The 72089-nt window shown below is 42.8% G+C and overlaps 2 protein-coding genes and 1 pseudogene across 2 annotated transcripts; all 3 read right to left on the bottom strand.

Annotated features, from left to right (window-relative positions):
• Positions 1-22635: 22635 nt before the first annotated feature.
• Positions 22636-28051, bottom strand: SCGB2A1 (secretoglobin family 2A member 1). Its single transcript, XM_508486.6, has 3 exons — positions 27938-28051; positions 26140-26327; positions 22636-22853 (listed from the first exon to the last, which is right to left on the bottom strand). The coding sequence occupies exons 1-3, from the start codon at positions 27990-27992 to the stop codon at positions 22809-22811; spliced, it is 288 nt and encodes a 95-aa protein (XP_508486.2). The 5' UTR covers positions 27993-28051; the 3' UTR covers positions 22636-22808.
• A 15157-nt stretch (positions 28052-43208) lies between these two features.
• Positions 43209-46660, bottom strand: SCGB1D1 (secretoglobin family 1D member 1). The gene is made up of 3 exons (XM_001151964.4): positions 46410-46660; positions 44506-44693; positions 43209-43349 (listed from the first exon to the last, which is right to left on the bottom strand). Exons 1-3 carry the CDS (start codon positions 46462-46464, stop codon positions 43320-43322), a joined length of 273 nt encoding a protein of 90 aa, XP_001151964.1. The 5' UTR covers positions 46465-46660; the 3' UTR covers positions 43209-43319.
• A 19947-nt stretch (positions 46661-66607) lies between these two features.
• LOC100609114 (elongation factor 1-delta-like) lies at positions 66608-67921 on the bottom strand (annotated as a pseudogene).
• Positions 67922-72089: the final 4168 nt, after the last annotated feature.

Raw genomic sequence — 72089 nt, 5'->3', positions numbered from 1 at the left:
AAATCACCTAAGCTTGAAATCAAAATTACACTTTCCAAGCACCTCAATTCTGAGCTACCTGCTTCTGTAAAGCCAAAGATTTACAGAAGGCCAAAAGAGCCTTGAGCACATTTTTCCTAAGCCCTTTCTTTTTCTTGGCTCATTCATTCAGCAAACAAACCACTTTTTATTATTGATCACACAAACATTCACTTAACTTCATAGAATAGAATGTTCCATGAAAATCCAGCCACCAAACCAACAGTGAGTTCACTCTATTTAGAAACAGGGAGGTCCTGCAAGTTGCAAAATCTTCTGTAGCTAATGAGAATAGTGGTAACAAAAAACGGTAGCAATAGTTTTCGGTTTGTATGTCCAAACCTGCAAAACACAATTTATCATAATCACGTCCTTGTCACAAAATTATAAGATATAAGCTATTACATTTCCAAAATTATAGTTGAGGCAACTTACTTGCAGAAAAAAGAAACCTGTCCACAGTTGCACAGTTTGAAAGCCTGAAGGTCTGGCTCTGGCATTGATGGTGTGTGAGTTGTCAAGTAACCAAGTGCTTCTCTCAGTCGTACATCTGGCAATGGTGACATGTGAGGTGGGATGAAGTTGGATACAGATTAATTTCAATCTCAGCTCCTCCTTGCATTTCACTTTTGGACTCAAATGAATTCTTCTAATGATGACTCATCCTAGCTCCTTCATTTAGTTGATTTCTTTTTTTATTCTTTATTTTTTTTCCTTTTAAGCAAACATCCTATACTGACAACACCAAATGCTGGCGAGATGATGAGCAACAGGAACTCTCATTCATTGACTGGTGGGAATGCAAAATGGTACAACCATTTGGAAGACAACGTGGCAGTTTCTTACTAAAGTGAGCATATTCTCACCATAAATTCCAGTGAGTTTGCTCCTTGATATTGACCTAAATTAATTGCAATGTTATTTCTACACAAAAATGTGGACACAGATACTCATAGCAGCCTGATTGAAAATTGTCAAAACTGGGAAGCAACTGAGAAGTCCTTTAAGAGGTGCAGGGATTATTAACCTTTGGTACACACAGACAGTGGAAGATGATTCGCCACCAAGAAGAAATGAGCTATTATGCCATGAAAAAACAAAGAGGACTCTCAAATGCATATGACTAAGTGAAAGAAGCCAATCTGAAAGGGTTACCTACTGTAGGATTCCAACAGTATGACATTCTGAAAAGCACATATGGAGACAAAGATCAGTGATTGGCAGAGGTTAGTGAGGAGGGGGCACAAAAAGGGAATGCACAGAGGATTTTTTAGGGCAAGGAAATGATTCTGAATTTTTTAAAAAATTTTTATTTCCACAGGTTTTTGGGGAACAGGTGGTATTTGGATACATGAGTAAGTTCTTTAGTGGTGATCTATGAGATAATGGTGCACCCATCATCCAAATAGTATACACTGAACCGAATTTGTAGTCTTTTATCCCTCACCCCCTTCCACTCTTTCTGCCAAGTCCCCAATGTCCATTGTATCTTTCTTATGCCTTTGCATCCCCATGGCTTAGCTCCCAATCATGAGTGAGAGCATACGATGTTTGGTCTTCCATTCCTGAGTGACTTCGCTTGGAATAATAGTCTCCGGTTCCATCCAGGTTGCTGCAAATGCCATTAATTCATTCCTTTTTATGGCTATTGTGTATATATATATATATATATATATATATATATATACCATAATTTCTTTGTCCACTCATTGACTTATGGGCATTTGGGCTGGTTCCACATTTTTGCAATAACAAATTGTGCTGCTATAAACATGTGTGTGCAAGTATCTTTTGCATATAATGTCTTCTTTTCCCCTGGGCAGATAACAAGTAGTGGGATTGCTGGAAGTTTTACTCTTAGTTATTTAAGGAACCTCCACACTGTTTTCCATAGTGGTTGTCCTAGCTTACATTCCCACCAACAGCGTAGATGTGTTTTCGTTTCACCACATCCATGCCAATATCTATTATTTTTTATTTTTTGATAATGGCCATTTTTGTGGGAGTAAGGAAGTATTTTATTGTGGTTTTGATTTGTGTTTCCCTGATTATTAGTGATGTTGAGCATTTTTTCATGTTTGTTGTCCATTTGTATATCTTCTTTTGAGAATTGTCTATTCATGTCCTTAGCCCACTTTTTGATGGGATTGTTTGTATTTTTCTTGTTAATTTGCTTGAGTTCCTGGTAGATTCTGCATAATAGTCCTTTGTTGGATGTATAGATTGTGAAGATTTTCTCCTACTCTGTGGGCTATTTACTCTGCTGTTTCTTTTGCTGTGCAGAAGCTTATTAGTTTAATTAAGTCCTGTCTATTTATGTTTGTTTTTGTTGCATTTGCTTTTGGGTTCTTGGTCATGAAGTCTTCGCCTAAGCTAATGTCTAGAAGGGGTTTTCCAATGTTATCTTTTAGAATTTTTATAGTTTCAGGTCTTAGATTTAAGTCCTTGATCCATCTTGAGTTGGTTTTTGTGAGAGATGAGGATACAGTTTAATTCTCCTAAAGGTGGCTTGCCAATCATACCAGCACCATTTATTGAATAGGGTGTCCATCCTATCATTTCATTTTAGTCACTTTGAGATTTGCATCTGGTTATGAAAGTTAAGGCCTCCCCCTAGTGACTGGTGGCATATTGCAAATGTTCAAGGAGACTCCAGATTTTACACAAATGTCACCACACTGAGGTTAACAGTTTACACTCACGGTCAATTTAAGGAAAGCTCATTATTCCAGTTCTGGTGCTAGACTTGGTGATTTAAAGATTAAAAAGACACTTTTTTGTAACCAAAGATTTCAAGCTCCTGGGATAGGCAGACCCACAAAGATATCCCTTGGTCACTATTGTACTGAATGCAACTGAACATCTGCAAAGGTCTTCTACGTAGGTGAGCTCAGTGCTTGGATGAAGCTGTGATCCAAGAATTACAAGAACATGGAAAATGGTTACCTAAACCAGGGGGGCACTCAGAGGAGGTCTTTGGAGGGTGTGAATGAAAAGAAATGAAGAAAGGATGTAGGCTGGAATAACAGTCAGCCTTCAGCAACTTCACACACAATGAAAACAGGAAGACCTGATCTCAGTGCATTCTCAGTACTGAGCAACATGGACTTCTGGGGTAGGAGAGAAACTATAGATTGGCACAAAAGTAATTGCAGTTTTTGCCACTAAAGGTAATTGCAAAACTGCAATTACTTTTGCACCAATCTAATACAAGTGGTTGAAACTAAGGTTGGTGAAACTGCCATTCCTTTAGTCTATGGAGCAGGATGCAGCCTGTGTGTGTGTGTGTAGGTAGGTGTGGTGAGGGGATTGACAATAACCAGGCATGAGGGAAATACTCCATGGATCCTAAGTTCCAGGGAGGAGTGAAGTTCTTGTGAAATCTCTGGATCTATTTGGAGAGGCAGACAGGACCTATCTTGTGAGTTAGGACAACATAGCAGTGATTTGAGGAGAAGTTTTTGGGGTGTGCTACAAGCTCATTGTGGACTAGAAATCTTGAGTGGTTTGGCATCTGGTTAATAAGAAGTCATCAGAAATTCCTGGAAGTCTGGCATCTGTGGTTTGCTCACCAGTGATAAAGGAGGGTGTTGTGAATCAGGAATCAATCACTGATTTTTCAGCTGACAGTGATTCACCAAGGAAGGGCATAGAATCTACTTTCCCCATCTCCACTGAGGAACAAAACAACCACTTGTCCTGTGTTTGTCAAAGTCCTGATGTCTCCTTCTGGCCATCATCAGCATATTCACCTTCTACCCACATGCAAACATAGCATTAGTGCCTGTCCTAGATTGCGGTAAAAGCAGGCCAAGGCCAGTTTTCGTGTCCTCAACTCCTGAGCACCTCCCACGCTAGGGACTGTGGATGGTGCCAGGGACTCCAGTGGATTGGGGAACAAAAACACCTCGCCCAAGACAGAGATAGACTTTCCTCTAAAGATTGAGGGCAAAGGAAAAAGGGTGAAAAAAATATACAGGAAATAGGGGAAAAAAAGAAAATGATAATTCTTCTCCACAATTTGGAGCAACTTTACACTTGTGAAAACAAAGGACAACAAACAATTTTTAAAAACCTCAAAACACCCACAGAAAAGACTTTTTAAATTTCTATGGGAAATGGCAACTCTCACCCAATTTCAGGGATAACAGTGACAATGGTGAGGATATTCAATACCCAAAGAATAATGGATTCTGAGACAGGGACTGGCAGCATCGTATCTGCTGGTCCATAATCCCTATGAACCAAATCCTCATTCAGAGAGGTGGACTTCATCAGTGACTCAACTCTGCAGCCAACAAAGGACCCAATGTTATGCTTGCACACAGCAGGTGCGCACTAAATGCGAGATAAACATATTAATATGATTGGAGTTCATTTCAGTCTGTTTTGCTGGAGTCTAGATTCTAGTATCTGAACTTAATTTGGGCTTCTAAGTTAGTTTCCCTACAAAGCTGCCCCAGTTTAATGAAGATCCATTTGTGAATTTTAATTTTTGTTGCAACTCCCTTTGAGGACTTATTCATAAATTATTTCCCAAGGCTGATGTCCAGAATGGTGTGTCTTAGGTTTTCTTCTAGGATTATCATAGTTGGAGGTATTACATTTAAATCTTTAATCCATCTTGATTTAACTTTTGTATATGGTGAAATGTAGGGGTCCAGTTTTAATCTGCATATAGCTAGACAGCTATCCCAGCACTATTTATTGACTATGGAGTCCTTTCCCCATTGCTTATTTTTTTGTTGACTTTGTCAAAGATCAGATGGCTGAAGGTGGATGGCTTTATTCCTGGGATGCATTGGTCTATGTGTCTATTTCAGTACATAACTCACAGACCCTATAAAACAACAACACAGTAGAAAATACAAAGTAACCAGCTAACAACTTCATGATAGGATCAAAACTACACATATCAATATCAACCTTGAATGTAAATGGTCTAAACATCCCACTTAAAATGCACAGAGTTGCAAGTTGGATTTAAAAAAAAGACCCATTCATCTGCTCTCTTCAAGAGCCCCATTTCACACATAAAGACACCCATAGCTTAAAGGGTTGTACAGAGATCTAGCATGGAAATGAACTCTTAACTTTGGATGCAAAGAAACCTAGGAATAAAAATGAAGTAGAAGACAGGCCCTTCTGGCAGGGTGTGGTGATTCATGCCTCTAATCCTAGCACTTTGGGAGGCTGAGGCAGGTGGATCACCTGAGATCAGGAGTTCGAGACCAGCCTGGCCAACATGGTGAAACCCCGTGTCTACTAAAAACACAAAATTAGCCAGGCATGGTGATGCATGCCTGTAATCCCAGCTACTTGGGAGGCTGAGGCAGGAGAATCACTTGAACTCGGGAGGCGGAGGTTGCAGTGAGCCAAGATCGTGCCATTGCACTCCATCCTGGGCAACTGAGCAAGACTATGTCACAAAAAAAAAAAAAAAAAAAAAAAAAAAAAAAGAAAAGAAAAGAAAAGAAAAGAAAAAGAAGACAGGCCCTTGTAAGAGAGTATAGCTCAATGCAAATGGGATGAGGAGATCACAGAGTGTAATGATTCCAGGCATCACAATGCAGCCACAGTTGCTTGTAAGAAGAAAATGTAAATAGAGGATGATGACGCTCTCTCAGGCCTCATAGTATGAGATTAATGCTGTGCTTCACAGTTTCTGGTCCTCTCAAAAAACCAGAGGCCCTCTAGGAAATGAAAGAGCATTGTCCCCAACCATCCCAGCAGGAGGCCAGAGTAGAGAAGGGCTTATCCACTGTTCTTGCCCGCCTATACCTGTCATCTCAGTGTTAGACAAAGATACTTAATACAAATTTCAGAAAGTATTTAATGACTCATTGATTGTTTAGTAGTCGGATGTTTAATTTCCAAGTTATTGGAGGATTTCTTGTTATCCTGTTCTTGATTTTAATTTGACTCAATTATGGTCACAGAACATGGTTTATATGATCACAATTATTTTATTTGCTTTTATTTGTTTGTTTCTTTTGAGACAGGGTCTCACTCCATTGTCCATTCTGGAGCACAATGGCATGATTTCAGCTTACTGCAGCCTCAACCTCCCTGGCTCAGGTGATCCTCTTGCTTCAGCCTTCTGAGTAGCTGAGACTACAAACATGCACCACCATGCCCAGCTAATTTTTGTACTTTTTGTAGAGATGGGGTTTGCCATGTTGTCCAGGCTGGTCTGGAACTCCTGGGCTCACACGATCCACTCACCTCAGCCTCCCAAAGTGCTGGTATTACAGGCATTGTTAATGGTGGAGGGTGTCCAGGTTCTTGGCATCTTGAATGAAGAATTGGACAAAACGCACAAATAAAGGAAGCAAGGAATGAAGGGATTTATTGAAAATGAAAGTACGTTCCACAGCGTGGGAGTGGGCCCGAGCATAGGGGCTCAAAGGCCCCACTACAGAATTTTTGGGAGTTTAAATACCTGCTAGAGGATTCCATTGGTTACTTGGGGTAAGCCCTATGTAAATGGAGAGGATGAAGTAAAATGACAAAGTCATTGAGTTGGCCTACGCCCTATGGAGAGGATATTTTCTCTCATAGCTGAAGTGTGAATTGGCCTTATGTTCTCTGCCTCCAGAACTTATTTTTCTGCATCATCTCCCCTGTGAGGGATGTGATCTCCATAAGTCTTTATGGGAGGCAGAGGGATTGATGGTCTTTTTTCTGTAACTGCTTCATGTTGACTTGGGTGGGGCGTAGTATCTATATATTGGGGATCATGGAACTCTCACCCTGTTCTGTCTAGTGGAGGTGGAGTAGCTTCTTGATGGCATTGGGGTGGTGTCTTCACCTGGAATTGGCTGGAACCTTTGTTGCATGATCATCTGAAGCTTGAAGGTCTCTAGGCAAGAGGAAATGAATTTGGTTAAAAGATTTAATGGGAACTTCAGGGGGCAGATACCTCAGCTCTTAGAAATTTTCATTATAGAGATTTGCAAGAGAAAAAACAAAACCTGGTCTGTTCTAGAATCTATGTGTTTCCTTAAAGTCTTAGCACAAGCAACTCCATTTTGGTTTGGTTTGGTTTGTTGGGGCCTAGTGCATGACCTTAGTCCAAAACAATGACTGCCCCAGAATTTTGTTTTTAAAATTCCCCCTTTATGGACAAATTCTCACTTAGGTGAGAGTGTGACACAAACTTAGGGGCTTAACACCACTCTCAGTTACCATTATTTTGGGTTTCTGGTCTCAGCACATCATTTATAGGTTACAGGGTCCTCATGGTTGCACATTTCTTTTAGCCCCTGTTATTCCAGTTGAAGGGAGACCATATGACATTCTAGAGATGGCTGAGTAAAAGTATTTAAAACCTTTGAGAGAATACAGTGCACCAGAGAGACTACTGGGAGGATAATACCAAGAGTTTGCACTATGCTCCTCACCCAAGTTCTCCATAAACCAAACCACCTCAAATTAAATAGATCAAAGAATGAGCTAGATAAAGTTTACTCTCTTGACTAAGCAATTTCTTCATCAATCCCCTACCACTGAATTTCTCTAATCTTCATTTGACGTAATTCCCCATAGGCCACAAGTGCCAGCAGCTGCACAGGTACTTTTCTGGTTAGCTAATTCTATTATTTAGCATAGCTTTCAGAAGAGAATTTACAGTCTGTTGTGTAAGTGTGGACTATACAGTAAAGTTTGCTATGGAACCTATCATGAGGGATACATTTCTAATCATTGTCTCTTTTACTTTAAACCACATAAAAAGGACCAAACAAATGATACCCTTCTGGAAATGTGAAGGCCTCCTGGCAATGTTCTCTTTAACCCATGATATGGGTTAAGAGGAGTGAACCAAGGTTTTGTTTTTGATGATTGTGAGGCAACGTGTGTACCATTAAAGTTTCTTACCTACCTTGGCCATTCACCTTTTATCTATCAAAGTATAAGGTTACCCAGGTATAAGGCTGGCTGCAAACTCCTTCACAAATAAGAGTATACCTCATAAGGGTGCATAACAGACCCCTTTTCCATTTCTATTGTTCATAGAGGCATAAGCAAGAAAAAAAATTCAAAGATAAGAGTTTCATGATAGTAGAAGTCTCGATCTGTTTACTTGGGAAAAGCTGTTCACATCAAGGATGTCATCTTCTTCTTGGGAGAAGTTTCCGTGGTTAGTTTTTCCTCAAGGGTTCCAATGAATGCACAGTTCCAAAAGCGGGGAGGGACCCCTTCTCAGCTGTGAGACCATGAACCCAAATCCCAAGGCCCCAAAATTTTGTTGTAGTGTGGATGGCAAGGACAGTCTTTCTCTGACGTTTCCAGGAGATTCAAACCATAAAAAACTTTCTTTACCTGGTGAAAATACACTGTAGCATAATAATCTACTGTTAAAACATCATCCCTCTTGCATGGGAAAGCTTTTATACAACCAGAAAACATGCATTGAAAATTAAAATGGGATGAAATCCCTTTATAAAGTGTTTAAGTTGCCCACCAGGCGACCAAATGTACCTGAAGCTTTAATTGTTTTCCCAGGAATATGGGATCAAGCATCGGTTATAAATTATTTTAGTAATTTGTAAGCCACTTCACCAATGTATTCAATTGGGATCATTATATCTTTTCCACGATGAGTCATGGAATGCAGAAGTTTTAATAATAAAAGCTTTAAGGACTCAGGAAGGACAAGATGGCCATCCTGTTTCTCCATGAGTCCATGTTTAGTTAACATTAGACTTATATCCTCTTGGATACCAGTTGTTTATCCAAATTAGGCACATAACACTGGCAAGAAAATTTCATTATTTTTGTGGTTTACAATAACTTAACATAATAACCGTAATTATAATTGATAGCATATACTTAGACATTAGAATTTTAGAAATCCCATACAATTTCGGAATATATATTAGTATTATTCACAAAAATATAACCTAAAGAAGATTGAACATCATTTTGGCCCATGTACCTAAACATATCAAATAATCCTGTTTACCTCTTTTCTAGATGTTTTCAGGGGCCCTCTGATTCATCTAGAAAGCCAGGAATTAGGAAAGACAATTTTGAAACTGAAGTTTGATTTTGGAATTCCAGATTACCATAAATTATTTATTTTGCCAAAATGATGACTCAGAAATCTTTAAGATGTAAAAACCTTTTATAGCCTTTTACAAGGAAAAAAACCACATTCTACTTACATATCTTGCATGTAAAACTGTTTCTAGTGGTCTTAATTTCATGTTATAATGAAGAATTTTAAGGTAAAACCTGGTCAATTACATTCTGATAAATTTTGACTATTTGCGGCATAGCTAGGCTGTGGCCAACTCCACATGTTCCCAAACCTTACCTAGCTGGAAAGCAGGTAAGTTAAACAATTTTCAAAAGCCAAAGAAACAGTTTATGACCTTACAGCATTTAGCAAACCTAATATTTGAACATAATTTAGACTACATGTTTACATTTTGAAGACATTTGTATTTTACCCATAATCTTTTTCTTTCTTTCTTTGTTTCTTTTTTTTTTTGAGATGGAGTCTTGCTCTGTTGCCAGGCTGGAGCGCAGTAGTGCAATCTTGGCTCACTGCAACCTCCACCTCCCAGGTTCAAGTGATTCTCCTGCCTCAGCCTCCCGAGTAGCTGGGACTACAGGCATGCGCCACCATGCCTAGCTAATTTTTGTATTTTTAGTAGAGATGGGGTTTCAGCATGTTGGCAAGGATGGTCTCAATTTCTTGACCTCGTGATCTGCCCACCTCGGCCTCCCAAAATGCTGGCATTACAGGCGTGACCCACCACTCCCAGCCACCCATAATCTTGAAAAACATCTTTATTTCTCAAAGATTGCTAAAGTCGCGTGAACTAAAAGGCATTACACCTTCTACTTTTCTGACAAAATATTTAATTTAAGGTTTTATTATTATTAAACCAACTAATTTAAAACTTCACAGAGGAGATTAACCAGTTTGCACAGAGAGAAAGAGGCCAGAGACTGCCTGGTAAGAAATTCTTACCCTTTGGCTGGCATGCCAGGTTTCTGGGTTCTCTCTCCCTGAGCGGCCCTGGCAGCCCTGCTTGACTGTATGCAAACAAACACATTGCCATGAATTAAAAATATTCATAGACAGTTTACAAATTTTGGAGAAACTAGGCAGAGAGGGAAATATGACTTAAATTCTATTTGTAAGTGTATACTCAACACACTTAAAGTATCAGGAAGCCTAAAATCCAAAAAGTTAGTTTAAGGATGAAAAGCTGGTGTGCTCCAGTAATTCCTGCACCCCAAAAAAGGTTGCTTAGGAATTTCAGATAAATGGAATGAATGATGCCTTGCTAGAAATGCATAGGAAACAAAACAACTATTGACAGAACCAAATAAAAGCCTTCCACTGGAAACTAAAAAGCATCATGGTTTTATATACATGCATACACAAGCAAAACCAGAGAAGAATAAAAAGCAAATGAATGAAAATAGAAGCCAAAACAAGTAAACAGGACACCAACCCTAAATTTTCCTACTTAATTTACTCTAGAGGCTACAGTGTAACCTAGGGCCCCCAAAAAACCAACATAATGAATACTTTCTTTCTTTCCTCTTCTTCTTTTTTTTTTTTTTTTTTTGAGACAGGGTCTCACACCGTCACGCAGGCTGGAGTGCAATGGCACAATCTCGGCTCACTGCAACCTCCACCTCCACCTCCCAGGTTCAAGTGATTCTCCTGCCTCAGCCTCCCCCGTAGCTGGGATTACAGGTGCCCACCACCACACCTGGCTAATTTTTTGTATTGTTAGTAGAGACAGGGTTTCACTATGTTGACCAGCCTGATCCTTGAACTCCTGACCTCGTGATCCACCCATCTCGGCCTCCCAAAGTGCTGGGATTACAGGTGTGAGCCACCATGCCCAGCCTTGAATATTTTATTTCTGATATACAATTCAATATCTTAAGTTCACCAATATTATCATACATTCTGAGCAATCAAGAAATCCACTTTTAGCACATGGCCAATAAGTACTCCAACACTATCCATGCAAAACAGTAGACATAGTGTGAAGCAATGCAAGCATGTATGTGAAATTTGGCTCCACACTAAGTCCAGCTTCATGTTTAACTATATCAAAAAGAGAATTGCCAAACTGCTGATGCATTTTTGCAATACTTTTTATTTAACTTTAATTAAGACTAAGAGCTTTACTTATGAAAATGTTAATTAGCAAAATGTCTCCAATTCCCTATCAGGATTTGAAGAATGTTTTATTATTTAAACTTTTTTCACATCTTTCTCCTCTACTTAATGATTTCTCACTACATTGTTTCATAAATAACCTTTTCAGTCTGTAATTTGAACTAACTTTTAGATAATTTCTGAATTGCACAAAATTACTCTTTTTTCCACTAATAACATAACCCTTTCTGGGCACATTTTGTATACACAATTACATGTTAACTAAAATGTTTATCCTTAGTAACCTAAAACTTTAGTGAAACCCTAAAAAGCAAGAAATCCTGAACTATCAGATATGGGCATTTATAGATAAGAATAATTCCACAACTTTAGAAACATATTTTCCCTATCACAACCCTTTCCTAATTGGAAAGACCCAGATATTAAATGAGCATCAAAAATAACTTTAAGATTTTAATTTACACAAAAAGTTTACCTAAAAAATTTATCCCAATAATTGTACTTAAATTTTACTTTTAACAAGAGAGACAGGAGAAATTAATCAACATAGGTAAAATACGTTGGTTTGGTCCAGAAAGGCAGGACAACTTGAGGCAGAGAAGGGGATTGGGGCCTTTCAGATCACAGGTGTGAGACAAATGGTCGCATTCTTTTGAGTTTCTGATTAGACTTTCCAAAGGAAGCAATTAGATATGCATTTATCTCAGTGAGACTTTGAATAGAATAGGAGGCAGGCTCTCCCCAAGCAGCTCCTAGCTTGAATTAACATTGCCATTTTAAAATATCTAGCCAAGACAAACATAAAATTTAGACAGAATGTATGCTGACAACCCTGAAGGCATTTCTATTTTTATTCCACCAATAATTTTAAAGCTAGCTTGTTTAGTAAAGTCATACTTAGGTCATGTGAGCTTGAAAATTACTTAGACTTATTTACTCAATTTATGATGCCCTTATAAGCCAATTGGTAGACACAACATGTAACAATAAGTGTACATACAAATAAACACATCTGGACATGTATACACACACATAAATGAAGATTCAGTAGCTTGGAACCTTAGCCATGAGATAGCAATACAAGCTTGCCTGTTTTACTTTGCCCCAATAGATAATCCAAGGAAGGCTGTGAACCAAAATTTCAGGTAATGCAGTCTCCATGGCAGCTTGATTTTTAAATGCTAAATGTCCCAAGACTCCAAGAAGCACTGGGGCCAGACAGTACTGCTGGAAGTAAATGTTCAGTGTCACAAAGTGAAACTAGTACTCAGGAAAAAGTTTTTTCAGCAAGTCAATTTACTTCTGTAGAAGGGTGCTGTCTGTGTCAATTACAATCCCAAGAGCCCACTGAACAAAGGAGGGAAGAGGTTTTTATTTTTAACATGTGGTCCCTACCTCTGTGTCACTCACCCATGGGCTAGGGTCCAACCGTACAATTTGAGCTGACCTGATTGGCTACGTGTGAATATTTTTCTCAAGGAAGAGGGAAGGGGAAGGTGAGTTAAAGTGGTGGGATGTGTGGTTTTGGCAGGAGGAATGGGTGTAGAGTGAGTAACCAAGGAAACAGATGTGATGTATTGGTTAGCACTGATGGGAAGGTTGTTTACAGTAACTAGGGGCAAGGAGGCATGGAGAACGAGAAAGTTAGGTTCGAGAATAAAGAACAAGGAAGTTAACAGGCTGAAACTTTGAGGAGGAATTTTATTGTATCTTACAATTCCCCCCTTTTAATTTTTTACAGTCCTTCCTCTTTAAACCTTTTTAGCACATCTTGGCTTTGTTGTTTAACTTGATGTTTTAAAAGGAAAAGCTTATCTGAATAAGGTGGAGGAGCACTAAGGGAGGTTTTAGTAAGTGTTGTTTTTATAAGTCTTTGTACTAGTTCACAGATGTATGGTATGACACAACACCCAACGAGAACGAGTACACTTATTACGACTGTAAGAGAAGTGAGAATTGAGGCCATGATTCCTTTTTATTTACCAAACCATCTTTCTAGTCATTCTTGTTAGAAATCAGTTTTCAGTGTCACAAAGGAAATAGCACTTGAATATGAATTTTCCCAGTAAGGCAATTTTAATTTCTGCAGAAAGGGTGCTTCTTGGAAGCCTGATTGTCATGAGAGCACCCTGAACAAAGAAAAGCAGAGGTTTTTATCCCTGACACATTGGTTCCTTACTGCTGTGTCCTATCTCCATTGGCTGGAGCTGGACTGCACAATGTAGACTGATTCTGATTGGCTAAAAACTTACAACTTTCCTAAATAGGTAAATGTGAGATGGAGAACAAAGAAAGGAAGGAGGTTGCTTATGGGAAACTAGGAGAATAATAACATTTCCAAATAAGGAAGGGATGTAGGCTGTAAGCCAGGAAATGCCTGAGCATGTTGGGACATGTCTAAGCAGGATACATGCCAGAAAAAATAACTTAGTTAAAGTACAAGGACATAAAGTGTACTTATTCCCTCACTATATTTAACAGCTACATAGGGCTTAACAAAGAGTTATTAGCAAAAAGCAAGGAAGCTTGAAGAAAGTTAGCTTTTAAAAGAAACTGTTATTTCTAACACTTATTATTTACTCTTAACAAAAAGGGAAACTTTGAAGAGGAACTTTTTACTTTTCACATTCTGAGAAAGGGTTACTGACTCTAGAATTTTTAGCTAGTTTATTGGATAAAGCGGTAAGTCCTTGTAAGGCCTTTGTTATGTTTTCACCAGGGCCACTATTGTTTGGGATGAAGATATAACATTGAGTTTTAATCATAACACAAACTCCACCTTTTTCAGCTAACATCATGTCTAGGGCCATTTTGTTTTCTCAAGTCATTTTGCTAGTAGGCCCTAATCGTTTGGCTATTTTTTTGACAGTATCTCTAATGTAATTAATAAATTGCTGTTGGTTATAATAGATGTAACTTATCTAATCTGCATTTTTATTAATAGTTACCTGTGGAAATAATGATTTAAATCCTGTAGTTATTTGGTCTCGGGATTTGAATTTATCAGGTACTCCCTGTGGGACTCCAGTTGCATCTAAATAAACTTCAGAGTCAAAAGATCCATAAGATGCTTCTCTTATTTTATGGCGCTGTGATTTTTCTTTCTCTGGCTGATGAAATGTTAGGGTGAAAAAGGGATAGCCAATTGGACAAGAGCGCAAGAGTCGCTCTAGTTACCTGGCAGCGTGTCTAGTAAGGGTCCGTCAGAATACCACCATACATCCACTCGAGGATGGCTGAGGGCAGACTCATGGGGAAGCTCCTGGAAGGGCTTAAGCTCACTGTATCCCATTAAGCTTTTAAGGAACGCCAAGTTTTCCCTTTGTCATGAGAGACATGAGGTGAAATTGACATTGGGAGATGGAAGTTGGATGGCCCTTGAGGGCTGACCCACAGGGTGTTGGACTTTGGGCTATCGCAGAGAGCTTGGCATGATTTATTGTCTCAAGTCATAGAATTCTAGAAGAGACCTACCATGTAACCCATGTCTGGTTGACTGGGAGACCATCCGAGTGGAAAGGGGACAATCTGGGCCTCTGGCCGGCCGTGTGCACAAGCATAACAATTGTTTTTGTTTAATGTGTGGACAGAATATTTGATCCATTTCAACCAGGCATTTATAGCTTGATATTCTATTTTAATTGTTAAAGTTCATCTTAGATCATTTACTTTTACAATATTTTATATTGTAATATAATATAATATATAATACTTTAGTATTATCATTGTTTATTATTATATATTATTTATAATTGTTTATTATTATATATTACATATATAGTAATATAATGTATAATACTTTAGTATTATTGGGTATAGAAGAGATGGCAGTCTGATTAGAAGAAGCCTTAGAAGGAGAAGAGAGGCAATGGGGTGAAGAGGATGAGGGATTAATGAAATGCATTTTCAAAGACCCTATGAAGTCTGTGCCAGCTAAGTTGGCTTTTATGTCATAGAAGTGACTCAAAGTAGATCTAGGGTTGGTAGAGGTGGTGTCAATGAGACCTATTCTTGATATTTGGTTGTCCACAGGACATCATTTCAGCTATGGCAGATCTGTTTTTCTATATTTGTTAAGGGGCAAGAGTCTTGGTAGGGGGATCCTCTTATTTTAAAGGGGCAGAGATACTTTTCTGAGGCTGAGAGTTGTCTTTGACTTTGGAGATCTCTACAGGGTATGACTAAACAAGTATCAAAAGTAATAACTTGGGGTGAGTTTGATTTAGTTACATTGGTAACAAGGTGGTCAGTAACAGAATGGGAAAAGAAGAAGGATTAATAGAATAAATGGAAGAGAGTTAAACTTAACTTTGCTTTAGTTTGAGGGAGTTTTCTCCTGGGATAATGGCCCATGACTCTGGAGGTGGTGGTGTTTTCTTGACTTGGGTGAGATGGGTCTTTTTTCTATTGTCAGGACTGTGGTTTCAGTGATTAGAAGCACCAGGTAAGTTCCTTCCCAGGCCAGCTGAAGTTTTTCTTTTTTTAAGTTTCTGATGAGGACATGATCTCCAACCTGATGTTGATGTACTGGGAACTCCAGGGGTGGCGTCTGTGTTAGGAGACTTTTGGTTTTAAGAAAAGAGAAAGTTGAGAAGAGACCAAGTATATAATTTTTGAAGAATTGGTCTTTTGTTTTAAATGTAGGAATGTCAGTAGTGCAGTTTAAATAAGGCAATCTGTAAAGCATTTCATAAGGATGAAGGCCTATATCCTTTAGAGGAGCAGTTCAGATTTTTTAACAAGGCAATAGGAAGATATTTTGTCCATGGCCACCGAGTCTCTAGAACCAATTTGGTTAAGTGGTTTTTTAAGATCTGATTTATCCTTTTTACTCTCTCTGATGAAGGTGGGTGTCAAGGAGTATGATATTTTCATTTAATGTCTAGGGCTTGGGATAGCTTTTTAATGATATGTGCTGTGAAATCGGTTTTATTGTCTGTCAATGTTTTTTATTAGTCTGAACCTGGGCACAATATTTTTAAATAATGTCTTAACTACATTATTGGCCATTGCATTTGAAAAGGAAATAGCTTTGACCCAGTGAATGAGATGATCTACTATTACTAATAAGTACTTTAGGCGACCAACTGGGGGCATTCCAGTGTAGTCAATTTCAACACCTTGGAATGGTCTTAGTCCTGGATCTCTCCCCACCAGGGGTGATTTTTTTTTTTATAACTTGTTTGTTGAGGTTTTTTTTACATGTTGAGCAACTGTCCACAACCTGTTTGGCTAGGGTATAAATTCTTATACACTTACAAAACCTGAGAACTATATTACACATGGCTTGGGGTCTCCAACGAGTCTCTTGTTGTAGATGAGACAAGATATTTTTCATGAGGGGTTTGGATAGTATTTCTCTTTGATGTGGTAACACCCATTTTCTTTTTGAATTTTCTTTGGCTCCTATTTTTATTAATTTTTTCTCTCCTGCAGCAGAGAAGATAGGGGTTGTAACAGGTGGAGAAAGACAAGGAGTTAAGTGAAAGATAGGTGTTTTAGGTGAAACAGCAGTCTGTTTGGCTACTTTATCTGTAAGGTTATTTTCCTGACTTGTAAAGGAAAAGTCTTTCTGGTGTCCAGGGACATGTACAATGACTATTTCTTTTGGCAACTGGAGATTGTTTAAAACATGGACGATTAGCACTTTGTGGGCAAGATTTTGGCCTTTACTATTAATAGGAACTCGCTCAGCTCAAATTTTTGTAAATGTATGTGCTACTCCAGGTGTACTTAGAATCAGTATAAATAGTCCCTTCCTTGTTTCATAAGCATTTTAAAGTCTGGCTGAGTGTAAATAATTCACAAGCTTGAGTAGACCAGCTGCTGGGCAACTTCTCTGACTCTAGTTCTTCAAGAGATTTTCCATCAATTACTGAATATCTATTATGTCTTTCTCCTTTAATTACTTGGGAGGAACCATTTATAAATAAGTGTTGTCCTGTTGTGAAAGGAGTTTTTTCTAGATCTGGCCTGACCTTTCTTTGGTAGTCAATTAAATCTAGACGTAAGTGATCTCTTTTTAGATTTGGGTATTTTGTCAAGAAACCTGCCGGATTGAGTGACTTATCAGTAGTCAAGGTTAAATCATCTTTTTTTAGTAAAATGGCCTCATATTTTAAGATTCTGGAGTCAGCGAGTCACCTTCCTGCTTTTTGATTTAAAATTGTTTTAACTTGGTGGGGTGTGTTTACAGTCAATTTTTTTCTAAAAGTTAATTTTCTACTTTCTTTAACTAATATTGTTGTAGTTGTAACAGATTGAATGTATTGAGGCCATCTACAGGTAACTGGGTCTAAAACTTTTGATAGGAAGGCTACAGGCTGCTGGCAGCCACCGTGTTTTTAGGTAAGCACCCCCAAAGTTACTTCATTATTTACATTAACAAAAAGGTGGAATGGTTTTTCTAGGGAAGGTAAGGCTAGAGCAGGGGCGGTTATGAGCCTTTCTTTTAGCTCTTTAACCTGATCGACTTTCTCAGACGTCCACAGGAGATGATCATGTTTTTTTCTGGACAATTTTTTGTTATAGAAGTTTACTGTTTAGTGAGTCAATCCATAGGCCGCAATATCCAACTAACCCTAAAAAATTGCTGAGTTCCTGTTTAGTTTGAGGTGAGGATAAGGACATGATGCCTTTAACTCGTTCAGGCCCTATCCATTGTTTACCTGTACTTATTAAGTGGCCTAAATATTTAACTTTGGGCTCTACATACTGAAGCTTTCCCTTTGAAACCCATAACCCCTTGAACTCCAGATGGTCAAGAATATGTGTGGAGAAGCCAGCTGTTTTCTCTATATTCTCACCAGATATGAAGAATATTATCCATGTACTGGAGTAGGCATATTTGCTTTGGGACAACCACTTTTTTCAACACTTGTTCTAAAATTTGACCAAAAATGTTTGGGGAATCTGTAAACCCTTGAGACAAAACTGCCCACTGATGCTGTTGTTTTTGTTCTGAATGGGGATCCTCTCACTCGAAAGTAAATATGTCTCAACTGTCTTCAGCCAAGGGGCATGTCCAGAAGTCATCTTTAAAATCTATTATTGTAAACCACTGATGATTATATGGAATTTTGTTGAGAATGGTGTATGGGTTGGGGACAACAGGATGGGTAGTCTGGAATATTTGATTGATGGCCCTAAGATCTTGTACCAGTCGGTATGACCCATCTGATTTCTTGGCAATATTGGAGTGTTATAAGGGGACATACAGGGTTCAAGAAGCCCAACCTTGATAAGACTTTCAATTATGGGCTTTAACCCTATTCTATCCTCTAGGGTAATGGGGTATTTTTTTTACTACTTTCCTGGGGGTCTTTAGTTTGATGTGGATTGGAGGGATTTTGAGTTTCTCTCAGTTTTCTTTCCTTGACCAGACATAGGGGTTAATATATTTTTTATCTGCAGTGGTGAGTAGGTTTAATGAAGTAAGGACTCTTTTAAGGCTAACTTGTAGACCTATACCTAATTTTAGCATTAAGTCTCTTTTTAGTAGATTAGTTTCTGTTTCAGGGATTAAAAAATATTGGATGTTAGTCAATGAATCTTGGTATTTAACTTTTGTACTTTCTAAGATTTTTGTTTTAAATCCTTTTCTTTTTACCCCAGAGACTAAAAGTTCTTCCGAAGAGCAGGCAATGTTGGACGGAGGGAAACAAACAGAGGAGCGAGTCGTCCCTGAATTGACTGAAAATGTGATAAGCTCATGTTTGGGTCTCACCTCCAAATTTATCAAGGGCTCTTGGTGGGACTTGAGGTAAAAGAAACAGAGTCCCTGACCCCCCTTATTCTTCCTCAAAAGTCATGAGTGGAAGGGTTTTTTCCTCTTTTTTTAGTTTGGGACATTCTCTGTTGAAGTGGCCTGTCCTTTCACGTTTGTAGCACCTATCCTGTCTTTTTTTTCTCTCAGTTTTGGGATTTTGTCACTTTGTCCCCCCATATTTTTTGAGGTTCTGGTAGAAGAGGGCCTGAGTCCTCTAGGTGGAAGCTTGGGTCCTTTAATTGGGGATCTGAACCTTTTCTAGTTTTTGGCCCCGTGGAAGCTTTCTTTAGAAGCATGTGGGTTTGGAGCCACCTGTTGGAAAGTGGATGCCATACGTTTTGTCTTTTGTTTTTGTTTTTCTTTGTCTCTTGTCACATACACTTTTTGAGCTTTTCTGAGAAGTTCATTTAGAGGTCGGTTCTCCCAATTTTCTAATTTTTGTAACTTTCTGAAATATCTGGCCAACTTTTAGTGACAAAGTGGAGTTTTAACATTCCCTGTCCGAGGGGATCTTTTAAATTTAGGCCTGTATATTGTCTCATTTGATCCTTTAGTCTGTCTAGAAATTTCATAGGCCCTTCATCTTTTTCTTGTTGTATATCAAGTGTTTTAGAGAGGTTTTGGGTTTGGGGTACTGATTCTCTAATTTTATTTACTTTCATTTTTCTTAGGTCTTGTATATTTTCCCTGTGAGCTGTGCTATTATTGTCTTACCGGGCTGAAGGGGGCCAAACCCTCCACACCTGTGGGTATTTCTCATAGGTGGGATGAGAGACTGAGAAAAGAAATAAGACACGGAGACAAAGTATAGAGAAAGAACAGTGGGCCCAGGGGACTGGCACTCAGCATACGGAGGACCTGCACCAGCACCGTTCTCTGAGTTCCCTCATTATTTATTGATTACCATTTTCACTATCTCAGCAAGAGGAATGTGGTAGGAGAGCAGGGTGATAGTGGGGAGAAGGTCAGCAAGAAAACATATGAGCAAAGGAATCTGTGTTACAAATAAGTTCAAGGGAAGGTACTATGCCTGGATGTGCACGTAGGCCAGATTTATGTTTCTCTCCACCCAAACATCTCAGTGGAGTAAAGAATAATAAAGCAGCATTGCTGCCAACATGTCTCACCTCCCGCCACAGGGCAGTTTTTCCCTTTTTCTCCTATCTCAGAATTGAACAAATGTACAATCGGGTTTTATACTGAGACATTCAGTTCCGGGGCAGGCAGGAGACAGTGGCCTTTCTCTATCTCAACTGCAAAGGCTTTCCTCTTTTACTAATCCTCCTCAGAACAGACCCTTCCCGGGTGTCGGGCTGGGGGACAGTCAGGTCTTTGCCATCCCACGAGGCCATATTTCAGACTATCACGTGGGGAGAAACCTTGGATATACCCGGCTTTCCAGGACAGAGGTCCCTGTGGCTTTCCACAGTGCATTGTGCCCCTGGTTTATCAAGACTGGAGAATGGTGATGACTTCTACCAAGCATACTGCCTGCAAACATTTTGTTAACAAGGCACATCTTGCACAGCCCTAGATCCCTTAAACCTTGATTCCATACAACACATGTTTTTGTGAGCTCAAGGTTGGGGAAAATTACAGATTAACAGCATCTCAGGGCAAAGCAATTGTTCTGGGTACAGGTCAAAATGGAGTTTCTTATGTCTTCCCTTTCTACATAGACACAGTAACAGTCTGATCTCTTTCTTTTCCCTACCCCGGGGGTCTTGGGTGGAAAACTTTCGATCTGCATTAGGAATGTTTGACCGGGAGGATATTTACATTTTTAAATTGCCATAGCAGCCCTAGGGATCATGTTTTTTTCCTTCCCTGAAAAGAGGATGTCTAGGATGGACATTAACTCGACCCAAGTGTGTAACTGAGGTCTCAAAAACTGATCAACCTGATCTGTCACTCCGTAAGTGTCATATAACAATGGCTTAAGTTTCTTCTTCAAACTTTAGACCTCCGAACTGGTTAAGGGAGTATTTACAAAGTCAGTAGTTCCATCTCCTTGTGGCACCTCTTTTAAGGGGAAGAGAGTTGGGGCTGACTCCTTAGGTGTGGAGGGAAATGGGAAATTTTGAATATCCTTTTTATATTGTTTTATCTAATGCTGGAGTCTTTTTAGGGAAGGATACATGGGCTGAGAAGAAATAGGCTACATGGGATGATGATTCCCAGGAATCTGGATTGTAAGGAGGAGGAATAATGTGAGCAAGGGAGGGATCGGGGGCAGGATCTGGGACAGAAGGGCTGTCTGAGGGGAAGGGTTAAGAGCATTCAGCAGGGGAAGATGGTCTAGGGGATCCCATGTGCTGGAGTCTTTAGGCATGAGAACTGGCTTTTCTGACTCTTTATTTTGGGGTTTTTGATTGAGTTTTTTCCTAATTGTCTTTCAGGGAAAAAGGAGAATAGGTCTCTGTCTCTAAAAAAGAATCTAGTCCAGCTCTTCTTGAGAAACTAGATTTTTGTCATTTACATATTGAATTACAAGTTGACACATCACATCCTTATTTGACCTAAACTTTGGCCAGAAGATTGAGGGTTTGAGGATAGGTCTCTGAGTCCAAATAAAACAGCAATATTTTATCTGTTGCATGGCTTTTGTAGGTCACAGGTATTACATTGCCTTCATAGGCCACTTCTTCATAAGAACATTTTAAACATACTTTACAACTGTATTGGTAAGATGAAGTATAGAATTCAGGCTAGATTCATTGGTATATGTTCATTAATATTACAATCACTTCAGGAAATTATTCTTTAAATTATAACATTTCCATACATCCCTATGTATATTGTGGGCCTGGATCCCTGCCCCTGCCTTGCCTGATGGAAGAGTCGGCCCTGGTGAAGTTGAGTTGTCCAGACACATAGACAGGGTCTTCCTGGGTGAGGGGATAGCCCCAGAAGGAAAAGGGACAGGCAATAACCTAACCCTGGTGACAGGAGTGCTGGGGACAGGACACGATGGAGACCCCGGTTCCATTTAAACATCCCCTTCTGTTGCTGGGTCCCTGCATAGCGCACTCACTCCCCTCAACCCTCATTGCCTTTGCAGCTCACTGTGGGGCAGGGGAGGATGAACCCACTGGCAGAGACCGGACTGAGAAAAGTTGCACAATTTAAGGTGTCGCTATGCTAGCAAACTCAGTCATCAGGGTAAGTAATATTTTCATGCAATATTTTAAAAGTTCAAAATTAATGCCAACATCCATGAACGACAAATAAAACTCAAAATTTAAAATCCAGACAGGATCCACCTTGCTTTGCAGGCCTCCCCTCCCTGGCTGGCTCTGGTCTGGGCCCTGCACACGTGGGGGAGGCCCAAAGACAACCCAGAGGAGCCTGGCATAACCAGCAGGGCTCAGCATGGATGGGACTGGGGTAAAATCAGGGCTTCTGAGCATGACTCCAAGAGTGTGAGGTCCCCAGAGAAAGTGGCTTAGGGAGGTAGTGGGATGTGGAGAGTGAAACACTCTTCAGAGAAAAATTAGCTAAGCAACAAGAGCTAATACTTTGTTCTGCAGAGAGAGAGAAGTCCAACTCTTGGGCTCGAGATGATGAGAAATAAAGTATTTCCCAGAAACCTCGGACCCTCACTTAACTCCTTCGAGGCTTGTCTCTGTCTGCAACCTACAGCCTGACTGTGCAGCCTGGAAAGCTTCTTTTTTTATAGAAGAACAAGAAAGAATTTTAGTGATTTGCAGTTAGTTTATTGAAATGGAAATGAATTTGAGGTTTCAACAGGTGTCTAGCAGTTTCCACATAAAAAGACAACACAAGAAAGAAAAGTGGTTTCTAGCAATCAACAGATGAGTTCTGGCCATAGTCTGTAATCCTCTGAGCCAAACGCCTTGGGTAAAGTTAATTATTCTTCATATTACACCAAATGCTGTCGTACACTGTATGCTGGAAAACAAAAGCAGGTCACTTAGGTTTGCAAATTTCACTTACTAAATCAAATATTAAAACTTGTCTTCTTGTTTTCTTGCATTTGTCCACAAACAGCTAACTCTCAGGAGGATTTGCAGTGGAAGCAAAGCCAGCATCCCCTCTCCATTTATTCTGTTATCTAGGAGACACTTCATAATGCCAAACAGGGGCCAGGGTTGTAGGATCTCTTCCCTACCAATGATCCATGTAATACTTTTTTTCTCCAAAAATTCTATCCTTTGAAATAACTTATCCAATAAATATGCTGCATATACTATTTGTTGAAGACCTGATCATTTGGACTGTTTCTGATACCGCTTTTACAACACAGAATTATTAAAAAATCTCAGCTCAGATAGAAGAATGTGATGGTTTTGAGTTGCTGCACAGGCATAAAAGGTAGAAATGTTGTAACAGTCTGAGACTCTTCACCATTACCTTTGAGGCCTATGAAATATTGGAGCTTGGCTGGGTGGGATGGCTCATGCCCGTAATCCCAGCACTTTGGGAAGCCAAGGAGGGCAGATTGCTTGACCCCAGGAGTTTAAACCAGCCTGGACAATATGACAAAATGCCATCTCTACCAAAAAAAAAAAAAAATATATATATGTATATATATGTGTGCATATATGTATATATGTGTGCATATATGTATATATGTGTCTGCATATATGTATATATGTATATATGTGCATATATGTATATATGTATATATGTGTATATATGTGTACATATATGTGTATATATGTATATGTATATATGTGTACATATATGTATGTATATGTGTACATATATGTATATATGTGTACGTATATGTGTACATATATGTGTGTATATGTACATATATGTATGCATACATGTGTATATATGTGTGCATATATGTGTATATATGTGTACATATGTGTATATATGTGTGTATATATGTGTGTATATATGTATGTATATATGTATGTATATATATATGCCAGGTGTGTTAGTGTGCACCTGTAGTCGCAGCTACTCAGGAGGCTGAAGCGGGAGGATCACTTGAGCCCAGGAGATGGAGGCTGCAGTGAGCTGTGATTGTACCACTGCACTCCAGCCTGGGCAAAAGAGCAAGACTCTGTCTCAAAAACAAAAACAAAAACAAAAAAACGGAAACAAGAAACATTGGAATTTTACAATATGAATGATTAATCTGAGGGGTTTTTTTGGTTTGTTTAGGATTTTTGTTTGTTTGTTTGTTTTTGAGATGGAGTCTTACTCTGTTGCCCAGGCTGGAGTGCGGTGGCACTATCTTGGCTCACTGCAATCTCTGCCTCCTGGTTTCAAGTAATTCTTCTACCTCAGCCACCCAAGCAGCTGGAATTACAGGTGTGCGCCACCACGCCTAGCTAATTTTTGTATTTTTAGTAGAGACAGGGTTTCAGCATGTTGGCCAGGCTGGTCTTGAACTCTTGACCTCAAGTGATCTGCCCGCCTTGGCCTCCTAAAGTGCTGGGATTACAGGTATGAGGGATGCACCTGGCTAATCTGAGTTTTTAAAGAAAAAAATGATTCAACCATCCCAAATTGCAGTTAATATTTATTTTTATCCTTGAGCATTTGATATATCTTTACATTTTTTATTATGGAATGTTTTAAATAAAATTTTGGGGTATTAAATAAATTCTTAAAAAAAAAAACGTAATCCCAGCACTTTGGGAGGCTGAAGCGGGCAGATCACCTGAGGTCAGGAGTTTGAGACCAGCCTGGCCAACATGGTGAAACCCCATCTCTACTTAAAATACAAAAATTAGCAGGCTGTGGTGTTGTGTGCCAGTAATTCCAGCTACTCCGAAGACTGAGGCAGGAGAATCACTTGAACTCAGGAGCCGGAGATTGTAGTGAGCCGAGATCGTGCCATTGCACTCCAGCCTGAGCAACAAGAGCTAAACTCCATCTCAAAAAAAACGAAAAACAAAAAACAAAACTCGTAACCAACACATCTTTATAAACAGACAGAAATACTCATTGTTATAACCATTGACTTTTGTTTTAAACAATTCTAGCACTCGTGCTGTTTCACACCCATAATCTGCACTTACCACTTCATGAGGCACTTAATTAAGTGGTGCATGATTTCCAGTCATGTATGCTAACAAATCTTGGTTGCTTGGACTTGCATTTTAAATTCTTTATTTTAGGCCGGGAGCAGTGGCTCACACCTGTAATCCCAGCACTTTGGGAGGCCGAGGCGGGCAGATCACCTGAGGTCAGGAGTTCAAGACCAGCCTGGCCAACATGGTAAAATCTCATCTCTACTAAAAATACAAAAATTAGCTGGGCATGGTGGTACATGCCTGTAGTCCCAGCTACCTGAGAGTCTGAGGCACAAGAATTGCTTGATCCCAGGAGGCAGAGGTTGCAGTGAACGAAGATCATGCCACTGCACTCCAGCCTGGGCAACAGAGTGAAACTCCATCTCAAAAAAATTTTTTTCTTTATTTTAGAAAATGCAGAATTTGCACAAATTGTATTTTCTGAGCTAGATAAAAAAAATAAGAATGTTTTGAATATTTGTTTTTGTGAAAGTAGGAAATTTCTTAGTAGATTGCTCCTACAAGTGTGTGATCTCTTGAGAACCAGATATTTTCTCTTGATAAAAATGTGCATGTTCTGGCTGGGTGCAGGGGCTCAGACCTGTAATCCCAGAACCTTAAGAGGCCAAGGGAGGCAGATCACTTGAGGTTAGGAGTTTGAGACCAGCCTGGCCAACATGGTGAAACTCCTTCTCTAGTTAAAATACAAAAATTAGCCCGGCATGGTGGCGCACACCTGTAATCCCAACTACTCGGGAGGTGGAGGCAGGCAAATCTCTTGAACCCGGGAGGTGGAGGTTGCAGTGAGCCGAGATTCACGCCACTACACTCCAGCCTGAGTGACAGAGCGAAACTCCGTCTCAAAAAAAAAAAAAAAAAAGCCGATGCCTGTCCCCGTGTGTCTGTGTGTGTCTATACTTGTGTGCTTATGTGTGTCTGTGTCTGTGTGAGAAGGGACTGGTGAGGTCAGAGGTAGACGGGTGATCTCTAAGGCTTTCTTTTCTCCTTTTTGCCTTTTCCATTTATCACTCCCTAAAGATTCTCAGTGTGAAGTGGCAAAGCAGCCTGGAGACAAAGTTTAATGAATTGATATATAAAGAAAGTTTGTTCACCAGTTGCTTGGCATTCTTGGTGCCAAATTTAGAGCCCGCTGGTTCTGATCAGTGATTTTCAAAGGGTACATAAGAAGAAACCCAAATTACCATCATCAGTCCAAAGTTTTTCAGAGTTCTATGTGACTGGTTGAGGAAACACTGCTTGAATTTCCCCATAGCCTCTGCAGCGGCATCACTGTCTATGAACTCTTGAAGAAGCTCTTTGTATTCAGGTATAGATACGTCGGAATTGATGGTCTTTTCAACCATGTCCTCCAGGAGTTTGCAGCCAGAATCTGGAAAAAAAAAAAAAAAAAAAAAAGACACAAGAACATGGGCCATTACTAGAGGTGTGATTCATTCTACAGATGAATTGGGAAGCTGGCTATCTTCGTACCTCCAGGGACAGACCGAGGTTCAGAAAGATTTTGGTGCAGTATGCAGAGTTCTCAATTCTGGGAGTGTAAACTCAGGCTCTGCAAATTCTCTCTGACCTTCCAAACCCAGAGAAGCCCAACCCTGTGTATTCTTGGTGAAGAGGACCCTCGAGAAATGAGGTGCTCTGACTGGGGGGACATAGCAAACACTGCTTGGACTTTCTTGGTTCAAAGTCATGCAATGCTTCCCTGTTATCATGCCCAGCATCAGGTAGGGTTTCCAAGGATTTCAGATGAATGGGTCTAGGACATTGTCCATTAGTTCTGTTGACTCTACTGCAATAAAAGGGAATGTGTGGCCAGGTACGGTGGCTCACGCCTGCAATCCCAGCACTTAGGGAGGCCAAGGCAGGCGAATTGCTTGAGCTCAGGAGTTCAAGACCAGCCTGGACAACACAGGGAGACCTCATCTCTACAAAAAATTTAAAAATTAGCCAGGCATAGTGGTGTCCACCTGTAGTCCCAGCTACTCGGGAGGCTGAGGCAGGAGCATCACTTGAGCCTTCGAGGAAGAGGTTGCAGTGAGCTGAGACTGTGCCATTGCACACCAGTCCCAGTCCCAGCCTGGGTGACAGAGCAAGACCTTGTCTCAAACACACACACACACACACACACACACACGAATGTGAAATAGAGCTTGTTCATGAGGGGATCTGAGGTCACCCCCAACTGTAAGGGAGAGGAACGAGCTCAGGACGTGGCTTCATGTGAGCTGGTTGTGCTCTGGACTTTGTGATTTTCCAGTTAGTTGACTGTGAGCTTGTCACCCTTCTACACATCTGCACCTACCTTGGATGCCAATACGGTAGGGTTTGGAATCCACCTTTGTGAACTGCACAAGGCAGGCTACCTATGGAAATATTAGCGCTCATTCCAGCAGCCGGGGCTTTTTCCTCCCACTGAATCTTTAGTGCTGGAAGGAGACTCCAGGGGTTGTGAGTTCTCACCTGTCTGCCTTGAGCCTGAAGCAACTGGGAGGGTAAGGGCATCCCAGAAGGACCCAGATCAACTCTGAGAACACAGAGTGAGCCACACAGGGTGAGAGACACTGGGTCACACTCTGCAGCCTGGGCCTTCTGTCCTGGGAGGTTTCCTATTTTGTTCCACGTTCAAGGAGACCCATGATTATTTCCTGATTTCTAGGTGTAGATGCCATCTCTCCCTTGCCCCACTGAAATAGTTCATTTCAATATTTAATCCTGAGACTCATCCTGGTTTCTATGGTCACCGTGACCATGGTGAGACGCTGAGTGCCATGATACACTGTGTACACCTCCAATGCAGGGGACCGCCCATGAGGACACTGCATGCTTGATTGTCGGGAACTCATGGGGATCCTAAGGCCTTTCGCACCCAGGCCCTTCACACTGGGGCTCGTCTGTGCTGGGGATTAGAGGTTGGGAGTTCTTCTACAGGGGCCCAGGTGACAATTCCTAGCCCAGAAGCAGCCCTCTCTGCCCAGAACTCACCTGCATAGCAGTGCAGGTGGAGGGCCGCCAGCATGAGGACCATCAGCAGCTTCATGGCGAGGCGGCTGCTGTCTGTGTTCAGTTGTGCGTGGCAGGGATCAAGGAAGCTGCTGTGGAGGTGAGTACCCAGCCCTGCTCTATTTATTCCCCAGGGAGGCACCTTAGTCCCTCCCAGGAATGAGGCAATGTGTCAACCTGGCATGGGACCAGGACACAATAGTGTACACCAAGGGGAACACAGCCAGCCTGTGCTCTGCTTGTAGAAACCAAGAAGGCAGTAATATTTGGATCCCTGACAATCGGGGGACTACAATAATGATACATGGCTTTTAGTAAAATGGATGTGACAGTGTTTTCCAAAATATAAAGCAAAACCCAGTGGCGTGATCTTGTGGTCTCAACAATGTTGTTATTATTGTAGTTTTCTTCTAGTCCTCCTTCCCTTCTTCCTTCTCCTCCTTCTATTCTTTTTCTTCTACTCCTCTTGGTCTCCTCCTCTTCTCCTTATTCTTCAAGGTACAAACAGTTTCATAACTTGTGTATCTGCCGGTCCTGGAATCATCAAATATTTGGGCTACGTGCAATACCTGCATCTTCCTCTGGGAGGCAGACCTTCCTAATCCGTAGACATTTCTTTTTCAGAAAAGCGGGTTTTTTTGTTTTTGTTTTTTGGGGTTTTGTTGCTGTTGTTGCTGTTGTTTTGAGACAGAGTCTCACTCTATTGCCAAGGCTGGAGTGCAGTGGTGCGATCTTGGCTCACTGCAGCCTCCGCCTCCCAGGTTCCAGAAATTCTCCTGCCTCAGCCTCCTGGGTAGCTGGGATTACAGGCATGCGCCAGGACACCTGGCTAATTTTTGTATTTTTAGTAGAGACAGGGTTTCACCATTTTGGCCAGGCTGGTCTCGAACTTCTGACCTCAGGAGATCCACCTCACTCAGCCTCCCAAAGTGCTGGGATTACAGGCGTGAGCCACCATGCCCAGCCCAGAAAAGTGCTTTAAGTTTTGGGGAAAACATTAATATCTAACCTCTACTGAAAGCTTCTTGTTATTCTTGTTAAGAATTACAACACTAAGTTAATTCAACTTTACAAATTTATTTTACAATATACTTATAATTTAATTTGTGCTTAGTTCTTTGTTAGCCTTTTACGGTTTTCTGTCCACTGACTGAGAGGATGCTGTGAGTGAGTGGAGTAACTGACTGCTTGGGCAGGCAGTGCTAGGCAGTGGGTGGCAATGGGGTTGGGTGATGATGAGATTTAGGTGATAAGATTTGGGCAGGTGTGGGTGTGGATCCTGGAGGCCACACGTACTCATGCTGTGTCTTTGGGCAAATTACAATGCTGGTCCCTCTGGGCTTCCTTTCTGTCTTTGTGAAACGGGTATAAGTGATGCTGAATTTTTTTTTTTTTCGAGACAGAGTCTTGCCCTGTGGCCCAGGCTGGAGTTCAGTGGCACGATCTTGGCTCACTGCAACCTCCGCCTCCCGAGTTCAAGCGATTCTCCTGCCTCAACCTTCTGAGTAGCTGGGATTACAGGCATGTGGCACGACGCCCGGCTAATTTTCGTATTTTTAGTAGAGACGGGGTTTCTCCAAGTTGGCCAGGCTGGTCTCGAACTCCTGACCTCAGGTGATCCACCCACCTCGGCCTCCCAAAGTGCTGAGATTACAGGTGTGAGCCACCGTGCCCGCCTGGCCGTGAATTTTTGTAAAGATGAGAGATACTCTGTAAATTTTTTTTTTTTGAGATGGAGTCTCACTCTTATTGCCCAGGCTGGAGTGCAGTGGCGTGATCTCAACTCACTGCAACCTCAGCCTTCCCGGGTTCAAGCGATTATCCTGCCTCAGTCTCCTGAGTAGCTGGGATTACAGGTGTGCACCACCACGCCCAGCTAATTTTTATTTATTTATTTATTTATTTATTTATTTATTTTGTATTTTTAGTAGAGATGGGGGTTTCACCATGTTGGCCAGGCTGGTCTCAAACTCCTGACCTCGTGATCCACCCACCTTGGTCTCCCAAAGTGCTGGGATTATAGGTTTGAGCCACCGCTCCCGGCCGACGCTCTGTAAATTTTTATTCACGCAGCCAAGCATGAGATAATTCTGAATAAATGGCAGTTGCATTCATGCGTGGATCCCTTGTTGTACGCATCACTGTTTTGCTTCTCCTGTGAGCTGGGCCTTGTGCTAGATTCAGTTATAGAAACAGGTTAGACCAGGTGCTTGCTCCTGTGGACCTTATTTTCTAATGAAGGGCACAAAGAACAAGACTAAAGATATATCAGAGGTATGAGAAAGTGGTCATTGCTGCAAAGAACAACAAAATATTCACAACAGCTGAATGCTGTCATAGATGGCCTGCCCAGGGGCAGTGGCCTGTAAGCCCCCCAAGGCAGCCTGTAGGAGCAGGTGCTGTTTCAGCTGAGACTTGGATGGGTGGATGGTGATGTCCAAGGACACATCTGGGGAAGAGAATTCCAGGGAGAGGGAACTGCAAGTACAGAAGCTTGAGGACAGATGGCACTGGCAAGGTAAGGAAGGGAAGGAACGTGGCCACATAGAATCAGGAAAAGGACGGGACAGCCTCACATGATAGAAAACCCATCCCTGTTTAATTAGGGGCACAGTGAAGGTCATAGGAACAAGAAAAACAAAGTTGGCTCAGGTAAAAAAAGAAAAAAGAAAAAAAAAGAAGTCGATGAAACAGCCAGAGGGATGAATCCATTGTTAATTCCCTGTGAATGCATTGTTTGCTCTCTGGATTACTTGTGACATGTTTCTTTCCACCATTCAGGTGGAGCCTCAGTGGCCAAGAACAAACCTAATTTTGGGGAGGACAGAAAGGAGAAATGTTGTTTACTTACCACTGTACACAGCTGACCCTGGCTGGTGGCCTTGTTTCCCAAGGGTAGTGAAGGACCTCGATCATGAAATGTGAGACTGTCTCCTTGGCCAGTACTTATTGGGGCTCTGCCTGGTGTCCCAGTCCTTATGGCCCTGCCCTGTCAGTCACCTGCTTACACAGAACAGAACTTCAGGAAAGGCCTCTGGTCTTGGAGCCATCTTGGTTGGTGGCAATATGCCTGTTGTTCAAGTCACCAAGGCCTCATCTGGACCCGGTGCCTCCCTCGCGCCCAAGCCTCATGCTGGGATTCCAAGTCTGAGTTGCTCAGTGTTCAATCCACCCCAGCACCCCCATATTCCAGCTCAGTGTCCCAAAATGTGTCAGAAGCTTGCAAAGACTGACCTCCCCCTGCGTGGGGGTGAATACATCTGGTGACACGGGGTTGGGATTGAGTGAAGGGAACAGGGTGAATCCTCTAAAGAGACCGCAAGCATCAGAAACGCTTTCTGGCCTCTCCTTTCTGAAATGGGGCTGAGGAAAGGAGAGGCTGTAGCTTCCATGGGGAGTCTACGGCAACCAAGGAAGAACCCCCTTCCCCTTACACACACACCCAAGATGCACGTGACAGTGGTGCGTTTTTCATACTCACTCAATTGTCAGAAGAGACCTGTGACCCTCTGTACCTCTGAGAGGCCTGGGGAGACACACACAGGAGACTATAAGCCCGCACGGGAAAGGAGAGGTGCAGAGAGAGATGGATGAAGGGCTCTGGAAGGCCAAAGGAGGGAGAGGGTGCTTTCCCTTAAGTGGGAGAAACATCCTCTGGCTCAGAGGATGAGGGGAGGCTGTGGGTAGGGAGAAGTAGGTTAAAGATGGATAAATTCAGAAGATGCCGGAGGTGACTTCCAGAGGAGTCAGATGATTGAAAGGTAAGGAAAGGATAAAATCCCTTATTCCATGGGGCAGTCCCATCCCAGCTGGACATTCCCAAGATTCCCAGGAAGGACCTGGGAAGGGAGGGCCTGAGAAGCTGCAGCTCTGCTGAGCGCCGCTGTGTTGCACTGCTGGGTCCCGTCTCTGCAGGTTCTGCAGCCCTTTCTCGTAAGGGTTGGATGGCAGGTGGGTGGTGAGTGAGGACTCGGAGCCTGACCACCACTTGTGTTCACATCACAGCTCCTCCATTTGCTGACTGCCACATTGGTCAGGAGACTTAATGCTGTGTGTTCCCTTTAAAATGGGAACAGTCATAGAATTGCTGTGAGTCACAAGTAAAAAGTGGAAAGTCCTGAGAACAGTGCTTGGCACAAAGCAGGTGCTATCCAGATGTCAGCTGGCAGCCATTATTTTTGAATAATAAAAAAATGTATTTATGGTAAACTCCAAGGACCACTAGGACTGTTCGACACTATTGAAACTCGGCTTCCACATAACATTCTCTAAAATATTTGAGTAACTATTCAGATATAAGCTAAAACTTTTAAGTTTGAAAACAAAGTTCTGTGTTTTGATCCATGTGTATTCGATTTTTTTTCAGCGTTCCCCTTTCCTCAGAGTTTTTTTGGCTTTATGATTTTTTTTTTTTTGGAACAGGGTCTTGCTCTGTCGCCCCAGCTGGAGTGCAGTGGTGCCATCTTGGCTCACTGCACCCTCTGCCTCCTGAGTTCAAGCGATCCTCCTGCCTCAGCCTTTCCAGTAGCCGAGATTACAGGCGCACACCACCATGCCAAGCTATATTTTTGTATTTTTGGTAGAGACAGAGTTTCGCCATGTTGCTCAGGCTGGTCTCAAACTCCTGGGCTCAAGTGATCCGCCCACCTTGGCCTCCCAAAGTGCTGGGATTACAGGCATGAACTACCACAACTGGCCTCAGAGTTTTATTGAAATAATTTACAAATAACTTCTCACCCAAGCATCTTCTACTTAGTATTACCATATTAATCTTCCCAGAAACCAGTTCCAATTTATTGAACATGTTTACATACATTTTTTAATTTTTTACCCAGCTTTACTAAGGCAAATTGACAAATAAAAATTATATTTATTTATGGTTTATATGTTTTGATGTATATATACATTCTGAAATGATTAATTCAAGCTAATTAACACATCATCATCTCACACACTTTTTGTGATAAGAACATTTAAGATCTCATTGTTTAGCAACTTTCAGGAAATGTTCAATAAAATATGAATGAAAAACAATTCTACACCAGTTCCTAAATGACGGGCACTGTTGTAAGCCCCTTTGAATCTCACAGCCATCATCCTATGAGCAGGGTGACCATGCTATTGATTGTAAATGAGGGGCACTTTGGAGAATAAAAGGGAACCCTAAATGGGTGGGATGCCAGGATAACAATGTAAACCAGGCCTGTCCTGAGAAAACTGGATGTGTGATCACCACCCTGTGAAGTGGGCAGATCATTTCACCCCAGCTACCGGAGAAAGGACACAGAGATTCCATAGAACTTTTTGGGACACAGCTGGGAAGTGGCAGAAACAGGAAATGAAGCCAGGTGTTCTGCCTCCACAAGCTGCTGTCAACACTATTTCCCTCCTTGGCCGGACACTGAGAAGCCTGCACACCGTGGTTCAGGTGGATCCTGGTGACTCTGACACCCACTGCTGCCCTGTGGGAACTCCGTGTGGATTTCTGCACAAGACCCGCAGTTTTCTGCTTGAGAAATTATTGAAATAATTTACGTTTACTTTGCAATTTTACCTTACAGTAATTGAACAATTTTACTCTGCTCCCTGTGGTCTCCACTGCCTTGCCTTAGTCACTCTGGGTTGAAACGCTTCATTCATTCTGGAAGCCACATCAAAGCAGCTCACACCTTGTGTTCTATGCTGGCCCCTCCAACTCCCTGGATCTCCCCCTTCCCAGGGACCTGTGGCTCTCCGTGGGCAGCTCCGACCTGACATCCCCTGAAGCTGACCTGTCCTCTCTGTTCATGCTCCTGGAGAACATGGCCTCTCTGCATGTCCTGCTTCTGTATGACAACATCACACAATAAGTGCTTAATCAATAATTTCGTAATTTATTTTCTGGGCCAAAATTTGGTGCTTTACAAGAGTTCACTGATGATATCTCTCATGTTTTAGTACCAGGTCTATCTAAAAAGAGGCACTCATTGACATTTGAATCTTTAGTAAAGGCAGGGATTACACACAACACTAACCACACATCTGGGAGACATCCTGGGCACTAACACTAATGTTGTACTTTCTTGGATGAGGGCTTTGGGGTCAGGGTGGGAGGAGACAGGTAAGGGAAGGAGGTAGTTGGAGGCTGTGCCAGCTTGGGGTGGGGCCACCTCAGTGTTCCTTTTTTTTTGAGACAGAGTCTCACTCTGTCACCCAGGCTGGAGTTCAGTGGCTCAATCTCCATCTCAGCTCACTGCAACCTCCGCCTCCTGGATTCAAGCGATTCTCATGCCTCAGCCAAGTAGCTGGGAATACAGGTGTGCACCACCACGGCCAGCTAATTTTTGTATTCTTAGTAGAGATGGGGTTTTGCCATGTTGGTCAGTCTGGTCTCGAACTCCTAACCTCAAGTGATCCACCCACCTCGGCCTCCCAAACTGCTGGGATTACAGGCATGAGCCACCACGCCAGCCCAGTGATCTGTTTCTCAAAAAATGACGATTACCACGATATGATCTGACCTGGGTTCATCTAATGAGTTGGGAGATGGAGCTGGATTAGGAAGCAGAGCCGAGGTCAGGTGTCAGCCCCTGGCTAATTCTCCTTGGCTCCTTAACCAAAACTATGAACTTTACTTAACTTGACATTTCCCTATAATGTGTGGTGAAAAGCTTAATCCTGTACCCATGTAACAACTGATTTGGTTCATTAGATATTTACACTAACATCTTCTCCATTAAGTTCATGACTTTTTTTCTTTTCAATGCCCCATTCGTTTTTCTGGTAACTGTGGTGATCCCAAAGTTGTGAACCCCTGCCTTAGGGCCATTGCAAGAGTCACATAGGAGAACCGACATAAAGTTTTCCACTGTAGAGCAGCGATTGTCAACTAGGGCACACCTACTCCCATCTCCTCCCTATTCCCAAAGACATCAGTCTGGACAGTTTTGGGTGTCACAGCTGGATGGTGGTAAGGTACTATCAGCACCCAGGGGGCAGAGGCCAGGGGTACTGCTGAACCTCCTACAATGCAAAGGACAGATCCCACAGAAAAAGGATTACTTACCTTTGATGTCAGTACTGCCAAGTGCTAGAGAAATACCTGCACACATTTGCTCTTGTGATGAATGACCAGTAGCATTCGTGAGCCTCATACTCAGCAAACAGGGAGTGTAGCCCCAGCCTGGCAAGGTGCCAGCAGGAATGTGGGCACCTTTGTCCTCCAGGTGGCTGAGTCAGCCTCATGTCCATGCCTTTGCCCAGGCTGCTCCATGCACCTGGAGGCCCTGCTTCCCCTGCCTGTCATCCTTGTCTTCTAGGTGCTTCATGGTCCAACTCAGCCATCGCCTCTTCCACAAGCTTTCCTTTCTATATCCTTGGATTTCTATAGGTTTTTAATTTGCATAATAAGATCTCATCTCAGTGATATACATTGTAACTTTCTTCAGTTCTATATCGTGTCTTCCCATTCAACTTGCTGATTAATTCCTTAAGGAAATTTATGAATCCTTTCAACAAAATGTATCACCCTCCCCCATTTGGTGTGGTGTCGATTCTGCATTGACCTGAGACCTTCTTTCTCTACAGAAGGATTTCCATGTTCCAAATAATCTTTTATTACTGTTCTCTTGATTTATCCACTAACTCCTATTTTAATCGCTGTTTACCGAGTCCCATGTCTTTCTCTTTCTTGTTATACTTCTTTTTGCTGGGGTCTGTCCTCCAGTACCTTTTGGAGAAAAAGTTTATTGGTCATAAAATGTTTGAGGATCTTTATTTTATCTTTGTGTTTGAATGAGTAGGCTGATTACAGATTCATATTTGTATAGAATTAGAGGTTGACAATCCTCTGATTTTTTAGTATTTATCCTCCATCCACCAGTTCTTGTGTTGGTTCCATTATTATTCCCCATCACTGTATGTGCCTCACTGTTTCTTTCTGGGAAAGAAAGACCTTTTCTTAAAGACAATGTTCCAGAATGTTAGCAAAATATTTTTTGGTATGGAAAACAGATGGATGTCTATGGATTTTTCAATACCGTATTTTTTTCTGGGAAATTTTTTGGTATTATTTCCTTGGTGACTTTTTTTTTCTGAGACAGAGTCTTGCTCTGTCACCCCAACTAGAGTGCAGTGACATGATCTCGGTTCACTGCAACTTCTGCCCCCTGGGCTCAAGTGATTCTCCCACTTCAGCCTCCCCAGTAGCTGGGACTACAGACACGTGCCATCATACCCGGCTAATTTTTGCAGAGATGGGCTTTCACTATGTTGCCCAGGCTGGTCTCAAACTCCTGGGCTCAAGTGGTCTGCCTGCCTTGGCCTCCCAAAGTGCTGGGATTACAAGCATGAGCCACCACAATTGGCCTCTTCGGTGACTTTCTTTCCACCATGATCTCTGTCATTCTGGAATTCTTTCAGTTGGACATAATGGATTCATCCTCCAACCTTCTTTTCTTTTCTCTCATATTTTTTATTTCTTTATCTTTTCCACTACATACATACTGCTTTTCATGACACTATTTTAATTTTTTCTTTCAATTCTATTAATTATTCCAGCTATCATGTTTTAATTTCTCTAAAGTTCTTTGTTGTTGTCTGAATACTTGTTAAACCATAAAACGAAGGAGAGATCTTACTAATCTGGACTTTATAAAGCACTCATGAAACTTACCCATGACATAAAACATCTGTCAGACCCAGAGAAACTGAATGAATTACAAAATAGTGTGTAAATTAAGAACTTTCTTATTTCCTTTTCTCTTCTCTTTTTCTAGCCCCTAAGCTGTTAGAAAACAGCTGAGAGAAAAAAAGTGAAAGAATAAGGATAGAAAGGAAAACACATATTTTTTAACAATGTGAAGCTTAGATTATTATACAGACTTGAATATTCCAATTTCTGAATTGAAATATTGAGCTTTATTTCATAAAAAAATGGAGATTCATTGAAGGTTCACTTTAATGAAGCTTATGACAAAATGAGAGCTTTGTGTTCAGAATATTGAGCTTGTCATAAAGTGTCAGATGGATCACGGGGAGAAGATATTTGAGGAAAAGAGCCTAGGCAGAGATTGATAATATTTGTGCAGGAGGCAAATTATGAGACTTTACTTAGCTCAGAGGTCATGGGAGAGGCTTTAAGGGATAAACTCAACAGACCCTGCATGAGTGAACTCTATGCCCCTGGCAAACCTCAATCTCAGCTTTTTGAATGAGAGTTTCTTAAAAATTAGCAATATCTTCAACAAAGAAGACATCCAGCAGGTGAATCAATGAGAGCATGGACACCTAGAGAAGTGCTGACTTTGGAATGCTGACAGGTACAGGGGGTAAAACACAGGCCTAGCTCCCTTTTGCAGGTATCTTCCTGCTGCCCCTCAGGCAATGGCAGCCCTTGCAGTATTTTTTTGTATTGTGGTAAAATAAGCAAAAAATGTTTCAATTCAGCTATTTTTAAGTGTACAGTTCAGCAGCCTTAGGAGCATTTATGATGCCTTTGAAATACTCATTTTCATTGTCGTTATCCCAAACAGAAACTCTGTACCCCTTAAATAATGACTCTCAATACCCTCCCTCCCTGCCCCAGCCTGAGCAGTCTTGCTGGATCTCACTTCACACTCTTTTGTTTTTTGTGATTGTTATTGTTGTTGTTGAGACGGAGTCTCGCTCTGTCGCCAGGCTGGACTGCAATGGTGATCTCGGCTTACTGCAACCTCTGCCTCCCAGGTTCAAGCAATTCTCCTGCCTCAGCCTCCTGAGTAGCTGGGACTACAGGCGTGCGCCACCATGCCCAGCTAATTTTTGTAATTTTGGTAGAGACAGGGTTTCACCATGTTGGCCAGGATGGTCTCTTGACCTCGTGATCTGCCTGCCTCGGCCTCCCAAAGTGCTGGGATTACAAGCGTGAGCCACCGTGCCCGGCCTTCACACTCTTTTAACAGCAGCTCAGGAAGGAAACTTAACCTTACGTGACCCCCATGTGATTAGAGTGAGCACCTTGAAATCCCCAGGCTTTAAAGACTATGGAAGTAGCTAAGGGAAAGACCTCAAGGTAACAGCCGGGTGATGTCCGGAGTCCTGTGACTATCATGGGGGACTCCTGTCCCAGCTACTCCCTCCCCAGTTCACTGGATGCCTGCATCTATAAGAGCGGGAGGTCCAAGACCAGGGACTGCATGGACCCTATTTGCACACAAATAGACACGTGCACCCCGGATGGAGCCTGGACACTGATTGCTTTTGACAGCTTCCCAGTGAATTCTAAAACAGAGCCAGTGTTGAGGGGCACTGGGTAGAGCATTTGTCATTCTCAGGTTCATTAGTGGGAACAATCTCAGACCTTCTTGGGAACTAGTGAGGACTAAGTCATACAGAACTTGGAAGGCTTCTGGCAAAATGCATATAGATGCACCCTAATATTGCATCTATATAATTTCAATATATATGCATCTATATAATTTCAATAAATAGAAAGGTATTAATTGTAAGCATTATAGTAAAGATTGCTAAGATTTGTTGAATGCTTTCTAGTATTCAAGTAATATGTTCTTATCACAATGCTATGATATGTGTCCTGTATCACAGGAAGGAAAAGTGATGATAAAACAGGGATATCCATCAGAGTGAACAGGCAAATTTTTGCAATCTGGCCATCTGACGAAGGGCTAATATCCAGAATCTACAAAGAACTTAAACAAATTTACAAGAAAAAAAATCAAAAAGTGGGCAAAGAATATGAACAGACGCTTCGCAAAAGAAGACATTTATGCAGCCAACAAACATACGAAAAAAGCTCATCATCACTGGTTATTAGAGAAATGCAAATCAAAACCACAGTGAGATACCATCTCACGCCAGTTAGAATGGCAATCATTAAAAAGTCAGGAAACAACAGATGCTGGAGAGGATACAGAGAAAGAGGAATGCTTTTACACTGTTGATAGGAGTGTAAATTAGTTCAACTATTGTGGAAGACAGTGTGGTGATTCCTCAAGGATCTAGAACCAGAAATACCATTTGACCCAGCAATTGCATTACTGGGTATATACCCAAAGGATTATAAATCATTCTACTATAAAAGCACATGCACATGTATGTTTACTATGGCACTGTTCACAATAGCAAAGATTTGGAACCAACCCAAATGTCCATCAATAATAGACTGGATAAAGAAAATGTGGCACACATGCACCATGGAATACTATGCAGCCATAAAAAGGATGAGTTCATGTCCTTTGCAGGGACATGGATGAAGCTGGAAACCATCTTTCTCAGCAAACCAACACAAGAACAGAAAGCCGAACACCGCATGTTCTCACTCATAATTGGGAGTTGAACAATGAGAACACATGGACACAGAGAGGGGAACATCACACACCAGGGCCTGTCAGGGGTTGGGGGGCTACTGCAGGGATAACATTAGGAGAAATACCTAATGTAGATGACGGGTTGATGGGTGCAACAAACCACCATGGCACATGTATACCTACGTAACAAACCTGCACGTTATGCCATGTATCCCAGAACTTAAAGTATAATTAAAAAAAAAACAGATATCTATGCATGTGAATGCACTTGTGTGTAAAGATTTGATGTAATATGTGAGTATCCAAGAAAGCTTTACAGAGGAGAAGTGGATTCTAAAGATGGGGTTGTCAGATGTCATAGGAACAAAAAGCTAGAGAGGGAAAGGGAAACCCATATACCGTGGTGCAAGGGTGTGACTCACGTGAGGCCTAAGAAATGAAATATAAACAACAATGGCTGAGCATGGAGCACCTGGGAGAAAGGAGAGGAAGGGACAGGGGCTGGCAGGAAAAGGGCCTTGGAAGTCCTTGTGTGCAACATAAGGGTGTGGACTTGCTCCCCCGGCAGTGGTTCCTTCTAGGTGTCTCTGAGTGCTGGAAGAACTCCATGAATCCTTGTTTCCAGCACACATAGTGTGTAGTAGGCTGAACTGGTCATGAGTTTCACACATTAGGTTCTACTTCTAAGTGTACATATTTCCTGATGTGATTAAAAATACAAATTTCCCTTAAGATCAATGCTTACCTAATAATAACTGTTATCGACCAGGCACAGTGGCTCATGCCTGTAATCCCAGCACTTTGGGAGGCCGAGATGGGTGGATCACCTAAGGTTGGGAGTTTGAGACCAGCCTGACCAACATGGAGAAACCCCGTCTCTACTAAAAAAACCCAAAAAATTAGCTGGGCGTGGTGGTGCATGGCTGTAATCCCAGCTACTTGGGGGGCTGAAGCAGGAGAATTGCTTGAACCTGGGAACCAGAGGTTACAGTGAGCTGAGATCGTGCCATTGCACTCCAGCCTGGGCGGCAAGAGCGAAACTCTGTCTCAAATAATAATAATAATAATAATAATTGTCATCTACTATTTTCTCCACTGTATAAAAATAACCACTATTTATGAAGGTATGTTTTCAGTATTGTGTTCCCTTACTTGAAACCCTTGAGAACAAGTGCCTTCTGGTCATGTAGGGTTGTTGAACAGATGATAGTGTCACATTTCAGTTTTAGGGGGCTCACTTTGGCGTGAATGAGGATGTATTACAGGAAGCGTTCTCGGAGGCTGCAAGACAATTTAGGGACTTAGTCTGAGCTGGGAAGGATGTGGACTGGGCTGTGATGTGACGTGTGATGGGAATGGAGCGACTCCTAGAGGTGATGCTGTGGCCATGGAGGGAATAGAATGTAGAGCACTGGTAGGGCGCAGGAGGGAGGGGAGCTGTGGTTGGCTGATTCTTGCCCCCATTCCCCCAAAGATATCTACTTCCTAATCCCTGGAATCTGTGAATGTTCCGTTACATGATCCAAAAACAGCACTTTGCAGATGTGATGAAGGTAAGGGTCATAAGATGGGAGGATTATTTTGAATATTCTGGTGGTGCCTAAACTCAAACCCTATATTTTGTAATTATAAGTCGCAGCGGGGAGCGTTAACCTGGAAGAAAAAGGAGATGGGAATGTATCATGGAGGCAGAGGTTGGAGTGATGTGGCCACAGGACCAGGACGGTCAGGAGCCCAGAAGCCAGAAGCAGCCCTTAGTGAACTCTCCCCGAGAGCCCCCAGCGCAAGTGGAGCCCTCCTGCCTCCAACCTCCTGAGCGTGATACTAATGTTGGGCTTCTGACCCCCAGACATGCAAGAGAATCAGTTGGTGTTTTGTTTTTTGAAGGGGTGGGTTGCCCCTCCACACCTGTGGGTGTTTCTCGTAAGGTGGAACGAGAGACTTAGGAAAGAAAAAGACACAGAGACAAAGTATAGAGAAAGAAATAAGGGGACCCGGGGAACCAGCGTTCAGCATATGGAGGATCCCGCCAGCCTCTGAGTTCCCTTAGTATTTATTGATCATTCGTGGGTGTTTCTCCGAGAGGGGGATGTGTCAGGGTCACAAGACAATAGTGGGGAGAGGGTCAGCAGACAAACATGTGAACAAAGGTCTTTGCATCATAGACAAGGTAAAGGATTAAGTGCTGTGCTTTTAGATATGCATACACATAAACATCTCAATGCTTTACAAAGCAGTATTGCTGCCCGCAGGTCCCACCTCCAGCCCTAAGGCGGTTTTTCCCTATCTCAGTAGATAGAACGTACAATCGGGTTTTATACCGAGACATTCCATTGCCCAGGGACGGGCAGGAGACAGATGCCTTCCTCTTGTCTCAACTGCAAGAGGCATGCCTTCCTCTTATACTAATCCTCCTCAGCACAGACCCTTTACGGGTGTCGGGCTGGGGGACGGTCAGGTCTTTCCCTTCCCACGAGGCCATATTTCAGACTATCACATGGGGAGAAACCTTGGACAATACCTGGCTTTCCTAGGCAGAGGTCCCTGCGGCCTTCCGCAGTTTTTGTGTCCCTGGGTACTTGAGATTAGGGAGTGGTGATGACTCTTAAGGAGTGTGCTGCCTTCAAGCATCTGTTTAACAAAGCACATCTTGCACCGCCCTTAATCCATTTAACTCTGAGTTGACACAGCACATGTTTCAGAGAGCACGGGGTTGGGGGTAAGGTTATAGATTAACAGAATCTCAAGGCAGAAGAATTTTTCTTAGTACAGAACAAAATGGAGTCTCCTATGTCTACTTCTTTCTACACAGACACAGTAACAATCTGATCTCTCTTGCTTTTCCCCACAGTTTTTGTTTTGTTTTGTTTTCTTGAGACGGAGTCTCACTCTGTCGCCAGGCTGGAGTGCCGTGGCACGATCTCGGCTCACTGCAACCTCCGCCTCCCGGGTGCAAGTAATTCTCCTGCCTCAGCCCCCTGAGTAGCTGGGACCACAGTTTTGCGCCACCATGCCCAGCTAATTTTTGTATTTTTAGTAGAGACGGGGTTTCACCATGTTGGCCAGGATGGCCTCGATCTCTTGACCTTGTGATCTGCCTGCCTCGGACTCCCAAAGTGCTGGGATTACCGGTGTGAGCCACCCCGCCCAGCCGAATCAGTTGTTTTAAGTCACCAAGCTTGTGGAGGTTTCTTGCAGCAGCCACAGGACACCAAGCCAGGAACCTGTGGCGTCTCCCTGCGTCCTGGTCAGGGGACTTGCTGGGTGGGTGCCTTAGCCTGGATGGGCTCATGGAAGGGAGAGCAGGTTGAGGGCGGACCCTGTGCTCAGTTTACATCCTGCTCCTGAAATGACTGTGGAATGTGCGCTTGGAGCTGTCCAATTGGCAGGGGGTGCTGGTCTCTGGAGCTCTTGGGGTGGCTTGAGGGAGGAAGGAAGCATTCGCCTCAGGTGCTGGTGAGTGATGCAGACGCTGAGGAGTCTTCTGAGTGTGGGGAGTGAACAAATGTGAAATCCAGGTTGAAACCTGGAGATGTCCTCAAATTATGGTAAATGGAAAAGAAAGTATACTGGACATGAGAGGGGAGATAAACCACAGTGCAGAGGTGGCACCAAGCAGGCTGACTGTGGGTCTGAGGGGACATCCACTAGGGTCCCTGCTAGGTGGAAACCCTGGGCCTGGACACTCAGGCAGGCTGGGGGTTCCCTCAGTACAAGACCAGCAGGAACATTGTAATTCCTGTGTCCTCATTACCATGGTTTTCATTTACGGCTGCAGGATGGAAAATCTGTAAGGAATGCAGGATGATTCCTACCAAATATTTCCTTCTGGGATGCCTGGACTCAGGCCCCATTGATAACGGGATGCTGGTTCTCTGGAGTTGATTGTCAGCCAAAAGCCACTCCCCTATGGAAACCACTCTCAACTCAAGGCCCAAGACTGCAGGATAACACGACCAGTGGAGAAGTTCAGGGCAAGTGATTTATTAGAGCAAGACGTTGAAACCTTTACATTCTGCAGTGAAGATCAGGGTATCATTGAAAGATGGTGGAAACTAGCATTAAAAACTTTTTACATCTCAGCGATCACATTTCTCTGCTATTTTCCCCTGAAATAGAAAAGGAAAGAAAGGAAGGTGAGGTCGGTCATGTGGCTCCTGGAGACAACAGGTTAACATCCAAGTGGCCGATGGAATTCTGCTCCCAAAGACAATTGGAAGGGTAGAGGCAGGAACCCAGTGTGTGTGGGAAACCAGGGCCTAGACCTAGACCAGCCTTTCCTTGCCAGGCCAATAGCCCTGGGGGGACACAAGCATAAGGCCCAGGGTCCTCATAGAGTGGGGACAGAGCAGAGCAGCAAGAGGTTATTGTCTGGGCTGTCCCAGGACTTGGAGTCTCCTGTTTCCTGCAATGAAAGACCCAGGGCTGAGAGGTTGGTCAGGGCTGGGAGGGCCTCTGGGAAGCTTGGCTTCCAGGAGACTCCAGCCTCCCCATGTGGGAATTCTGCCTCAGGGCCTGAGCACCTCTATCCTGAGCCTGCAGCTTCCATGAGCATTTGCAGCTAAACCTCAGGACAGCAACCCAGAGGCAGCCAGGCTGAGAGGCCCCTGGAAAACCTCTGATTTCTTGAGAAAGACAGAGTGAGAACATCCCGCTTCCATGGCACTGCAGGAGGTAGAGTAGCGAGGGTCTTGGCCCACTGGCCGTGGTCAGGAGAGCATCGTGGGTGAGGAGGGGAGCATGGAGTCTGAGGAGCTGGGAGGGGCTCCTTCCTGGTTCTGCAGAAGCTGCAGAGAAGTCCAGCCCTCCAGCGCAGCATCTGCAGGAGCCCCTGCTCTAGGTCCCTCCCTGCCTTCCTCTCCCTGTTCAAGGCTCCCACACTCCCCAGTACATTCCACAGTGACTGTGTGAGGGCCACTTGGCCTCAGGAAAGTCCCCAGGTGGAGAGACAGTTGTGCTTGGCCCTTCACCACCCCTGCCTGGACCCAGGCTCACTCCCCATGTCCTCAGCACACTCTGGGGACACGGCATCCAGGTAGGTGACCTGAGAAGGAGGAACATGCAGGAGGCTGTGTGCAGCTGAGTTGAATTCTGCAGGTGAAATGGTAGCACCCACCCTGTGGCCCCAGGTGACCTTCTCAAGCGGTGACCAGCAAGGCAGGTGCCCCACCACCTGTGTCCCTCACAGAGCAGCAAGCAAGCTGACCTCACTTCACACTGTGCCGCTGACCAGAAGCCTGGACACATGAAAGAGACAGAAATTACCAATGTTTTTGTAATTAGCACTCTTTTCTCATAGGCCATCGTATCCACGCATTTCTTCACTTCCATCTTGGCTGCAACAGCTTCCAGAGGTGCCTTAAATTTGGCAAGTTGGAACTTGAACACAGGTTTTCCAGCTAATAAGAAGCCTGTGATTTCAGAACCAAGAGCTTGGCAGACCACTGCATTTGCTGGAGCAAAAGAATAAAAATATAATTTGTGTAAGGAAATCAGTGTTTCTCCCATGCCTCCCTGATGTCAGACCAGACAGGAACCCCAGGGTTTTAGGCTTCTATTCAATAACTATGCCAATCACAATGTCAGACCCAGGAGGTTGTGACTTCCTTGAGGTCACACAGCAAAGGGTAGAGCTAGAACTGGAGAACCAACTTCCTGATCACTCATTCAGTCTTTGTTTTTTTTTAAAGCACACCCATTACTTTCCAAAGCTTCTCTGGATGGATGGCCAACGTTCTCTTTTCTAGATTTGAAAATAATCACTTTTCTATGCCAGTTAAGTGACACTTTATTAGTCTTGGACATTGGTGAAGAGGAGGCTTTGGGTAATCAAATTTTGAAGTGGAATGGTAGAGTCAGAATCCTATCAGAAATTAGAGAAATGAGTAAATCTGGAACAGAAGAAGTTAAAATTATTGAAATGTTGAAGGTGATGTTTTGAGAATAAGTTGTAGAATTTAGGCTTATGTGATTCAATACAGACAGAGCTAAAAGGTAAACAAATTAAAACAAAATAAAATAATGTGAATCAGTTTTAACACACATTAGAAGCTTATACAGGAAATTGTACTTGGCCCATATTCTGCAGCAGCATCTAGAATATTTGGAGAGGATGAGAGGAGGGAACTGAGGCTCATTCCTGCTCCCACTGGGAATTTTGGAAAGACCTGGAGTAATCATTTTGCTTGGTCTGGAATCTACATTCACCTAAGTCTTTTGCAAACACCATGCATCCAGAAAGCGCCCCACCATGCTCAACATGACCCCTGACTACCCGACTTCAAACTGTGGGGAGAATTTGGAGAGGGTAGGATCAGGGGTGTCACAGGGAAACAGGGAGAGGTTCAGAAAAGAAGAGGAAAGAGAAAAATCAGAGTCTGGATCGGTCCTGACAGGGGAAAGGAAAGTACCCAAATGAACTGGGGAAAAAACAGCCAGAATTAATTTTAGAAAAATAGAAGTTCTGATGCTAACCATTGTAGTATTTCTACCACCATTATGGTAGGACCCCTAGAAGATATATTGAGTGCTGCTTATTCTAAGAATTCATTTGCAGGCTTCTTATTGAGAGAATCAGAAAGCACCATCTCTTCTTGGACTGAGAGTTCTCCAAGGATCCTTCGAGATGTAACATTTTATGAGTCTGAATTTACAATGTAAGAAGCTGTGAGCTCAATTGGCACCTAAAGGTCTGGGGACGAGAATGTCTGACAGTACAGTGATTGGCTTCACATCCACAGCTAGACCCTCGGCACAATAATTCCACTCCATTCCCATTTCCACTCCCGGCAGAAGCTCTAAACACCAGAGATAGGAGGAGGCGCGGGGAGGGTGAGCATCTTGCCCACGGTGAAAGGGCTGAGAAGTGGCTGAGCCCAGAGTCACCCCAGACCTCACATTACATCATCTGACACAGATCCCATCCAAGAGTGAAGCTCAGGCAGAATTCCTAACGTTCGCCTGCATTGATTTTCTGCAAAACTTCCTAGGTACTGGGGATTTGATGAAATGAGGCCCGAGCTTTATGAGCAGTTCCTTCAACAAGCACAGGATAAGGTTTGGAATTTTGGTTTGTTCCAGACCCCAACCTTAACCCTAATAGGTGACCTCGTGCTCAGAGAAGGGTGTGTCCCAAGGGCTGGTGCTGGACTCATGACTGATGTACTCACCCCGGTAGCAGCAAAGGGCCAGCGTGAGCAGCAGAAGACACACCGACAGCCTCATGGTGGCTTATTCTGCTGTGAGCTCGGCTTTAACCAATGATGAGTGATTTAGACTCAGCCCCAGGAGCCTGTGGAGCCGTGGAGCCCAGGGCTATTTGTACCTAGGGAGCCTGGCTGGTCCTGCCCACATGGGCATCTGGCAGGTGATGAGGCCTGGCTTCCAGCCCTCCCTTCCTAGCCAGGGCTGCTGCCATCCATCAGTGTCACATCCCCACACCTCCCTGCATCCTGAGTGGGGCGGAGCACAGGAGGGCAGCCCTGCAGAAACTCTGCTCTGTGCTCCAGGTGAGTGTCCAGGTGCCTCTGGCAATGTTCCCTGGAACCTCAGTTTGCTTTTGGGCTTTTGAGGATTATCTCTCTGTTCTTTATGTCAGTGCAAGGGCAAATGTGAGTTCTCATTTCAGGAGGACAGAAACCGGGGGTGCAGGAAGCTAGGGGCTGTGGTTTGGTTATAGGAGAGCAGGCACAGAAGAGACCCCACTTTGACCTCCACTGCATGTCTGACAATCAGCCACACGTGTTTCAGCTGCACATAGATCAAGTCTGAACCAGACCTATCCTCCCACTCAGCCCCTTCCATCCCACCATCTTCACCACATAGGTACCTAAAACATAGCTGAATACACCCCACCTTTGGAGGATTTCCTTGGGGAAAACAACCACTCCCCCGTCCTCTACTCTGTCTCACTCCAAGATCTGTGTCTTTATTTATGGGTGGAGTTGTCAACATAGCACAGGTTCAAATTTTCTGTCTACTAAAAGCAAGCCTCCAATGACCTCTAGCCACCCATATCTCCTCACAGGGCTGATGGGATGATTAAATTGCCCAACTTTTTTTACCCAAGGAGCTGCTGGGGTGTCTGGAGGCAAACAGGCATCAGAAATACTGGTCTTCGCTTCTAGGCAGGGACGATAATGGAAAGGAAGAGATGGATGAACAGGGTGGGTGGTCACTTCCCTCTAACCTCTGGGCTCAAGTTTTCCACTTCTAACCCAGCTCTGCTGCCTGGGTCATCTCATTGTTGATGGAAAGCGAAGGCCATCCCCAGCAAAAGCAATAGACACCCTTCTGCCCTTCCACTGCAGTGCCATCATTTGGTGAGTAGGAAATCACCAGAAATTTGGCTCTTAAGTGAACACACATTTGAGAAGAGTCACAGCCCAGGCCAGAGCTTTCCATTCTCTGCTCTGCAATCAAATCACTTGGGGCTCTTAAACTATACTGACTCCCCGCAGGCTTCCCTTTCTGGGGATTTTGATTCATTAGTTCTAGGGCGAGGTCCTCTTCTGTTTAAACTGCTCTGGTGGGTCTGATGGGCAGCAGGGCTGAGAATCACCCAGAAAGACCTTTATGAAGGAAGCGGACCTTATGGTCTGTGTCATCAGAGACACCTTGGCAGGTCTGGCTGAGTCCCAGCTGAGGGCGACAATGCCTCTCACTTCCATCACCCAAAATGGTGGGGAAGCCCCTGATGCCACCTCTGCCTCCAACCCTAAGGAGTGGAAGGTCCAGTGGCAAAGCCCACGGCTAGGAGGGTTCAGATCCATGTCTATGGGCTATTGAACCCTCTGAAAATTAGTTTATGTAAACTCAGTTTTGTCGTTTGTAAAAGTAGGTTAAAAATGGTGCCTACATCATTGGGTTGATAGATGTTCAAATGAGTGTGTGTGTGTGTGTGTGTGTGTGTGTGTGTGTAAAATTTACCAGGTCTGGCCAGGCGCAGTGGCTCACACCTATAATCCCAGCACTTTGGGAGGCCGAGGTGGGTGGATCACCTGAGGTCAGGAGTTTGAGACCAGTCTGGCCAACATGGTGAAACCCCGTCTCTACTAAAAATACAAAAAATTAGCTGGGTGTGGTGGCATGTGCCTATAGTCCCAGCTACTCAGGAGACTGAGGCAGGAGAATCTCTTGAACAAGGGAGGCAGAGTTGTGGTGAGCTGAGATGGCACCACTGCACTCCAGCCTGGGCAACAAGAGCAAAACTCCATCTCAAAAAAGAAAAAAAAATTAACAAGGTCTGACATGCAGTAAACGCTCAATAAATGTTGACTACTATTACCTTGTCCCACCTGTCATACATTTCATGGATCATTACCAGTTCCTAGTTTAAAGCACAGCCAACCCCTCAAAAAAAAAATCACTGATTTTCAGAACTACAATTCATGGGCCACATAAGGACATATTAGTTAACATCAGACCCCACATACAACAGGGGTCCCCTAAAATTATAATACTGTGTTTTTACTGCACCTTTTCTGTTTTGATATGTTTAAATACACAAATACTTGTCATTGTATTACAACTGCCTACAGTGTTCAGAACAGTAATATGCTGTACAGGTTTGTGGTCCAGGAGCAACAGGCTTACCTATTAATAGCTGAGGTGTGCAGTAGGCTATGCCATCTAGGTTTGTATAACTGCATTTTATGATGTTCACACAATGGCAATTGCCTATGCATTTCTCAGAATGTGTCCCAGTCACTAAGTGACACACAACTGTCTAAGGAAACCTGGATACAACCCCACTATCTGAAATAAATGGAGGAAACCCAGCTCATGGTCTCTGAGACCGCAGACCCAGGGACACGAATTTAGGTTCTTACAGATGACAGATGGGTGAGGAATTTTCCATAGCTGTTGAACAGAGCCTTCCTGATGTGGGCTTGGCCTTCATCTGTATATTCCATTAGGAAGGATGTGTATATCTGAAAGAGGATTGCTTCCCACATATTTTTATCATTCCTGTAGCTCTTAACATCTGCTCTGGGCTTTTTCTAGTTTTCATAGGTGGTACTTTTGATGACTGCTCTACTCCTTCCCTGGTTGGCTTAAGATCTTCTCATTTCGGCCGGGCGTGGTGGCTCACACCTGTAATCCCAGCGCTTTGGGAGGCCAAGGCAGGTGGATCATTTGAGGCCAGGAGTTCGAGACCAGCCTGGGCAACATACAAGACCTTGTCTCTATAAACAATTTTAAAAATTAGCCAGGCATGGTGGTGGGTGCCTGTATTCACAGCCACTCAAGAGGCTGAGGTGGGAGGATTGCATGAGCCCAGGAGTTTCAGGCTACAGTGAACCCTGATTATGCCACTGCACTCCAGCCTGGGCAACAGAGCAAGAATTTGTCTCTAAAAACATGAAATAAAATAAAATAAACGTTTTTAATGCAAAAAAAAAGTATGTGAAGTGATGGATTTGTTAATTAATTTGATTGTATTTGATGTGTGTATTGTAAACATACATCAAAACATTATATTGTATGCCATAAAAATATACAATTTTAGGTCAGGCTCAGTGGCTCGTGCCTATAATCACAGCACTTTGGGAGACTGAGGTGGGCAGATTACCTGAGGTCAGGAGTTTGAGACCAGCCTGACCAACATAGCAAAACCTTGTCTCTACTAAAAATACAAAAATTAACTAGGTTTGGTGCTGGGTGTCTGTAATCCCAGCTGCTTGGGAGGCTGAGGCAAGAGAATGGCTTGAACCTGGGAGGCGGAGGTTGCAGTGAGCCAAGATCATACCACTGCACTCCAGCCTGGATGACAGAATGAGACTCTGTCTCAAAAAAAAAATTAAAAAAAAATATATATACAATTATTATTTGTCAATTTAAAATAAAAAAATTGTATGGAGAGAAACATGATGTTAACAATATTCTCTTCAAACAAAGGGCAAAATTCATATAAAAGATGAATCCATGAACATAAATTGGTCATTATTTATAGATAGTTATTCAACTATCAGGGAAATTTAAGACAATCCACTAGAAAAACTGTCAATATTGATTTGCCACCACAGCTGCCAGCATGCATTCACATGAGCACAGATCCTGCTGCCACTGCTCTGATGAAGTGCTTTGGCAGGGTGTTGTTGCCAGCAGACTGGGAACACCTCCACCTCACCAGCACAGCAGGTGCTTAACCTCAAGGGGCCGGAGAACAAAGCAATGGGCCTGGTACCAGGCCTCCAGGGTTAGAGCAAGCAGCCCAGGAGTGCTGAACTGAGCTGAACCTTGGCCTTCTGAAATCTTCCAGAAACAAAGCCCAGTCAACTGAACCCAACTGATACCACAGTCAAACCCTCAAGGGCATCAAAGAATGCAAAAGAAAAAAACCGGGCCGGGTGCAGTGGCTCACACCTGTAATCCCAGCATTTTCGGAGGCCGAGGCAGGCGGATCACGAGGTCAAGAGATCAAGACCATCCTGGCTAACATGGTGAAACTTCGTCTCTAATAAAAATACAAAAATTAGCTGGGCGTGGTGGTGCATGCCTGTAGTCCCAGTTACTTTGGAGGCTGAGGCCCATCCAAGGGACAGCAACTTCAAAGATTAAAAGAACATCAGTCCACTCAGATGAGAAAGAATCAGCACAAAAACTCTGGCAACTCAAAAAGCCAGAGTGTCGTCTTACCTCCAAATGACCACACTAGTTCCCCAGCAATGGTTCTTAATCAGCTCTGTGGGAAAGAGAGTTTCTGGGATGCCAGATGAGTTGGTCTCCCCTGTGTGAGACACCCATGGGAAGCCATGGGTGGCCTTTGAGGAGAAAAGTCTCCTTATTGCCTTCATGTCTTTTTGCCCCTAAAGCATAACAGCTCAGCGGCATTCCAGAGGTTGCTTGGGGAGATAACACTCCCTTGAAGCAGTGGAGTATAATCAAACATCTTGGCTCCCCCTGAAACCCACTCTCACCCATTTCATTCCGGATAAGTTAAAGATCTTAAGTAGTTTAGACACACGCCTTTGCTCAAGGAAATTAACAGAAACCGCCACTGCTATACATCTTATTGAACGACGCACGAGTTCTCCTTCGTTGATTAATCCTTTTCCTCATCCCTTCCTACCCTTCCCATCTGCCCTAAGAACAAAGAACTTGTAAACCAATAAATTAGGTGGAGCCGAAGAGCTCTGGGCCCTGAGCAAGCCTCTGACGCTCCGGTCCCTTGGACCTGCCTTTTAAACTTTTATTCTGTCTCTTTCTAACTCCTTTGTCTCCGCTGGACTCGGGGTACCCGCCAGGTGGTGTGGGGCTGGTTTCCCCAACAAGCTCAAATGGCTGAAATGACAGACACAGAATTCACAATCTGAATAGGAACGAAGATCAATGACATTCAGGAGAAGGCCAAAATCCAATTCAAGGAATCTAAGGAATCCAATAAAATGAGACAAGAGCTGAAAGAGAAAACAGTCGTTTTAAGAAAGAACCAAACTGATCTGATAGAGCTGAAAAACTCACTACAAAAAATTGTGTAATACAATCGGAAGTATTAACAACAGAATACACCAAGCTGAGGAAAGAATCTCAGAGCTCAAAGAACGATTCTTCAAATCAACTCAGTCAGACAAAAATAAAGAAAAAGGAATAAAAAAGAATGAACAAAACCTCTAAGAAATATGGGATTATGTAAAAAGACCAAACGCACAGCTCACTGGCATCCCTGAAAGAAAGGGGGAGAGAGCAAGCAACTTGGAAAACATTTTTATTTTTTTGAGACAGAGTCTCACTCTGTTGTCCAGGCTGGAGTGCGATGGCATGATGTCAGCTCACTGCAACCTCTGCCTCCCAGGTTCAAGCGATTCTCCTGCCTTAGCCTCCCGAGTAGCTGGGATTACAGGCACTCACCACCACTCCTGGCTAATTTTTTTGTATTTTTAATAGAGACGGGGTTTTACCATGTTGGCCAGGCTGGTCTTGAACTCCTGACCTCAGGTGATCCACCCACCTCGGCCTCCCAAAGTGCTGGGATTATGGGCATGAGCCACCGTGCCTGGCCGGAAAACATATTTGAGGATATTCTCTGCAAAAATTTCTGCAACCTTGCTAAAGAGGTCAACATTGAAATTCAGGAAATGCAGGGAACCCCTGTTAGATGATAGTATACAAGGTGACCATCCTCAAGACTCATAATTGTCAGATTAACCAAGGTTAACATGGAAGAAAAAAAGGCAGCTAGAGAGAAGGGGCAGGTCATCAACATAGGGAACCTCGTCAAGCTAACTGTACCTTTCAGCAAAAACTCTACAAGCCAGAAAAGACTGGCAACCTATATTCAGAATTCTTAAAGAAAATAAATCCCAACCAAGAATTTCATATCCAGCCAAACTAAGGTTCATAAGTGAAGGAGAAATAAGATTCTTTTCAGACAAGCAACTGCTAAGGAAATTTAGTACCACGAGACCTGCCTTACAAGAAGTCCTTAACAGAATGCCAAACATGGAAATGAAAAACCACTACTGGCCACCACAAAAACACACTTAAGTACATGACCATTGACACTATAAAACAATGACACAATCAAGTCTATATAACAACCAGCTAATAACACAATGACAATCAAATCTGCACATATCAATATTAACTTTGAACATAAACAGGCTAAATACTCCAGTTAAAAGGCACAGACTGGCAAGTTGGATAAAGAAGAAAGACCCAACTGTATGCTGTCTTCAAGAAACTCATCTCATAGACATGATACCTATAGGCTCAAAGAAATGGAAAAAATCTACCAAGCAAACAGAAAACATAAAAGAGCAGGCATTGCTATTCTAATTTTAGACAAAAAAGGCTTTAAACCAACAATGATCAAAAAAAGACAAAGAAAGCCAGGCACAGTGGCTCACACCTGTAATCCCAGCACTTTGGGAGGCCAAGGCAGGCAGATCATTTGAGGCTAGGAGCTCGAGACTAGCCTGGCCAACATGGCAAAACCCCATCTCTACTAAAAAAAAAAAAATACAAAAATTAGGCCAGGAGCAATAGCCCATGCCTGTAATCTCAGCACTTTGGGAGGCTGAGGTGGGCAGATCACCTGAGGTCAGGAGTTTGAGACCAGCCTGGCCAACATGGTAAAACCCCATCTCTACTAAAAATACAAAAAATTAGCCATGCGTGATGGTGCACACCTGTAATCCCAGCTACTCAGGAGGCTGAAGCATGAAAATCACTTGAACCCTGGAGGTGGCGGTTGCAGTGAGCCAAGATTGTGCCACTGTACCCCAGCCTGAGTGACAGAGTGAGGCTCTGCCTAAAAAAAAATACAAAAATTAGCTCGGTGTGGTGGCACACGCCTGTAATCCCAGCTACTTAGTAGGCTGAGGCAGGAGACTCACTTGAGGCAGAGGTCACAGTGAGCCAAGATTGCACCACTGCACTCCAGCCTGGGTAGCAGAGTGAGACTCTGTCTCAAAAAAAAAGACAAAGAAGGGCATTACGTAATGATAAAGGGTTCAATTCAACAGGAAGACTTAACTGTCCTACTTATATATGCACCCAACGCTGGAGCACCTATTTATACAACAAGTTTTCAGAGACTCACAAAGAGACTTACATAACCACATAATAATAGTGGGAGACTTCAACACCCTACTGACAGTATTAGACAGGTCATCGAAGCAGAAAACTAACAGTGATATTCAGGACCAGAACTCAACACTTGATCAAATAGACCTAACAGACATCTGCAGAACACTCCACCAGAAAACAACAGAATATACATTCTTCTCATCTGCACATGACACATACTCTAAAATTGACCACATGATTGGCCACAAAACAATTCCCAGCAAATTCAAACCAAGTGAAATCGTACTAGCCACACCCTTGAACGACAGTGCAATAAAAATAGAAATCAACACCAAGATCTCTCAACACCATACAATTACATGGAAAGTAAACAACATGCTCCTGAATGACTTTTGGGTAAACAATTAAATGAAGGCAGAAATCAAGAAATTCTTTGAAACTAGTGAAAATGGATAAAACATACCAGAATCTCTGGAACAGAAGTGTTAAGTAAAGAAGTGTTAAAAGGAAAGCTTATAGTGCTAAATGCCCACATCGAAAAGTTAGAAAGATCTCAAATAAAATCTAACGTGATCCCCAGAAGAACTATAAAAACAACAGCAAACCAACCCCAAAGCTGGCAGAAGAAAAGAAATAACCAAATTCAGAGCTGAACTGAATGAAACTGATATGTGAAAAACCACACAAAAGCTCAATGAAACCAAAATTTCGTTATTTGAAAGAATAAATAAGATTGATAGACTGCTAGCTAGACTAATAAAGAAAAAAGAGAGAAGATCCAAATAAATACAATCGGAAATGACAAAGGGACATTACCACCGACCCCCCCCCCGACCCCAACAAAATACAAAAACCCTCAGAGAGTATTACACACCTCTATGCACACAAACTAGAAAACCAAGAAGAAATGGATAAATTCCTGGAAGCATACAACCTCTCAAGATTGAACCAGGAAGAAATTGAAACTCTGAACAGACCAATAACAAGTTCTAGGAGAACTTGTAATAAAAAGCCTACCAACCAGAAAAAGCCCTGGAAAAGATGGATTCACAGCCTAATTCTATTACACATATAGAGTTGCACCAATCCTATAGAAACTATTCCGAAAAATTGAGGGGAGGGACTCCTCCCCAACTCATTCTATAAGGCCAGAATCATTCCGATACCAAAACCTCGCAGAGACACAATGAAAAAAAGGAAACTTCAGGTCAATATTCCTGATGAACATAGATGCAAAATCCTCAACAAAATACTAGCAAACCAAATCCAGCAGCACATCAAAAAACTAACCCACCATGATCAAGTAGGTATTTCCAGGATGCAAGTTTGGTTGAACATATGTAAATCAATACATGTGATTTATCACATAAACAGAACTAAAAACAAAAGCCACATAATGACCTCAAAAGAGGCAGAAAATGCTTCTGATAAAAACCCTCAACAAACTAGGCTTTAAAGGAACATACCTCAAAATAATAACAGCCATCTGTAACAAACCCACAGACAACATACTGAATGGGCAAACACTGTAAGCATTCCCCTTGAGAACCAGAACAAGACAAGGATGCCCACTCTCACCACTCCTATTTAACGTAGTACTAGAAGTCCTAGCCAGAGCAATCAGGCAAGAGAAAGAAACTGCATCCAAATAGGAAAAGAGGAAGTCAAACTACCCCTGTTTGCAGATGATTTGATTCTGTACCTATAAAACTGCATAGTCTCTGCCCAAAAGCTCCAATTGCTATTAAACAACTTCAGGAAAGTTTCAGGATACAAAATCAGTGTACAAAAATCAGTAGCATATCTATACACCAATATCGTCCAAGATGAGAGCTAACTCAAAAACACAATCTCGTTCACAATAGCCATCCATAAAAATAAAATACCTAGGAATACAGCTAACCAGGGAGGTAAAATATCTCTACAATGAGAATTATAAAACACCACTGAAGGAAATCAGAGACAACACAAACATATGGAAAAACATTTCATATTCCATATTCATGGATGGAAAGGCTCAATATTGTTAAAATGGCCATACACCCAAAGCAATTTACAGATTCAATGCTATTCCTAGCAAACCACCAATAACATCTTTCACAGAATTGGAAAAAGTTATTCTAAAATTCATATGGAACCAAAAAAGAGTCTGACTAGCCAAAGCAATCCTAAGCAAAAAGAACAAAGCTGGAGACATAACATTACCTACTTCAAACAAGGCTACAGTAACCAAAACAGTCTGGCACTGGTACAAAAACAGACACATAGACCAGTGGAACAGAATGGAGAACTCAGAAATAAAGTCACACACCTACAACCATCGAATCTTAGACAAGGTTGATAAAAACAAGCAAGGAAAAAAGGACTCCCTATTCAATTAATCATGCTGGGATAACTGGTTAGCTATATGCAGAAGATTGAAACGAGACCCTTCCTTTCACCATATGCAAAAGTCAACTCAAAATATATTAAAGACTTAACTGTAAAACCTGAAACTATAAAAACTCTAAAAGAAAACCTAGGAAATACGATTCTAGACATAGGCCCTACCGAAGGTTTCGTGATGAAGATGGCAAAAGTAATTGCAAAAAAAAAAAAAATTGACACATGGGACCTAGTTAAACTAAAGAGCTTCTGCACAACGAAATAAACTATCATCAGAGTAAACAGACAATCTACAAAATGGAAGAAAATATTTGCACACTACGCATCCAACAAAGGTCTATCCAGAATCTAAAAGGAACTTAAACAAATTAAAAAGCAAAAAACAAACAATCCCATTAAAAAGTTGGCAAAGGCCAGGCACAGTGGCTCATGCCTGTAATCCCCAGCAGTTTGAGAGGCCGACGTGGGAGGATCGCTTAAGCCTGGGAGGCTGAGGTTGCAGTTTGGAGCCATGACTGCAATTTGGAGCCATGACTGTGCCACTGCACTCCAGCCTGGGCAACAGGGCAAGACCCTGCCTAAAAACAAACAAACAAACAAACAAACAAAAACACAAAAAAAAGTTGGCAAAAGACATGAACAGACACTTCTCAAAAGAAGACATGCTCGTGGCCAACAAGCATACAAAAAATGCCCAACATCACTAATCATTAGAGAAATGCAAATCAAAGCCACAATGTGATACCGTCTTACACCAGTCAGAATGGCTATTACTAACAGATGCAGACAAGTTTGCAGAGAAATAGGAATGTTTGTACGCTGCTGGTGGGAATGTAAATTAGTTCAGCCATTGTGGAAAGCAGTTTGGAAATTTCTCAAAGAACTTAAAGCAGAACTACCATTCGACCCAGCAATCTAATTACTGGATATATACCCAAAGGAATATAAATTATTCTGCCCTAAAGACATATGCATGCATATGTTCATTGCCACACTATTCACAATAGCAAAGGCCTGGAATTAACCTAGACGCCCATCAGCGGTGGACTGGGTAAAGAAAACGTGGTACATATAGACCGTGGAATACTATACATCCGTAAAAAAGAATGAGATCATGTTTTTTTGCAGCAATGAAGTTAGAGGCCATTATCCTAAACAAATTAACATTGAAACAGAAAATGAAATATTGCATGTTCTCACTTACAAGTGGGGGCTAAACATTGAATACACATGGACACAAAGAAGGGAACAAGAGATACCAGGGCCTACCTGAGGGTGGAGAGTGGGAGGAGGGTGAAGATTGAAAAAATACCTATTGGGTACTACGCTTATTACCTGATGATGAAATAATCTGTACAGGAAACCCCCACGCCATGCAATTTACCCATATAGCAAACCTGGACATGTACCCTCTGAACCTAAAAAAAACAAAGTTGGAAAGAAAAAAAAAAAAGCCATCTATCATGGCTTTTAAATATTTCCACTGGAAACTTAGGGAGTACAGTAATAGATGCTGAATGAATTCCATCATCCATCGTTCTGGTGTCTGATAATTTTGTATTTTATTTTCCTTAAGAAAAAAATTACATAATATTAATTAGAAAATAAATAAATAATGAAACTGATGAGTTTATCAAGTTAGCTGAATAACGATCACAATTTGGAAATGAATCACTTTCCTGTAAGCAGCTATTGCATTACATAACAGGAAAAAAATTATACCGTTGACAATAGTAACGACAGCAGCAACAAAAATATACTGAAACATATGTATTGGAAATATACAAACTTTTAACAATAAAATCATGAAATTTTACGTGAAATTTACACAAAGATAAAAGGGAATCTAAATAAATGGAGACACACACCTTGTTCTGAAGCAAATTTTGGAAAATTTTAAGATGTCAACTATTCTCAATTATTCTACAAATTCAGGCAGCCCCCATCAGAATCCGAATAGGGTAGCTGTATGCTTTGTTTTGAATTCTGAAGTGGTGTTTGGAATATGAATTGTTCTCTGGATATATACCCAACTTGTGAGTTTTTCAGCTCGTTGCTTAGCCTTGCAGCCACAGTTTCCTCATCTGTAAAATAAGGTGATAAAAAAAGCGTCTACCTCATAGGATTTGTATAAAGAATAAATGAATTAGTAAAGGAAAAGTACCCAGTACAGTGCCTCGCAGTAAATGTCAATGATTACAATTATGTAACAACAAGGGGAGAGAAAGTCAAATAAAATAAATCACCTCAATCCCAAAGTAAAATATCAAACTAAATCTGAGTCTATTAATAAGGAATGTTTATTTATCCTATGCTACCAAAGTGTGCTTCAGAATCTGGCTTTGGTTTCATTGACATTTCTCACAGTTAAGATAATTACTCACATATGGTCAAGTCCAAGTGAATATCATTGTGCTGTTAATATCCTTAATGAATCTTGGACCAAAGGACATAGAAGGGTCGGAAGTTGGGTAAATATTACCAATCCCCAAGACACACAGAGTCTCTGGACTCCCGTCCTCAGCAGGATGTGCTGGTCGCAAGTGTCCTTTTGGCTGAGGTTATCATCCAAGGATATTCTAGGGACGCAGTGTTCAAATTGATGAACACACACTTGGGGGATGGAGACTTTTAAGGGATCACTTTGAGATCCTCACATCATATAGGCTTTTACTATTTATGGATCATGTGGTCACATTGGTTCTCCTTCCTACCTCCCTTCCATAATCACTCTCGTTCCATTTCACTAAAGACAGAAGGCATATGCATCCTTCATCAGAATCTTAACACAGAGCATGGACTCTGCAGGTAGAAATCTCTAGATTTCAAAGAAACTATTTAAAGTATTGTTTTGTGATAACAACATTTTTTCCATATCAAGTGGTATCTAATTTATCGTTTTTAATAAACTCAAAGGAGGTCTTAATTTAGCAGTGGCTGATAAATCATTAAAAATAATGTTTAAGGCCGGGCGTGGTGGCTCACGCCTGTAATCCCAGCACTTTGGGAGGCCGAGGCGGGCGGATCACAAGGTCAGGAGATCGAGACCATCCTGGCTAACACAGTGAAACCCTGTCTCTACAAAAAATACAAAAAATTAGCCGGGCGTGGCGGCCTGCGCCTGTAGTCCCAGCTGCTGGGGAGGCTGAGGCAGGAGAATGGCGTGAACCCGGGAGGCGGAGCTTGCAGCGAGCCAAGATCGCGCCGCTGCACTCCAGTCTGGGTGACAGAGCGAGACTCCGTCTCAAAAATAAAATAAAATAAAATAAAATAAAAAAAAAAATAATGTTTAAAATAGGCAAAAGACCTTAATAGACCTAAGACTTAATAGACCTTAATAGACTGATTAGAGAAGTGCAAATCAAAACCACAATTAGGTCATACCTGTTAGAATGGCTATTACAAGTATTATCGAGGATGTGGAGAAAAGAAAACCTTTTACCCACTATTGGTGGAAATATAAATTAGTACGGTCATGAAAAACAGTATGGAGTTTCCTCAAAAAATTAAAAATAAAACAACCATATGATCCAGCAATCCTACCACAGAGTATACAATCATTCTTCTCTATACTCAGGGGATTGGTTCCAGGCACTCATCCCTTACATATATCAAAAACTGCACAAACTCATGTCCTGCATTCGGCCCTGTGGAACCCCTATATTCAAAAGGTCAGCCCTCCATATACACAAGTTTCACATGCCTCAAACACTGTATTTTCAACTGACATTTGGTTGAAAAAAGCGGTGTGTAAGTGGACCTGCACAGTTCAAACCCATGTTGCTCAAGGGTCAACCTTGTATGCAAAGGAAACAAAATCAGTATGTTCAAGAGACATCTACAATCCCATGCTTATTGCAGAACTATTTACAATAGCTAAGATATGGAATCAACCTCAGTGTTGAAAAGCAAATAAATGGATTTTTTAATGTGGTATATGTACACAAAGAAATACTATTGGGTCATAAAAAAAGAATGAAATACTGTCATTTGTGACAACATGGATGACCCTGAAGAACATTATGTAAAGTGAAAAAAGCCAGACACAGTAGATAAATAACACATGTTCTCACTCATAAGTGGAATCTAAAGTTTTTGATCTGGCCGGGCACAGTGGCTCACGCCTGTAATCCCAGCACTTCGGGAGGCCAAGGTGGGTGGATCACTTGAGGCTAGGAGTTCGAGACCAGCCTGGCCAACATGGTGAGACCCTGTTTCTACTAAAAATACAAAACTTAGCCGGGCTTGGTGACACGTGCCTGTAATCCCAGCTACTCGGGAGGCTGAGGCAGGAGAATCGCTTGAACCCAGGAGGCGGAGGTTGCAGTGAGCCCAGATTGCCCCACTGCACTCCAGCCTGGGCAACAGAGCAAGACTTCATTTCAAAAAAATTTAAAAGTAAATAAATAAATAAAATAAAAACATTGATCTCATAGAAGTAGAGAGTAGAACAGTGGTTACCAGATACTGGAGAGGGTACGGAATGGAAGAGAGAGGATGGAGAGAGGTTGGTCAACAGGTACAAAGTTACAATTAGGAAAAATGAGTTCTGATGTCCTATCACTCAGTGGGCGACTGTAGTTAATAATAACATATTGGGTATCTTAAAATAGCCAGAAGAGAAGATTTTGAATGTTCTCACCACAAAGAAATGATAAATGTTTGAGATGATGGATATGTTAATTACCCTGATTGATCATTATGCAATGTATACATTTATTAAAACATCACATTTTTGTATTAGGTGTCAATTAAAAATTAAAAAAAATAATTTTGAGTGATAAATCACTATGTCATCTTTAGCCTATAGCTCAGAGGAATTCAGAGAACCAAGTGGTATCACTATCGCAATAGTCATTCTTTTCCCATCTGCCCATTTATGTAACAAGTATTTACAGATTTTACATCTTTGAAGATGAGAAACATGAATAAAATTGTCTCATTTTAGCAATAAAAAATATAATCCATGAATATACAAAATCAAAAAGGGCTTCATTAAGCCCTCAGCTTATTAAGAGATATATTAACATGTTACTTCATTTATTTAATGATTATCAAAAATTGAAATACATATGTCAGGTCATTAGTCAAAGCTTCAAGAATCTCTGCTGGTACCCAGGTCACCAATGTATCACATGTCACAAACTCCTTGCAGACCTCATACATACTCAGAATTCTTGCTGCAAGTTCTGAGTTGTAAGTCCCACAATATGGAAAAGGACCTCTGAAGTCGTTTCCTTCACTTTATTCACCAAATCTTGCCGTGATCAACTGGTCCTGTGCTGTCTAAATCCTTTAGCTGTGTCATACCCTAGGAAGAAGAATAAAGGAAAGAAATCAGAAATTCTTAGTTTGGGGCCAGGTGCAGTAGTTCACGCCTGTAATCCCAATTCTTTGGGAGGTTGAAGGGGGCAGATCGCTTAAGCCCAAGAGTTTGAGACCAGCCTGGGCAATATGGCAAGACCCTGTCTCTGCAAAAACAAACAAACAAAAAGTTTTAACTTAGACAGGTGTGGTGGCACATGCCTGTAGGCCCATCTACTCAGGAGGCTGAGGTGGGAGAGTTGCTTGAGCCCAGGAGTTCAAGGATGCACTGAGGTACGATCATGCTGCCGCACTCCAGCCCAGGCAACAGAGCAAGAGTCCGTCTCAAAAAAAAAAAAGAAAAAAGAAAGAAAAGGAAAAGATTCTTAGTTTGTTCTTGAATTTTCCAAAATAATATTTTCTCACTGTATGCACTACCCTATTTGTTTTGTTTATTTGTTTGTTTGTTTGTTTTTGAGACAGAGTCTTACTCTGTTGCCCAGGCTGGAGTGCAGTGGCGCGATCTCAATCTCGGCTCACTGCAACCTCCACCTCCCGGGTTTGAGCAATTCTCGTGCCTCAGCCTCCCAAGTAGCTGGGATTACAGGCACACGCCACCACGCCAGGCTAATTTTTGTATTTTTAGTAGCGATCGGTTTTTACCATATTGGGCAGGCTTGTCTCGAACTCCTGACCTCAAGCAATCCACCCACCTCAGCCTCCTAAAGTGCTGGGATTACAGGCGTGAGCCACCGTGCCCAGCTGCACTACCCTACTTGTGCTGTTCATAATGCTGCAAACCAGTGCAGATACCATTTGGGACACCACCTAGAGTTTGGGGACCCTTCTTCATCCACCTTTAAATTGACTTCATACATCATCTCCCATTAGTGGAGTACATCCATAACCCAGATCTAAAGTGTACGTTCTCTGGATGGCCTGAAGCTTCTGGAAAGCAGGCACTTTTTAATCGTGATAACTTTTACCTCAGTAATACAATACAATTCCATAACTTTGTATTTGGAATTAACTTCAAACTCCAATCGATGTTGCAATGATATGTCTGTATAGCTTTACCCAATTCCATTTATTGTTGAGGGCTTATTCCATTTGCTTTAGTAATACAGTCTCCTTGGGGCAATTCTATTCAACAAAGACTCAGAACAAGGGTCTCATTTTACGGAATTTTCCAACGGGTATGCAAAGCCTCAGACATCAAATTACAACCATATATCCCACACCCTCCCCAGACCTCTGACAAGGCTATATACAAATTCAGTGGCAAAACAGAGGTGACATAAACTATAGCGAACAGACTTTATGTGGCCTAAAACCCTCCTAATGTCTTGATGAACATGCAGGATGTGTTCAAATCAGCTGTGGGGCTCTGCTCCTGTGAAATCATCATGGCCCCAGGAGAGGTCCAGCAATTTTCCTCTGCAATAGAGCAGATTCTTGAAAGTCAAGGAGTTTTGGCCGGGCATGGTGGCTCATGCCTGCAATCCTAGCACTTTGGGAGGCCAAGGCGGGTGGATCACGAGGTCAGGAGTTTGAGACCAGCCTGGCCAACATAGTGAAACCCCGTCTCTACTATAAACACAAAAAAATTAGCTGGGTGGGGTAGCAGGCACCTGTAATCCTAGCTACTCGGGAAGCTGAGGCACGAGAATCGCTTGAACCCGGGAGGCAGAGGTTGCAGTGAGCTGAGATCGCGCCACTGCACTTCAGCCTGGGCAACAGAGTGATTCTTTGTCTCAAAATAAAAAAAGAAAGAAAGAAAGAGAGAGAGAAGAAGGAAGGAAGGAAGGAAGGAAGTCAGTCAGTCAGTCAAGGAGTCTCCTTCCATCCTAAGTTCCTGTCAAGGCTGACACCAACGTGAGGCTCTCTTCCAATACATTCTTCTACCTGGGGAACTGATCTTACCTAAAGGAATGTCAGAGAAAGAACTGCCTGGCAGCGAAGTAAGCCAGGCCCTAACACCCTATCTTGACCATCCCCGCAGTTAGTAAGTCGTGCTGGACCTTGCTTGAGATACCTGCATCTCATGGTAAGTCTGTCCCACCTTGAAAACCAGAGACTTAAGAACGTCAAGCACAACCACATCAAAGGTACCACCCAAAGAAGGGGAGTCTGAGACCACCCAAAAGAGGCAGTTGGTATCCTCTGCAAAAACAGGTGCCACTTAGGATGATGAAAATCAGATTTTTTTTCATATTTAGCCTAGAAGGAAAAGGGGTTACCCCTTTGGCACCCATAATGAGTTGATGGCTTTTTTTTTAAACAGAATTCTAGAAGAACTGCACAGAGAAGCAGACTGAATAACCCCAAGACTTGTAATGGACCAGCAAACTTCTGAACTCATACTCACCTAGGATCCTTGATAGCAATTATTTTTCCTTAATCTCACGGTTTTCTGCTGCCCACTGGGAAGACCTTTCTTCCCCAATAGTCCTTTGCACTGAAGGGAACAATAAAAACATTATGTGAAAAAAAACATATATTGCAGAAGAACAGAGCAAAGTGGTGTGAGGTCGCTGTCCACATCTCATTGTGTATTTCAACTCTCATCCTGCCTGTATTCAATTTCAATAATTATCCAAGACCTATCTTAAACCTAATTTCCTCTTTCTTTCCAAAAGCTCCTCTATCTGAAGGTTTTTTCTCCAGCACATGTTTGAACTTCAGTTTCCTCTCATCTTATTTCTCTGTAGATTTCATCCTATCTGCTCTCCATCCATCAGAAAAGCTTAAATATTTCTCATCAAATATTGTCACTTGCTTGTTTCCACTATACTGTAGAGTTTGCCACTTTGTTCTTTTGTTGTCATTTTAAGTTGTTATTTTTTCAGATTTCTAAAGAGGATGGACAAGGATTAAACTCATGCTCATCCTGTGTTCTTTATCCAGTCTCAAGTGATGCATTTTATTTGTTGACTTCCATTACGGTCAGGTGCTTGACTGACAGATAACTGTGATGATCATGGGCTTGTGATGGCAAAGGGCAGGGTTTTTTTTTTTTTTTAAGCAACTGTAACTCCCTCTAAATCTCCTTTTGACATTTGCTTCTGTAATAGAAATGCTAATCTTTCTAGATGTGTGGTAGTGACAAAGAGGAAAATAATCCAGGGAAGGGAATTGGAGCAACAGCAGGGAAAGAAGTTCCAGTATTATTTCTTGTTTTGTTTTGTTTTCAGACAGAGTCTTGCTCTGTTGCCAGGCTGCAGTGCAGTGGCGTGATTTTGGCTCACTGCAATCTCCGCCTCCCAGGCTCAACCGATTCCCCTGCCTCAGTCTCCCGAGTAGCTGGGACTACAGGCAGGCGCCATCGTGCCCAGCTAATTTATTTTTTGTATTTTAGAAGAGACGGGGTTTCACCATGCTGGCCAGGATGGTCTCGATCTCCTGACCTCATGATCTGCCTGCCTCAGCCTCCCAAAGTGCTAGGATTACAGGCATGAGCCACCACGCCCGGCCCCAGTATTGTTTAAGTAAGAAAGCTAATCCAGCTTTTCGTAATCCAGGGTAAAATTTGTCTATCTGTGGGACACCACTAACAGGATGCCCTGATGCCTCCCCAGGTTCAACAGGGAAGAGGCGGGCAGGCAGACAAGTAAAATTAAGGATTTGGGGTCCAGATATATTTTCCCATCTCTGGGTTATATGGACTGTGTGAGCTTGGAAAAGCCATTTAATCTTTTTAAGTCTCAGTAAATAAAGACTACACTTTCTTTACGTGAAAGTCAGTAGAATTAAATAATAGTATGTGTGAAAAACCCTCAGCTGTGCTGAGATGATCCCTTTAACATGAACCATCCAGTCAGTCTCATCCCGCTCCAAATAAGGCACTTTGGAGTTATCTTCACTTCCCTTCTAGTTTTATCCTTCAAATCTTCCTTTTCATCCCACACACCACAAACACAGTCGCAGCTACCCCCTTCTTTCCCTCTGTCCTTGATAGACAACCCCTAATCTCATTTCTTCTCAGCTTCTGTCTCCTTGGTAAGAAATCTGACGAGATAAATAGTATATACACCTGCTAGGATAACGCACAGTCCTCTCAAGAAGAAACGACCCTGTCAGTTGTTTTGACCTTATGCAAACACGAGCGAAACTTGTATTTCATTGTGTTCACTTTGAGAACGGCATCCAGGAACGGAACGCAAGGGCTCCTGCTAGTGACCATGGTCTATTTCAAGTGTTCAGAGATTCCAGACTCTACATGAAATGGCGCCACCTTGAGGCTCAAACCTTATTGTTGGCGTTCAATTTAAGAAAAACTCATCAGACATCTCCTACTACAGGCCAGGCTTTGGTAATTAAAAGAATAAAACGGGCCGGGCGCTGTGGCTCACGCCTGTCATCCCAGCACTTTGGGAGGCCGAGGCGGGTGGATCACCGAGGTCAGGAGTTCGAGACCAGCCTGACCAACATGGTGAAACCCTGTCTCTACTAAAAATACAAAAATTAGCCAGGCCTGATGGCGCGCGCCTATAATCCTAGCTACTCTGGAGGCTGAGGCAGGAGAATCGCTTGAGCCTGGGAGGCAGAGGTTGCAGTGAGACGAGATCGCACCACTGCACTCCAGCCTGGGTGATAGAGCCAGACCCCGTCTCAAAAAACAAACAAACAAAAAATACAAAACAAAACAAAAGAAAGAAAGAAAGAAAAAAAAATGGCCACGTAAACCAACCTATACATAGGAGGCTTTTTGGAGGACATGATGAAGAGATAAAGAAAGAAAGTACCTAGGCTGAAGGAACAGTCTAACCTCCAGCTACCTGGCATAGAGTCAGTGCAGAAGAAGACCTGATGGGAACTCAGCAGAGTGGACTCCTAGGAAGAGGGTGAGAACTGCAACCAGGTGAACCAAGACTAGGGAAACTGCTTCTGATTTTGCACAGGGGATAAGATCCAGCCCCTGGGGAGCGGTGGTTAACAACAAGTACACATCATGTAAGTGCCCCGGGCACCCCTTAGTGCAAGGGGAGCTATAATTCTACCAGAACACTCTGGATGTATACATATGTTCACACAAGACCTTCCTTGTGGATTAAGACAATATAACAGCAATTTGAGAAAGAAGGTGGCTCAGGGGACACTATCCCACACAGTGCAGACAGGAAATTCTGAGCGGTTTATCATTTGGTCAGTAGGAAGTCATCAGAAAGTCATGAAAGTCTAGAATCAGTGGCTTGCTCACCAGCTGTAAAGGAGACAGTCATGAGTTAGGGATCAATAATTGGTAATTATCAGAGATCAATAATTAGTAATTTGACAGAGATTTACCAGGGAGGAATCAAAATTCCCCACCTCTGAAGGGTGGCGGGGGGGATATTTTTACTGTGTCTCAAGATCCTGCTGGCTCCTTTAAGCCATATGTGACATATTAATCATCTTTCCACATACAAACATACACTTGAATGACCCCTCTAGAGTCATTTAAGGACAGGCTAGGGCCATTTTTAATATGCTAAAGAACAGAGCACTTTCCCAGGCTTAGGGACTGTGGATGGTCCCAGAGACTCCAATGGTCCAGGAAGTGGAAAGTCCTCACCCATGACACTTACTTTCCTCCCAGGACTGGAGGGCAAAAGAGGAAAACAAGAAAAATATGGAGAAAATATGAAGAAAAAACAAAAGAATGTGACAATTCTTGTTCCCAATTTTGAAACAACTTCACATATTCCTTAAAACAAAGATGACAACATGAAACTATAAAAAGGTATCAAAAACCTCACAATAAGGCTTTTCTAATTACTGGGGGAAATGGCAGCCATTCCTCCCGCAGCTGTGCTGCCTCCTCGTCCTCCTCCTCATTGTTGCTGCCAAAAAGGTCAATGTCATTGCCCTTGTCATCCTCTGCTGGTGTGGTTGGCTTCTTGGCCGGGGCTCCACTTGGCACATGGGAGACACGTGCTGGGTCTGAGGGACTGTGGCCCGGTGGCCAGCAGAGCTCTTCTCCAGCACGTTCAGCTGGGCCTCCAGCTTGGACATGGCCTGCTGCAGCTCCTGCACCACGCTGCTCAGGCTCTGGTTCTCCACTTCCAGACTGGCGATCAGGACAACAAGCTCGCTGTGTTCTCCGTTGGGGCCGCTGGAGACCCTGGGGCCTGAGCTTCTGGCCAGGGATTTCTGGATGTTCTCTCTGGCTCTTGCAATGTCATGGAGGATCACACTGGCGCCATTCTCCTGGTGGGAGGTGCTGGCCACAGGCCCATTCATTTGCTCGTAGAATCTCCTTTCTGCAATGTCATATTTGAACTTGTCAAACCAGATCTTCTCATATACTGAGAAGTTTGTAGCCATTTTTCTGATGCCAGCCAAGGACTCAGCAACGAGGGAGGAGGAATCGGTGGACGTGGGATGCCTGAGGCAAGAGAACAGAAGACTTAATGTTGTTAAGATGTCAATACTACCCAAAGATTCAATGCAATCCCTATCAAAATCCCAAAAATGGTTTTTCCAGAAATAGAAAAAACAATTATAAAATCCATATGGAATATCAAGGAACCCCAAATAGTGAAAGCAATCTTGAAAAGATGGAACAAAGCTGGAGAACTTACTACAAAGTGACAGTAATCAAAACAATGTGGTACTGGCATAAAGACAGCCATGTAGACCAATGGAATAAAATAGAAAGGCCAGAAATAGAGTAAAAATAGAGTTACCCCATGATCCAGCAATTCCCCTTCAGGGTATACACAAAATAATTGAAAGCAGAGTCTCAAAAAAAGATTTGTACATCCATGTTCACAGCAGCATTATTCACAATAAAACACAGAAGCAACCCAAGTGTCCATCAACAGACACATGAATAATCAAAATACAGTACATACATACAAGGGAATATTATCTAGCCTTAAAAAGGAAGGAAAACTACATGCTACAACATGAATAAATCTTGAAGACATGTTAAGTGCAATAAGTCAGTTACATAAAAGAAGACAAATAATGTATGATTCCACTTATATGTATGTAAAATAGTCAAAATCATAGAAACAGAGAGTAGAATGGTGATTGCCAGGGGACGGGGGAGGGAGGAATAGGAAATTATTGTTTAATGGCTATAACTTTTCAGTTTTGCAAGATGAAAAGCACTCTGGAGATAGATGGCAGTAATGGTTGCACAAAATTACAAAATGTATTTAATACCACTGATGTATACATTTTTAAATTATTTAAAAAAACGATTAAGATGGAAATTTTCATGTTTTGTGTATTTTACTGCAATAAAAGAATTGAACAAAGTAATGGCAATATTTTTTTCATGTGACAGCTTTTCACTTAGAGGGCAGGGCTTTTCCAAACAAATTAAAGTTATTAGGCAAGGCTGTGTGTCTTGGAGACTTTATTATTTTGTTTGTTTTAATAAATACAGACAGGGTCTTGTTATGTCACTCAGGCTGGTCTCAAACTGTGCCCGCCATTCTTTAGAAATTTTGGGAAATACAGGGTTGGGTGCAATGGCTCATGCCTGTAATCCCAGCACTTTGGGAAGCTGAGGCAGGGGGATCACTTGAGCCCAGGGGTTGGAGACCAGCCTCAGTGACATAGTGAGACCTCATCTCTACAAAAAATCAAAAAAATGAGGCAGGAAGATTGCTTGAGCCTGGGAGGTTGAGGCCACAATGAGCCGTGATCATGCCCCTGCATTCCCGCCTGGGCAACTGAAGTGAAACCCTGTCTCTAAATAAATAAATAAATAAAATAAATTTGGGGAAATAAAGAAAAGCCCATAGAAGTCACCCATATACAACCAGTGTTAACTTGCTGGGCTCATGGGGTCAAGTCTTTTCCCATCCATCCAGACACAGATACCTGGATATCAGCATCTTGCTGCACAGGTGGGCTCATGCTCTGTGTGCATTGTTCCCTGGACAAGGCACGATGGCCATTCCCCCATCATGATAAATGTGCCTAACTCTTTTCTTCCCACCTCCATGTGCAAAAAGGTAGTTGAGTCAAGCAAAGCTTCTTTGAGGGCTCCAGAGCTGACTTCCCAGCTGCTACTGGTCCTTTTGGGTCCTCTCCCAGTGTTGAGACTCCTGATTTCAAGGACCCTGATTTCAAGGGTGCTGATTTTGAGGGTCTGAAGAATTTCAAAGAGGAGGTGGATATCCAGCCAGCTAAGCAGAAAACAGCAACAGTCAATGGTAGTGAGCCCCTCTCTGCCCTTCTCTCTAACAGTGACATCCTGAGTCAGGGCTCAGTCCTGGGCAGAACGAGAGTCCTGGGCAGTTCCCAAGAGGAACTGGCCTGGAGGCCCAAAGGGCGGGATATCCACTTCACTGTGCCTTATCAATGTGCAGCTCAGGTATGAGAATCTGGTCATTAGGGCCTGACCAGTAAAGTTCCCAATATCCAAAGTTACAGAGCCCCGAAAGTCCCCCAGCTGCCTAGAGGTGCTTAGCAAAAAGTAAAAATAATACAACTCTGTGTTTGACCCTCATGTACTCTACAGCTCCTTTGGCCACTCCCTTTCTCTGCCAAACCCCAGGACCCTGTGTACCCCTGCTGTTCTCCCTGTCCCACCAGATCTCCCCTGGCCTCACAGGAACCTGACAAAAGGGAAGTGAGACAGGACAGATATGAAGAAAATGTGAAGTGATGGTTATTTTACACCTAGGCATCAAGAGACACAGTCGTTTGCTCAGTAGGTGGGATTTCTCCCCGTAGGCGGCAAGGAGAAACAATGCCGGGGTCCAGCATCAGAGAGACAAAGCTGGCAGAATTCACCTGCCCAGACCCCTCCTGCCTCCTGTTTCCCATTGGCCAAAGTTCACCCCATGAACTTCAATTCCCTGCACTTCTGGGACATGTCATCTGTACAGCTCCATCAGTGATACCAGATCCCACGTCCTGCGGCCAGGGACCAGAAACCCCGGGTGGGAAATAGCAGTCTGGGAGAGGGCCCTACTTTGCCAGGGCAAGGACTGGGAAGTCCCCACTGGCATCAGAAAAGTCTGGGTGCTTTTGGCCAACAAGAGGCAATGGAGGGAAGCCTCTTAACATTTCTGATGTCTTGACATGCGTCGTAGCAGGCTTGCCTTAGAGCAACACCTTCGAAGTCCAGCGGAGCTTCCTGCCCGACTGCACACTCCACACAACCTTGGGCTTGAGGTTGCTTTAACTTTTTGAGTCTCACTTTCCAGAGACTTAAAATGAAGATGAAGATAATATCACCCCTCAACTCAGCAAATGCGATTGAAGGTTATGGCCAACGCAACTCAACTGGCCCAGTGCCTCACACACAGTAGGCACTTTGCGATTAAAGGTTGTCATCCATATTCCCAGACTATTCCCCGGGAAGTGGTTAGACAGAGCTGGACAACAAACCCCATCTCCTTGGCCCTGACACAGGGAGTGGCAAAAGGAGCTGTAGAGTCCACATCAGGGCCAAATATAGATTTTTATTATTTTTATTTTTTGCTAAGTGACTCCAGGCAGGTGGCGGACAATTAGGGGAGGTCCCTGTTGTAATTCCCAGCCCTGCCCTCCTACCCGAGGAATGAGAGAGGATTCCCTGCATTGCAGTCTGCATGTTGACCTCATGTAGACTAACACGCCTTAGTCTACTGGAGGGAGACAGAGAACACCCTGCATTCTCTGCCCAAGTCACTCTCCTCAATCTGCTTCAGTAGAACGTGAGACACGACTGTTGAAGGCCAGCAGCCCCTGGTCCCGAGCGCGGCAGTGCCACAGTGGATGCTCTCCCACCTGAGCCCTCAGACTGGGCCTCAGTGGGTCCTGCTCCCACAAGTGTCACTGTCTCAATCCGGAGAGTGGCGCTCGTAGGAACAGGACCTCATTGCCACATTTTCTTGGCCCCTTTCATTAAAAACACTGCAATCACCTTCATGGTAAGGCTCCTCCCTGCGGAGGTCTCCTACAGAAGTAGGTGAGGACTGGTTGCTGGGATTGAAGAGAGTGGCATGGTAGCTGAGGATAATAAGGGGTACTGGGGTAAGACGGAGAGGTTTGGGGGCCACACAAGTTGTCCATCTAGGGAACGTAGAGGTCACCCAGATCAAGCCAGTGTTGCCCAAGTAGCAAAAAAAAAGAAAAAAGAAAAAAAAAGTCTGGTCTTTTTTAGCCCCGAGAGGTGTCTTTGATGAAATTCTGACCAGGTGAAGCCACCATCACTGCCCTGGGCTTGCACATTACCTACATACCCTAAATCAATCACTGTCTGTTTTCTGTCTTTCTCTAAGCCATAGAGCCTGCTCTCTATCTGTTAAGTCTAGGGCCATCACAAACATGCAAACAATGACACTGTAAGATAACTTGGGCCAGGCGCAGTCACTCAAGCCTGTAATCCCAGCACTTTGGGAGGCGGAGGGTAGGTGGATCACCTGAGGTCAGGAGTTCGAGACCAGCCTGGCCGAGAAACATGGAGAAAGCCCATCTCTACTGAAAACACAAAAATTAGCCAGGCATGGTGGCGGGTGTCTGTAAGCCCAGCTACTCGGGAGGCTGAGGCAGGAGAATAGCTTGAACTCAGGAGGCAGAGGTTGCAGTGAGCCAAGATCATGCCACTGCACTCCAGCCTGGGTGACAGAGCGAGACTCCTTCTCAAAAAACAAACAAACAAACAAACAAACAAAACAAAACAAAACAAAACAAAACAA

This window comes from Pan troglodytes, chromosome 9 (genome assembly GCF_028858775.2).
Source record: "Pan troglodytes isolate AG18354 chromosome 9, NHGRI_mPanTro3-v2.0_pri, whole genome shotgun sequence".
Lineage (NCBI taxonomy): Eukaryota > Metazoa > Chordata > Mammalia > Primates > Hominidae > Pan > Pan troglodytes.
This window is presented reverse-complemented; position numbering and strand designations above follow the sequence as displayed.

Coding starts and splice junctions, on each gene's coding strand:
- SCGB2A1 (XM_508486.6), bottom strand. CDS start 27,992: ATGAAGCTGCTGATGGTCCTCATGCTGGCGGCCCTCCACCTGCACTGC. Junction 26,328..27,937: donor CCACCTGCACTGCTATGCAG/GTGAGTTCTGGG, acceptor TTTTTTTTCCAG/ATTCTGGCTGCAAACTCCTG. Junction 22,854..26,139: donor AAAACTTTGGACTGATGATG/GTAATTTGGGTT, acceptor TTTGTTTTCCAG/CATACAGTGTACGACAGCAT.
- SCGB1D1 (XM_001151964.4), bottom strand. CDS start 46,464: ATGAGGCTGTCGGTGTGTCTTCTGCTGCTCACGCTGGCCCTTTGCTGC. Junction 44,694..46,409: donor GGCCCTTTGCTGCTACCGGG/GTGAGTACATCA, acceptor CTTTTGCTCCAG/CAAATGCAGTGGTCTGCCAA. Junction 43,350..44,505: donor TGCTAATTACAAAAACATTG/GTAATTTCTGTC, acceptor TTTCTATTTCAG/GGGAAAATAGCAGAGAAATG.